We start from the raw sequence: 72,089 nt of genomic DNA on the forward strand, positions 1-72,089 counted from the left end.
AAGGGTAGGGCTCGGTATTGGAAGTGTTGGTTTGGTATTTTGATCCTGAGGTACTTCCTGTGAAGCTTTTTTACTGGCATGTGCAGGTAAGCTTCTTTCAAGTCTAGCTTCAATAGCCAATCCCCTTGTTCTATGCATTGTGAAATTGACTGAGTCTCCATTCTGAAGGAAGGGACATGAAGGTTGTCATTGAGCTTCTGCAATTTCAGGATCACTCTGAAATCTCCATTTGTTTTCCTCCAAAGAAAAAGATGTGTGTACAAGCCTTGGTACCTTTGGTCCCGGGGAACTGTTGATATAATTCTTTTCTTTAGCAGGTCTCGTATGATCCTGGTTAGGACTTTTTTTCTTCTCTGGGGACATAGGTTTGTCTGAGGAAATAAAACTCATTGGTGGGGAGTTTCTTAGTTCCTGTTTGTATCCTTATGACACAATGACCATCACCCATGTGTCTTTTATTTCTCAAGCCCACTCTGTCTGAAAAAGAGAAATTCTGCCTACTACAATGGACAGAGGGGATCCACAACCTTCATGCTCTTTTCTCTTGTTTTTGTACTCCCTTCCTAGTAAAGGGCTGGTCTTTTGGTTTCCACTTTCTAGAAAAGGGTCTGCCTGGTTTATATTGTTTTATATATATATATATATATATATATTATATATATATATATATATATATATATATATATATATATATATATATAGTGGGTCTAGAGGTTAAGCTCTGCCTCTTCCATCTCTCCTTTCTTTTGGGAGAAAGGCTGAAACTTTGGATATGATATGATCCAGTTCAGGTCAGAGGTTACCCTTGAAAGGTAGAGAGCATAGGTTGTGTTTCGATTGAGGGTCGGTGTTCCAATGTCTTAGCCATAGACCCCTCGTTGCAGTCACTGAGAGGCTCATGGATTTTCCTGCCAATTTGACTATATTCATAGAGGCTTCAGCTACAAAGTCATTGGCCACCTTTATGTCTTGTAACATGTAAGTGAGTTTGCCTCTGTCCTCGCCTCTTTTGATGGCTTCCTCGAGTTCCTGTAGCCAGATGTTGTTGGCTCTAGTGACAGAGATGATGGCTATCGCTGCTTTGCGAGTAGCTCCTCCAGCCACATAAGCTCTTTTTAATGAGGCATCTTGCCTTCTCTCCATCGGATCTCAAAGTGATACTCCTTTGTCCACTGGGAGTGTGGAACATTTTCTTGAACTTCCTAGAGATCACAAATTTCTTATCTGGACCCTCCTATTCTGAATCCACCATTTTCCTGATAACTTCATGGATTAGAAACAAATTAATCTTTTTAGCTACTGACTTGATCATCTTGTCTCTTTTGGTGGGTGAGTGGATTTTTTCTTCCAGATCCAAGGTTTTCCTTATGGCCTTCATTAAGGGTTCTACTAGATCTAGATTGAAGGCCGAATCCTCTGTGGTGGAGCTGTTAGAAGACAATTTCCCCTTTGAATCCAAGCTATCACCTGGGTACTCTGGACTGGATTGGGTTATAGTCCCTTGAGTCGGTTGTTCAGTTCACCTTAGGTGGGGATCAATATTTTTTTTTTAAATCTCTTTATTTATAATTTTTTCAATAAAAAAAAAAGGCAAATAAAACAAAAATAGATCAAAAGAAAACAAAAGAAAAAAACAAAAAGTACAGAAATGTATAACAGTTACCTGGATAGTGGTTAGCAAATAGACCTTTTTCTCATATAAGATAAGAAATCACAGACATTGTAAAGTACCTCATAATATTTGACCAACTAGTGCAATAATAAAGTCTCACAATATATAATTCAGTCTATTGGGGCTTCCATGCCAAACTTATAGGAGACCCAAGGGGCCCATATTTCTGAGTGAGTATCCAGAGTATCCTCCAAAAGAGCTGTATTATATACATATTTTGTATATAATCAAGCGTCTGGCGGAATTGTAATAAAGAGAGCTTAGGAGCAACCCAATTCAGTGCTATAACCCATCTAGCAGCCGCTAGTATTTGGGACATTAGCTTTCCATAGATGATCGGTAGTGACCGATGCGGTAGGCAAAATAACGCCTCATCCAGATTTGGTAAAATCGTACTCCCAAATATTCGTGTCGCAATCTGGTATACTTGTTACCAAAAGGATTGCACTATATTGCAGTCCCACCAAGTATGCATATAACTGCCCGGTTGTTGGCATCCTCGAAAACATAACTGTGAAGTAGTAGGCATAATTTTATGTTTACGAAGTGGGGTAATGTACCATCTGGAAATTACCTTGTACCCAAATTTTATGAATGGAGGACGATATTCTTGGCCACTTATCCGCCATATCCCGTGTGGGGAGATCCGTATTCCAGAGAGTCATATATGAGCATTTCAAGTTCAGGTGATACTTCCGTGAGTGTATTGTAAATTATGGAGATATTACTGGTAGTAGTAAGTGGGTTTAGGCATCGTCTTTCAAACACAGAGCCCTCCAGTGTAGGTGGGCTCGGAGTTTGAGAGGGAAAAAAAATGGGATACCTGTTGGTATCTAATTTCCAGGTTGGGAAAATCATGCGCTTTTTGCAAGTGCTGTAATGTTTTAAGTCCTCTTGGAGAGAGCAATTTATAAATAGTTCAAGGGCCTTTATCTTTCTACCATGAGAATAAAGGATGTGTTAATCCTGGAGGAAAATCTGGATTGCCTAGTAAAGGCTGCATGTAGCTCCGAACAGCTGGATGAACATGCCACTGAATCAATTGGGCTAGCCGGGCTGCCTTATAATAATTATATAAACATGGAACCTTTAAACCTCCTTGAGATGTTAATCTGTAAAGTGTTGACTTGTTGATTCTATGGTGTTTATTATGCCAAATAAAATGAAACATCTAATTTTGTAATAAATCAATATCTTTCTTATATATTGGAGACGGGCCAGTTTTAAACAAATATAGAATCTTATATATAGAATATGTTTATATAACTATATAATTTTTGACTGTCCTAAGAAAATTGTTATGGACTCAACATACGGACTAATAATCATGAATGGTTAAAATGTGTGAATACACCATATAGCATGTCAATTAATGATGTCACTGAGGAAGGTGAGGAGATTGTGACTACACGCCCCATGATGTTGTATTTAACTGTTTGGTGAAAGTAATCACATTAGGCTTGATAAAGGGTCCAGTAGGGCCCGAAACGTTGCCCCTTTTCTGTTCATATATGGGCTAATAAAACACTACGGATTTTTGCATCAATTAAGAGTGTGCTGCTGGATTTCTTCCACTTATTCTGACACCCCGTGTCAATTAAGGGCGTGTGTCAGCGTCCATTCAGTGCGCTCGCGTCAGTACATACCAAGCGGCCGCGACTGCACTACGGCATCCATCGCCATGTTGGAAGTGGGAAGCATTGCGTCTGACAGCACCGGAGGCACACTTTGGCCAGAAGCCAGTCGGCTTCTCCAAGACCTCTCACAAGGACTTAAGCCTCGGCTCAGCAGCTTCAGCAGAAAAGAGGCAGTCTGCTGGACATCAGGGGGAGCGACAGGAGGAAAAAAGATGGCATTCATTGGCGGAAGTAAGTTTTTTTTTTAGAGTTAAACCTGTCCAATCACGTGGCAGGGGGGATTAACCCATAGTGTGCCCACTGCCATGTGAAAGGAACAGGAAAATAAAGATGTGTTGCATGTTCCCAGCAGGTTTGAGAACGGAGTAGGGAAATGATAATTGGGTGGACAGGGGGTTCCAGGTTGCAGATGTGCTTTGGGTGCCCATTCTTATTGCAACTGATGTTGCATAATGCAGCCTTCTTAAAGTAACAGCCCCCTTAATAATTACAAGTTACTCATTTTGGTTTCAAAGTTCAGTCCATTTCTAAGAGTTCTTATCATCCACAGGTCACACTTGTTCCCTCAAGGTACTTCTCCTGAGACCAAGGCAGCTGTTCCCATGCAAATCTATATCACAGTGTAGCTCCAGACCTCACTTTTTGGTTCGGTTCAGCAAGGGCATATCATTAGCTGCTTTGCTGAATGGTATTCTCTCTTTGATAGCTACTTAGGGCTGTTATAGCCTTTGGTGGTAACAAATGGTCCTGGGAACTCCTCTTCCCCAGACATGTTCTTTAGCTTTCAACAAGCCCAGTAGCTTCTACTCCATGGCCAATTAGATTGTTTTCCTTCCTCGATATTGCACATTTAGGTGAAAATACCCTCAGTCCATGCAATATTTCCATTGGACACATTTCTAATATTCTCACTTGCCACACTCTATGACATTGGAAAAAATACCAATCAATAGTTTCTACTAGCACCTGTTCAGGGGTACCAATACCTGTTCTGAGGAGAATGGACTTTGAGCACTAAATTTTCTATTCCTGAAGTAAACCCCCCTACGAAAAGTCCCCCTAAACTGGCATGGGGAACAAGGTGAATCGGGTTCCCAGTTGGCTTGTACAGAACAATATGGACCCTGGATATGGATATTGACACATCACCATTATATATATAGGACCACCATTAACACTACAGAGGATTTCCTCAATAAATATTTAATTGCAGTATGTTGGAGTTAAACTGTATCTTCCTGATCTGTTATATGATCCACTCAAAACCCACCCAATCCTATGAAAGCCCCCCTTTGATACAGGGTCCATAACCTCACTACCTTGTGCCTTCTGCTTTGTGCAACCAAATGTTATCACCAGTGTTATTAAATCAGCCCTGACTGTCTTATATTAATTATGTACAGTGGGTGGCTAGAAGTAGGAAAGATAAAAAGTATTGGTGCCTAGCACTGTATTTGCAAATTGTGCTTCCCACTGGCATTGCACCAAACCACCCCTTCCTCAATTGACAAGTGCTGGAAAAACTTTGCATATTCACCCAGATATAGCCATAATTGTCTGGCAGCAGGAAGGGGGATTTTATAAGAATAGGCTTAGCGTCATGTGTTTTTTTAGCACCCCCACACCCAGCCCTTCAAACAAGTAGTGGTCCTATGCTTTTAAAAAATGGGTGTTGGTTTGGGCAGGCACCCCCCCGACCATCGCACTCACCTTATTGTTTGGGTTAGGCACACCCAAGTGAATTTATTTACTTACCTGAAACCCCAGTCCGGTGCTCCTATCAGCAGAAAACCAACCCGGGTTATTCCATCGAGCACCACGGAACGATCCACTTCCGTCTTCATCATGCGCTTTAGTCAGCTTTTTCATTCTACTGCACATGCGTCTGCCCCGGGAAATTTGGAGAAAGAAGAAGCCGGGAGAGGAGCGATCCATGGTGCTTGCTAGAATAACCCGAGCCGGTGCAGTTTTTTGCTGATAGAAGCACCGGCCCAGGGGTTGGTTTCAGGTAAATAAATGCATTCACTTGGGTGTGCCTAACATTTGGCACCCCAATTGCGAAACAACTTTCCTTCTCCTTTAATCAACACTATCCACAAAATGCAATCCTGATACGTACCCCTTTTTGACCAATAGAGGCCAGTAATTCCCTCCACATTAGTGATGTGCGGGCCTGCCCGAAACCCATGGGATCCCCTGGTTTACCTGTGGGTCGGTTGGGTTCGGGCCGCAACAAATCTTAGGGTCGCAGGCGGGTCCGGATCGAGCTTTTCTCTGCTCTCCCGCCTGCGACCTAGCACTTACGGCTTCCGGCGCCTAAATTTATAGACTCAAGCCCATCCCCGCCCACCTCTTTTGTGATGTCACTGTGGGCAGGGCGGGCGCGGGTCTATAAATAGGGGGGCAATAGCGGGCCGGGCCAGATGTGGATTGGGAGGGGTTAGAATTTCGACCCACACACCACTACACATATGAAGGCATATGTTAGCTGTGATGGCTAACTCCTGCAACGAGAACTATACCTTTTTGCTGCATGCCCGTGTCTAAAATGTATCCATTTACTGCTGAAATTAGTTAATATAAATTGAAATGGTACCCATTTGTTGCAAAAAGACACATTACTTAACATTGTTATGTACAAATATATTACACTGGTCATTCCCTCCATGAACAGTATTTGGCAAAAACAACCGTTTAATTTTATATTTCATTTTAATTGTTTGAAAAGGGCAATGTTTATAACGGTAATTATTTTGGTCCATGGAGTAAAATCTGATATTTAATTATATCATGATGAAATCATCTGCAAGTGGTACAACTTGATCTTACTAGTACATTTTATGCCTTTTTAAGTATGTGTTAGGATATTGGATATAGATTTAGGCTTTTCTGACTTTCATTATATTTAATTAAGATCTCTTGCCTTTAGAAGCCCAGCAGCTATGTCACTAACACTCATTCTACCATGGGTTTTTAAAGAAATTACTTTTTGCCAATGCTTGAGTTACAATGGGCAAAATTATACTAATTTTCCTATCAACCTTACCACCAGAATTTTTATTTCTGGGTTTTTGTGACCCAGCACAACAGCAATAGCTTATATTTTTTATGGTTATGGGGGGGGGAGCACCTGAGTTATAAGTTTACAATTTGTTTGCAGGGACATAAATAGCATGCTTACAGTACTAACAGACTTAACCAACTAACTGATTCTATTAGAAGTTGCAGAAAACAAGCAACAAGTCAAAGATAACACAATGCATAGTTTGTATTATTTTAAAGGAGAAGGAAAGGCAATAAACCCTTTGGGGTGCCAAAAGTTAGGCACCCCAATTGATTATATTTACTTACCTGATACCCCAGGCTGGTGCTCCTATCAGCAGAAAACTTCACTAGCCCGGGATTCTTCCAGAGAGCACCACAGAGGGATCCTCTTCCTGCTTCTTCGGTTTTCAAATTTCCTGGGGCAGACACATGTGCAGTAGAATGAAATAGCCGGCTTTTGCATTAAAGTTTGGTTTCTCACTCTACTGCGCATGCGCAGGTGCGAGAAGAAAGAAGAAGCAGGAAGAGGATCGCTACGTGGTGCTCGCTGGAAGAACCCTGGGCTGGTGCGGTTTTCTGCTGATAGGAACTGGGGTGTCAGCTAAGTAAATATAATCACTTGGGGTGTCTAACTTTTGGGGTTGATTGGCATGTAGATAAGCTAAGGCTAGTCAGGTTATGCAAACAAACCATAAAATAACCCTGCACATTGCTTCCCTGAATTTCAAAAGTACCATAGTTTCCTGCCAAGCAGATAAGAACCATCTAAAGTTTCCTATCCGCAGCAGTCAGAGAAAGTAAAATTAATCACTGTAAACAATCTGTTTTTTTATAAAAATTATACAAATTTTTTAATTAAAGTATATTGTACGTAGGTTTATTTTTCTTTAAAGAAAGTAAAAATGGGATTTTATTTTTTTTGCATTTACTTCCCCTTTAATAAAGCTGCTTCCTGGTTACAAGCTTGTGATCCGAGTCTTTTCTAATTCAAATCGAAGAAATAAATAATCAATTTAAAATCAATTTTATAATGCATTTAAAGCTGGCTATAAATTGTGCCACTTTCTTTGACACCTGAACATCTAATTTATGGACACCTCACTTTTCTTAATTAGACAGATTGCTTTGTGGCTGTGTTTGCGTAGAATGTAGCAGGGGGACATAATAGAAATTAAGTTAATAATTGCTTTATGGTTATGATTTGATGCTATTTCTGAGCCTGTTGAAAAGACTGAGACTACAACAATATATAAGATAAGTGAAGTTCACCGAAAATAACAGCAGATTCCTTTTTGTTGTTGCACTCTTCAGTTTTACACTTCTAATATCATGATTTTTAACAGCAGTTCATCCATGCCAAATTGTCTGATACAGAAAAATGTTTCCCTGTACAACAGCCAGTATATCTTTTTTAGTGAGAAATGTGCAGATAAGTATCTGAAGAAGCTTTCTGCATCTTATATTAAACTCTGTGGATACTGGTCAGCGCAGGCCCAGACTGGCAATCTGTGGGTTCTGGCAAATGCCAGAGGGGCTGCTGTATGGTTCCATAGAAAGTTACCATTGAGTGGGCTGGTTGGGGGCTGTTTGGGCTGGTAGGGGGCTGTTTGGGCCTCTGTGTACTTGGAATGGCAGGGCCTATTTTGACTCCCAGTCCAGGCCTGTCCAGGTCAGGCATATAATAAAAATGAATATACATTGCAAAGGCGCTCATGTGCCATAATGGAGGGGGAGGGAAACAAAGGGGGGAGTGACAGAAGAGGGAGGCAAGAGCGGCAGAGGGGAGTGAATCCGGACTAGGGGTAGGCAGAAGAATCTTGAACAGGTACCTGCCCAGCTCCCCCACATCGTTGCACCATAGGCAGATGCCTCTTCTGCTAATCCCTAGTTCCGGCCCTGCATAGAAGTGTCCCAGATCTAATAACAATATCTTATAAATTTATACTACATACAGTTGACAACTGACTGAAGACAATAGAGGCTAGTGTTTTCCTATTTGAGCTTTGAAGAGGTTCTCCTATTGAGCCAGTGACCAGACCAGTTGTTTAAAGGGGATCTGCTATGAAAATTACATTTTAATATAAGATATATGTCACTGAAATAAGAAGCTTTCTAAATATAATCAATGAAACATTCTATACCATATATGAAATAACAAAGTTACTCTTCAATGCCCCACATTGATTTGTTACTGTGCTGCTCTTAGGTATTGACCCTAGTCTGTCCTTGAGTATGCACTGATTGATCCTCTTTCAACCAGGGGCGCTCCGCCAATGAGGCGTGCTGAGCCGCTCGCCTCAGACGGCAGCGCCTGAAAGGATACCAGGGGCGGCAAAAAGCCGCTCCTGCACCTTTAAGAGCCGAATTTCCGTTTATTAAACCGGAAATTCGGCTGTACTATTGCGAGAGAGCGCAATTGTGCTCTCCGCAATAGTGTTTCTGCCTCCCCTCCCGACACGTAAGCTGGTGAGGGGGGGGCAGCATTGCAGGAGCCGCCTCAGGCGGCTCCTTAGTCAAAATCGGCGCTGCTTTCAACTGTTTAACAACTCCAGGGGAGTTTTTCGTCGGATCTGTCGACGAAACGCAGGTGCCAAGTCGGATGCAAGCACAGGCGCCGTCAAAATCTAATTGGACTCAACGAAAAGTCGCAGATAAAAACTATATTACATCCAACGCGACTGACGGATGTGAATGCAGAAAGCAGCGTCTTCATCCGACAGTCTAACCGTGTAGTTTTACCTGCGACTTTTCGTTGAGTCCAATTAGATTTTGATGCCTGTGATTGCATCTGTCTTGTCGCCTGTGTTTCGTTGCCGTGCGGCGATCCGATGAGAAACACCTGTGGAGTTCCGCCCTTACACTCTGTTTCCCTTGACTGCCCAGAATATGAGCCTTGGTTTTCGCTCTGTAAGACCTTGTGGCATAGCGGATGGTTCACCCCCTTAGTAGTTAGAGGCAGAAGTGTGAGCTACTACCGGAATCTTGACCCTTATTCTGGGTTTTAGGATGTTCAATTAGCTCTAAAACATCTACTAGGAGGAAGATATGACCAAGACCTCAGCATGAGGAGAGCAACTTTGCTGAGAGTGAGACACTCAACAGTAACTTGATTATTTCATAAATGGTAAAGCATTTTTAATTGATTATGTTTAGAAAGTGTCTTCTTTCGGGGAGATGAAGCTTTCCCCTTTAGTTAACTTTTAATAGTGAGATATTCTGAGACAATTTGTAATTAGTTTTCATTTTTTATTACTTGTGTTTTTTGAGTTATTTAGCTTTTTATTCAGCCGCTTTCCAGTTTGCAATTTCAGATATCTGGTTGCTAGGGTCCAAATTACTCTAGCAACCAGGCATTGCTTTAAACAAGAGACTGGAATATGAATAGGAGAGGCCCAAATAGAAAGATGAGCAATAAAAAGTAGTAATAACTAAACACGTTTAGCCTTACAAAGCTTTTGTTTTTAGATGGGGGGCAGTGACCCTCTTTTGAAATCTGAAAAGACTCAGAAGAAGGCACATCATTAAAAAACGATGGAAAATAAATAATGAAGAACAATTGAAAATTTGCTTAGAAAAATCCATTCTATATATAGTTAAAGATGTAAACAACCCCTTTTAGAAAGTGTTCACATTCTATGGCAGTACCACTTTTTCCAGCCAGGCTTACACATGGCACTTGCTGCTTCGGGTGACCGTGAACGTCACACACAGTAGCAAAAATAATGCGGATTGACCGCCATCTGTTAGGAAACAGCGTCACAGCCAATCAACGTCTGTGCTGATCATTGTCCCGCCTACGATCTATCCAACGACCAATGACAGGGAACAGCGTTCCCAACTAGTTCCATGCAGCGGCTGACCCCTGCCTCTTCGCTAGTGTGCAGCTGATGTGGAGTGTGCCCAGAGCCTTTCCTTTCGAAATGGAGACCAGACCTTGTAGTTGACGTTTAATCCGCTCCTTTTAACTCTTCGTGTTTCTCTAGGGTATCCCAATTATTTTAGTATCCCTTTACATTCTTTCATCATTTTACTCGGAGTTACAAGGACTCACCATGAAGATCATCGTGGGGATCGGAGGGTAAGTGCGCAGGCGCAGCGGTTTCGCGCGGGCAGTGTGCGCGCGCATCACTTTCCCTTATCTGTCAAATTGCACGTACTACTGTATGGTATAAGCAGGAGCTGCATATCTCTGCCTGCCGTATTAAAACGCTTTTGTACGGCTCTTGTTTTTCCACATCATATAGTTGTTAATTGACCAACACGACCATAAAGGTTTTTCTTCATAAAACATCTGGCCGATATGTGTGTGTGTAGATATTCCATATTCCTGTTCCACTGCCACGTGTTAAGCTTTAGTCACAGCTCGAAAAATACTCTTCTCATTTATAGAAGGCGTTTTGTAGGTGGCAGATAAATAAGTAAATAATGAAGTAACGTTGCACAGCTTAAATACAAATCGTCCTGGAATTCTATTCACCAGTCCAGGGGCTCCGTTTCAATTTGTCTTTACTATTTCTGGGTTCCTCATGCTTGCCAGTTGTCATGGCAACATTTAAATCGCACTGGTTTAATGGGTCACTGTGCTGTTTAGGGACAGAAGGTCATTATGACCCCTTTTAGTACTGCAATTCAGCACTGAATATCAATGGTGTGGTGAGATGTTTCCAAGCTCCACAGCAAAACCCAGATACGCTTTAGGGAAAAATAAAGTTCTCCTAAACATGTTAAGTCGCTGCCCCCCTATACTTTCTGACTCCACCTGGTCGCCCAGCAATGGAAATTCAAAACCAGGGTGCACAGTCAAATGCAGTAGACATCAAAAATTGGCTTTGGGAGCAGCACTCCCTGTATAAAGCGTTATTTTGTTTTCAACACATTGTGCATACGTCCGATGTTTCACCCCTATTGGGACCTTTCTCATTGATTGCTGCAGATTTCTTCGGCTTCCCATAATGATTGTAACCTGCTACCATGGCCAGTATTGGGGCTCTTACACACTAATGTGTTTATTTGCACTCAAACCTGTGTTTAAAAGCATAAAAACTGCCCATGTGTAAAAACCTTTACTCTCCTGTAAAAAATGCACAGGGTCATCTTCTTGTATAGTTAAACCTCTGCTAAATATATATGGACTCATTTTTTAATATGTAGATGGGGCGATACTTTAGTATTTTTGTTCAAATCAGACTCCTGATTCCACTGGGATGCCATGTACAAAAAGCAAAATAAACCATGTGTAGGCTGAGGTTGGAAATTATCGCTTATTCTAAAAGGGGGATAAAGTTTCTACATTTATTTGCTAGCTTGGACAGCAATGTAGCAGTATCAATTACACACACACACCCATGCATACCACTGACACACACACGCATACCGACACACACACATACACACACACACATACCACCACACACGCACGCATACCGACACACACACACATACCGACACACACACACATACCGACACACACACACACATACTGACACACACAATAGAAAGGAGGATCAAGCCCTGAATGGCTGACAGTCTCAAAGCAAACTCACAGGGGTTAACGGCTGACAAATGCATTTTTGAGTGGCAGTATTCTGACATGAGATTAGCATACTGGTGGGTGTTGGGCACTATTTAGCATCATTTTTACACACATATAACTCTTTCACTCAATAGGGGGACAAAACGTAAAGTATACTAATGAACTGTGCATCTGATAAGTGGTTTGATTCTGGTTATTGAACTAATATTTGTTAGATTCCTCCTAAAATCAATTTATCCTTCACAAACACTTTTTCCTTTTTTTAAAGTTTTATTTAATTGATTTGTTACATGTAAAATACAATGCTTTCAAATAAACATCGACAATAACCGCATTGTCCGTAAGGCACTATAATGATACAGGTAACGTTTCTACGTTAGCAGTCTGGGGTAACTGGTAGGCATATAAGGAGGTAATGACCTTTACTGTCTATTGTAAGCCATAAACCATTCAGCACAATTCTTCCGGATCACACATTTTTATTTGACTTTCCGTTCTTGTCTCATGACAGCGTAACCAATGGTGGAAAGACAACACTCACCAACAAACTGATTAACTCTTTGCCAAACTGCTGTGTGGTACACCAGGATGGTTTTTTCAAGGTGAGATATATATTTTTTTCTTCATAGTCAGGCAATGTAAAATGTTTTATATCTATTTGGTTGTTCTGTATCATTGTTACAGAAAGACAAAACACCAAATTTATCAACAAGTAAGACACTACTTGTACAGCAAGTAGAATGCTATTGGGTGTTTTTGGCCAGCCATCTGTCTGTTCTTAAGCGCTTTAAACCGGATCAAATTCTTGACATAGTAAAAAAAAATACAGTTAACCCTGAATATCACATCTAACAATCATAGATGTAAAAGTGTTTAGATTTTGGCATTAAGTGATTGTTACAGCCAGTGTTCAAGGCTTACTGCAGTATAAATTCTAAATATACATTTTTATATATATATATATATATATATATATATATATATATATATATATATATCTCTGCTTTATTATATATATATATATATATATAAATATATATATCTGCTTTATTTTATTTATATATATATATATATATATATATTTAGCATTCGTAAGTGGACCTGTGCACAGTTCTTACTATAAAGATAGCATATACCCCGAAACTTTATAATTACATTTTTACTGCAGTATAAACTGGTTTAGAGCCGTAAGTATAATGGAAATAAGCTTCATCTGTACCAGATCGAAGTTCTTACAAGTACCTTAAATCCCCACCTATGATTTATAGGAAACTCTATGCACAGATTGTGTATAAATACACAAAAACAAGCCAAAATTAAGGCATTTCTATTAACCCTTTTAATGTCGAGGATCACAAAATCTACAGCAGTGGCTTTCTACACTGTGCTACTGACAAAAACTTAAATTATTTGGGAAAAGTATGCTTACTTTTTAACTCTTGTACCTAAATTCATTTTTGTGATTGTTAAACCATAAAACCTTTATGCCATGGATTGTTAACCTTTAGATCAGGACCCCAAAGGAGATCCTGAGCTTAACTGATTTTTATCCAGTATTAGGGTCGGGTCATGAAGGTGACTTGTGGAAAAAAAAATTAAAAGACCAATATACCCCCTTATTCATCATGATAGGACTTGCCCTTTGATTCTTGTTTTACACTAAAACTGAGATCTAGAAGTCTTAAAAATTGAATTGTTGGGTTACAATTATTTTTAACAAAGTTAATTCTAAGCCTGACTTTTATATTGACTGGGATTTAGTTCTTCACATTAGTTGCTTGTTTTTTTTTTTCTTCTGGTCACCGTTTTAGCCCCAAGACAAGATAGAAGTTGAAGATGGATTTAAGCAATATGACGGTAAGGGTTATTGCTTCTAGTAACCTAAAGATAATTGGCAAAGGGATACAACATTTGTTTGCAATAAATAGTCTTCTTTTTTTTGTAAAGATTCTAACGCAATATCTCATGCTTGTTTAGTTATCACAGCATTAGATATGGAAGCTATGATGAGTACAATTGATGGCTGGCAGAAAGATCCTGCTAAGTTTGAACGCTCACATGGTATCAACAATGAATTAGACTCCGAGGCACCACAAGATGCAGAGAAGCGTGAAAGTCTTCATATTCTTATTGTAGAAGGATTTCTCCTTTACACCTACAAGTAAGTGAGATAAACTGCTGTAAAGTTGTGGCAAGTTGTCTTTAATTCCTCTTAATTTTTATGTTCTATGTGTATACAGTTTGAAGGGTGAGACTGAGCAAATATTGATTTGTATTCATTAATCCTAGAGAAAAACCTTACCTAGTCTACTAGAAAATCATGTAAACATTAAATAAACCCAATAGGCTGGTTCTGCTTCCAATAAGGATTAATTATATCTTAGTTTGGATCAAATACAAGGTACTGTTTTATTATTACAGAGAAAAAGGGAATCATTTTTAAAATTTGGATAAAATGGTGTCTATGGGAGACGCCCTTTCCATAATTCAGAGCTTTCTGGATACCCTTTTTGCAGCCCAAGTAATAAGTCTGGGTTGGATTACTGGTACTGTGGGTGAGGGAAGGGGTGGGTTGTGTATATTCTGTTACATAATTCTGCTATGTATAATTGGCAGTTAAGTGCATGAGAATAGTGTACAAGATTGTTTTGAATGACATGGAAAACTAACAATTCTTTTATATTTTGTTACAGACCACTTATTGATCTGTTCACCAAATGTTATTTTCTTTCTGTACCCTATGATGAATGCAAGAGGAGAAGGAGGTAAGATTTTTTTTCTTTTTTTACACACGTTTTTACACACGCACATACACACTTCTTCGGTAATTGCTTTTCATTACTATCTTTCCTTTTTAGCTGTTGCATTAACATATAATGAGCAAAAGTGCAAAGTGCTAAACTGGCCAAAAAAATGTGCACACTAGGATACTTGGCTACTTACAACTTGCAGGTAGTATAAATACACTGGTTTAGCCTGCTCTAATCAACAGCTTAATTCCATACTTTTGAGGCCTGGATACCAAGCCCCTGACTAATCTATAGTATATATATATATATATATATATATATATATATATATATATATATATATATACAGTGGTGTGAAAAACTATTTGCCCCCTTCCTGATTTCTTATTCTTTTGCATGTTTGTCACACTTAAATGTTTCTGCTCATCAAAAACCGTTAACTATTAGTCAAAAATAACATAATTGAACACAAAATGCAGTTTTTAAATGAAGGTTTACGTTATTAAGGGAGAAAAAAAACTCCTAATCTACATGGGCCTGTGTGAAAAAGTGATTGCCCCCCTTGTTAAAAAATAACTTAACTGTGGTTTATCACACCTGAGTTCAATTTCAAAGGTTATAAAGCCATTTCTAAAGCTTTGGGACTCCAGCGAACCACAGTGAGAGCCATTATCCACAAATGGCAAAAACACGGAACAGTGGTGAACCTTCCCAGGAGTGGCCGGCTGACCAAAATTACCCCAAGAGCGCAGAGACAACTCATCCGAGAGGCCACAAAAGACCCCAGGACAACATCTAAAGAACTGCAGGCCTCACTTGCCTCAATTAAGGTCAGTGTTCACGACTCCACCATAAGAAAGAGACTGGGCAAAAACGGCCTGCATGGCAGATTTCCAAGGCGCAAACCACTTTTAAGCAAAAAGAACATTAAGGCTCGTCTCAATTTTGCTAAAAAACATCTCAATGATTGCCAAGACTTTTGGGAAAATACCTTGTGGGCCGACGAGACAAAAGTTGAACTTTTTGGAAGGTGCGCGTCCCGTTACATCTGGCGTAAAAGTAACACAGCATTTCAGAAAAAGAACATCATACCAACAGTAAAATATGGTGGTGGTAGTGTGATGGTCTGGGGTTGTTTTGCTGCTTCAGGACCTGGAAGACTTGCTGTGATAGATGGAACCATGAATTCTACTGTCTACCAAAAAATCCTGAAGGAGAATGTCCGGCCATCTGTTCGTCAACTCATGCTGAAGCGATCTTGGGTGCTGCAGCAGGACAATGACCCAAAACACACCAGCAAATCCACCTCTGAATGGCTGAAGAAAAACAAAATGAAGACTTTGGAGTGGCCTAGTCAAAGTCCTGACCTGAATCCTATTGAGATGTTGTGGCATGACCTTAAAAAGGCGGTTCATGCTAGAAAACCCTCAAATAAAGCTGAATTACAACAATTCTGCAAAGATGAGTGGGCCAAAATTCCTCCAGAGCGCTGTAAAAGACTCGTTGCAAGTTATCGCAAACGCTTGATTGCAGTTATTGCTGCTAAGGGTGGCCCAACCAGTTATTAGGTTCAGGGGGCAATTACTTTTTCACACAGGTTTGGATTTCTTTTCTCCCTAAATAATAAAAACCCTAATTTAAAAACTGCATTTTGTGTTTACTTGTGTTATCTTTGACTAATAGTTAAATGTGTTTGATGATCAGAAACATTTTGTGTGACAAACATGCAAAAGAATAAGAAATCAGGAAGGGGCTAAATAGTTTTTCACACCACTGTATATGTCAGGATCAGTTACTAAAAGTCTGATCAGCCCTTTGCTGTCTTTGAAGTCAAATTTTATTCATTATCTTGGCTTAAATTAGATTTATTTCCTTTTGTTAAAGGGTGTGCTGTTCTGTAAATTAATGTTTGCTGATGTAGTGATTGATATGCCTGTATTCAGAACAAACCCTTAAACTGTTACATGGCTCATTTTCAACTTTTATTTGATGACTTTACTTTATTTCCAACCCTTATAGGATCACTTCATGCTTAATAAATATATATATATATATATATATATATATATATATATATATATATATTATTACTGCACATTTACCCATCATCTTCCAAGAAATGTCTAGAAAAGTAGGGGATCCTGGTCAATTTGAATTAAACATGTACTGTAAGTGATACATGGCGGCACAACCTATAGGGCTTTTTCTCATAGGTAACGATCATATGAACTTTGTTCTGCTTACTTGTAGCTCTGTTTCTTGGTAAAGACCGTACAAATCTTGAATGATCATGCTTAGTCACACCAAAGCTCAGATCAGTCCCTTATCTTACAGTGTGTGTCAGTTTAATCTCTATTGTTATCAAGTAAATGCGGCCTGCGTTTCATAGCAAGTTAACTGCAACAGATGTTAACGATACACTGTTCACAATTCATATGTACGGTACACTAAATATGTCTGTCTAAAGAATACTTTTGATCTCCATTCTTTTGTTGGTGCCTTCAGCAGTCAGCGTTTTAAAACTAATTATAATGATTTGGTGGCCATACACAGGGTTTTAACCATAAATCAATATAATTCTGTTTGCATTATGCAATGTAGAACCCAGTGAAAGCATATAGGGTGTAATGTACTCCTTATTGTAAAAATTGGTGTAAGGATCAGACAGGCTGGAAAAACTGCAGTACTGCAGCCTGTCTGATGAGGCCTTCTTTGGAAACCAACCACGCAGGGGCGTAACTACAGAGGAAACAGACCCTGCGGCTGCAGAGGGGCCCCATGAGGCCCTACTTCATATACAGTTTCAATAAATACTGGTAAAATAATCTGGTCAATCTCTAGTCATTTTGGGGGCCTGAAAAATAATTTTCTGTGGGGCCCAGTAACCTCTAGTAACACCACTGCAACCACTCAGAAAGGCAAAGTCAGGAAAAAAACCTCTGGCACTAAATTACAGGTGTAATCCTGGACTGTGAATGGGGGGGGCATTAAAAGTCTGTTGGTCAGGACCAGTCTGTTTGTATTATACCATCAACTGGTCACATGTGCTGTACTGAAAAATGCTTCTGTATTACATTTAGCTGGCATCATTGAAAATCATTTTTTTTTTCTCTTCACAAAAGCTCAAGAAACTACACCGTTCCAGATCCACCGGGACTGTTTGATGGCCATGTTTGGCCTATGTACATAAAGCACAAGAACATAATGGAAGAATTAACAGTTAATGTTGGTAAGTTTTTTTTTTCTCCCAATTGAAACCTCATTTGCTCCCCCAGGGCCTAAATCTGGTTGAAGCAGCTGTAGTTATGCCCTTGGCAGCTTCTGAGCTAAGACGGCAGCCCAGGTGTTCAGTTTTCATATTTAAAAATCCTCAGCAAGTCATGGCACTTGAGTAAAGCGATGTCCCTTCTTAAGTGTCTGCCTTCAGGGCCGCCATCAGGGGGGGCAGGGCGTACAAGTGGCCCCGGCCTGCAGGGGGGGCCCGCATTGCTGCACTTGAAAAAAAAAAAGAGCTGGGCCCCCTTGACAGTGCCGAAGCCTGCGGCCGTTTCCGAAGTGCCGAAAAGACCCGAAGCCACGAACACAGCCGAAATTGAAGTCCTGAAGCGGCAAAAAGACCCAAAGACACGAAAGGAGGAGAAGTCGAAGTCCTGAAGTCACGAGTTCAATTCTACTGTTTTTTTTAATCCACTGGCCACCAATGTATTATTTTAATATTCTATAGGCCCCTGCCACCAATGTTTCTTTGGGGTCCCAATTTTTTTTAAAACTTATAAGGGTGCCCTGACCACCAATTTTTTTAAAAAACTTAAGGGGGCCCTGGCACCACAGTTTTCCTTTAACTTATAAGGGGGCCCTGACCATCAATAGCTTTTTATAACGTGTGGGGGGGTACCTTTTTTAGCGCTGATGTCTGTGTGGTCTTTTAACTGTTGTGTGGGGCTGGGGTTGTACAGGGCCCTGTAATGTCGGCCCTGTCTGCATCTTTATGTCTACTCTTGTTTTAATGGCTGGCTTCTAATATGGCAGCTGTGTTGTTCATTTTAGAGCAACTGGATGGGACAAATACCAGAGAAGAGTTGTTCAACAGAGTGTATGGAGACATACTGGATCTTATAAACAGCAAGGTAAAGGAACTTTTACTTATATTGACTCCCTGCTCTCATAAAACCATATCTGGGTGGAGTCAAATCATTTATTTTATCTTTTTTTTCTAAATAACTTTGCATTACATACATTCATTGCAATTCTATGCTTTTTAAGCTATTTGCATATGAATTACTATTGAAAGCAGTGTTTGAGCCATCAGGGCAGAGAATATAAAGGGACAGACTGTTGATACAATGTAAGAAAAGGCAGCTGATTAACAGACCTGTCTTTGCTGGGGAACTAATACTTTTGCAACATTGTTTAAAAACTAACAAAACCAAAGTTAAGCAAATGCTGCTTTCAATAGAAATTGTATTTATGAATAACTTTAAAAAGCAACGCATATTTTTAATACATGTATATTGGAATGTTGCTTGGAATTATGTTTTCTTTTATTGTGCAAACTTTTATTTTGGGGTTGACTTGCCCTTTAAAATTAACTTTTAGTATGGCTAAGCACTAGTGATGTGCGGGTCGAGAATTTCTCGACCCGGCCCTAACCCGCACGCTCCCTACCCGTATCTGACCCGGGCCCGCTGCTCCCCTTTATTTATAGACCGGAACTCTATAAATTCCAGCGCCGGAAGCCAGCAGTACTAGTTCGCGGACAGGGAGAGCAGGAGAAGAGCTCGACCTGCACCCGCCCGCGACCTGTGCATTTTGACCAGGGGTCGGCCCGAACCCGCCCGACCCACGGGCCTCGAGTCGGCCTGCACATCACTACTAAGCACTTAATATTCTGAGACAAACTGCAGCTGGTTTTCACTTTTTATTTTCTTTTTTTTTAAAATTATTTAGCTTTTTGTTCAGCATCTCCCCAGTTTCGAAATTCATCAGATTTGTTGCTAGGGTTCAAATCATCCTTGCAACCAGACAGTGGTTTATATAACTGGAAAGATAAATAGTAACAATAACATTGTAGCCTCACAGAGAAATAGGTTTGGCTGATGGAATCCGTGACACCCCCCCCCCCCTTTTTTCTTTGGAAGTTTGAAAGAGTCAGGGAAAAAAAAGCAAATAATTAAAAACTAAGAAATAAAAAAACGAAGACCAATCAAAAAAAAGAATTCTATACCATACTAAAAGTTAAGCCACCTGTTTGTTTTAGTCTCACAGAAATATATACATAGGAGGAAATTGTAAGAGGTTATAAAGAATTGAAGCAATTCATATATATTTCATGCATACCACAGTGCAGTGGTTTGATGGTTGCCATCCCTCTCTTTGACATCCTTTTCCCAGCTGTCTTTCTGCAGGGAACATATGCATGTGAAGTTGATTCAGTCCTGACCTAGGAAAAAGACGTCAAGCTGCCAGAGATGGTGGCTATAAAAATGCATTTTATTGACAATAACTGGGATTTTTACTTCCTTGTTTTGTGACAAAAAGTCATGCGATTTCCCTCCCCGCCCCTCATTTGCATAGACCGGGCAGAAGGATTCAGCCGAATCCGAATCCTGCTGAAAAAGGCCGAATCCCGAACAAAATTAGAACACCCCATTAAATATTAGTTCTTTATTAAATGTTCACATATTGATGTCTAATCTTGTTTTTATTCATCTCTGGAAAAGAAAGTGATTTAATTGTAGGTAAACAACAAAAATGAACCTTGCGTTACTCATTAAACTAAAGATATTAAAAAAAAAAAATCTAATCTAACTGAGGAAAAAGTTAGGACACTCATTTTGGCTGAAATAGCTGCAGTGCGATGCTTCTTGTAGCCATCTTCCAGTCTCTGACATCAGTCTGAGGGGTTATAATCTATGGGTACATTGGCTCTAAATTCTCTTTTCATATTTTTTTTTTACAGGAATGACTGAGAGGAACGCGTGGCCTTTGACTGTTGATGCCTTTTGGATTTTAACTTATCCGCTGATTTTCTATTTTTCCATATAAAGATTGTCTTTTTGGTCTGACTTCTTAAGAAGCTACTCTTCCATGAATAAGCCGCATTTAAATAAACCATGTCAGTGGAAGCTAAAACTTTAGTTGTGTTCTGGATCTGTATCGATTCTTGACCAGATTTATAATAACTAAGTAATACAACACCTATATCACAATTTTTGCATGTTAAACAAAGTTTACAAACGCATACAAACATACATACATACACTAAACCTACTTGTTAACATCCGCAGACGCAATCATAGACTGTAGTAACAGTCTTTATGTTGGTCATGTGTAAATGTCTTTCTGACTGTGTGTGTGACACGCCTATACCATGTGTTCCATGCACATCTATATAAAGTGTCCTTCGTTTGTGTGACACGCCTATACCATGTGTTCCAGGCACATCTATATAAAGTGTCCTTCGTTTGTGCTGTAACTTTTAAAACCGATGACTCCACAACATGACATGTGCTGGTGTTAGTGAGTGGCAGCAACAGCTGGTTGTTAAAAAGCAGAGGTTATCAAGCTTGTGAAACTTTCCAAATATTATTCACACAGCAGCACAGGAGAATCTAAACCAGACTAGTAATGCACCTTGTTCCTGTGTGGATTTATCATAATGTCACACTTAATTGATCATTGATGAAGAAAGCACATATAATGCCCTCTGTCTGTACCCAGACAACCATTTGTAACACTGGTTTTTGAGTCAAAAGTCTTTGCTGGGTCTTAAATGCAGCTGCCTTTATCCATTAAATTAATGTTGGATATCATACAGTAAGATCTGTCTCCCACGTTTAAATCTGTGTCACTGTGGACAAATTTCACGAAAATGGCTTGCCGTTCTCAGCAAGTAAAACATATACTCACAGCAATCCTGCTTCATCCTGGGAAATTCACTTCCTTTGCATTTTCCTGTGATCAAGCCAAATTGCCACAAGTATATGTTTTATGGAGATTGCAATGTTATTCAATGGCAAGCCCTATTCGGAAGATTTATTGGTTGGGGAAGTTCAGATTTAATTTTTAACATGTTAAAAAATGCAATTATCCTAAATCTATCAAAAAATAACGAAGAGAAAGAACTGACCCATATAACTGCACCATCCCATTCACAGCATCCAAATTTCTAATGTATAATGAGAAAAAATAATAATAAAACTTAACTTTTATTAAGAAAAATATGTTAAAATATTAATGTCCACACTTAAAAAATGGGCTAAGCACGGAGTACTGATTGACCAGGGCAAAAATGAGGTGGTGCTTTTGGTCAATATAAATTAATTGCGTACATACTACCCACCGCATACAGCGTATAGCAAATATGAAGTGTCCCAATACTAGACACAAACCACAACCATTGGAGGACCCCACTTCGCGTGCCAACCCCTTCCACCAGTTTTCCCTTTGAGACCTTTCTCTTAGGATAGCGATCCGGGCATGCTTGGTCAGTTTAGAGGATTAAATACCCCGTGCCATCCCCTTCACCCACTTAGAGATCCCTCCCATCAAGTGGTGTCCTCGGCACCATCAACCAATGCCCGTTGCAGAGTTGCACCTTATGAGTTAAAGTGACACAGCTGAGCGTTGTATGCGGTGGGTAGTATGTATCTACCACGCAATTAATTTATATTGACCAAAAGCACCACCTCATTTTTTATATATTATCTGACTCGGCACACCATTTTTCCTACAATTGATGGTTGGTGCTCCCTAATATCTAGTTGTATATATATTATCCTTAATCTATCCTGCTAATCCTTAGATTTACTGTTAAGGTTTGCAATTAGGTTCATGTTTGTGGATAAAGATTTGCTTCAGAAGTAGGTAGAGTTTTAGCAAGCCCTCCCCAAAGCATGTGCAATAACTTAAATCTAAGGTTGTGCTTAAGGACACTATCTTGTAGCAATTCATTGTTAAAGCCACAATCATCTCAAATTGTCAAAGTGAAAATCTCACAATTAGTTACTTTGTATATAATTATATAGGACTCACTCTAGATCTTCTATGTTCCCCATTTAGCTGCTTTGAGGGTATCAATGGCAACGTTTTTGGGGGTTATTTATTTGTCCGAATGCCAAAAACTTCAAAAAAATTCCATTATAGTGGGGGGGAAAAAACTAGAATTTTTCATGATTTATTATACCCCGAGGATGGAAAAAGTCTGAATCCGAAAAATCCAGCATCTCAAACCTGCCATGGTTGGGTAAGTGGGAGAAGTCCTGAATATATCCTGATCTGCGCTGGGTTTCGTGCAACAATCCAAAGATTTCATGGTTTTCGGGTAAAAATCTGATTCTATTTGTTCGAGTTTTATCCTGGACTGGAGTTTTTTGGGAAAATGTATTGTTAAATATGGGGAAATAACCCATGCGGATTGGGTTGGAGTATATTTCAGAAAATAATTAAATAAATTAGGCTTTTCTTAAATAACCCCCTTTCTGTTTACTCTTGTTTTGAAGCATGCTCTTAGTTTAAAGAACATCCTGATGGGTTCAGATTCAATTGAATTTATACTATTATTGGGCACTGCATGGGGGTGACTTCTTGTATTACAAAGAATGTACTGTAAACCTATAGAGGCAAAATATAGTGAGACAGGGCTTGCACATGGGGGTCTTGCCTAGTCCAAGCAACCGCTTTCTGTGGCAGAAATGACCATTGCAACTGAAGATAATGGCCACATAATTCGGTTGTGCTTTCAGATACTGATCCATGTTCCTTTAACCCCCTTTGTAGTGGACAGGTTCTTTATTGTGGACAGTAGTTGTATAATAATGATTACATTAGAAAGTTATTGGGAGCCAAAATACACATTCAGAAATCTAGTAATAATGTGCAACCACTTTAATCAGGTTCCATAGTAGATTGTTTGTTTTTTTTTTAGGTTCCCTTTCTGAATTATATACAAAGAAAATTTTCGGCTCAGTCCCCAAAATATAAAATAAAGTTAACGGTAAATCGATATGATAAAAAGTCTTTGTTCAGAAAAACAGCTAAAACAATGAAACCTAGCCTAGGTTTCATTGTTTTAGCTGTTTTTCTGAATAAAGACTTTTTATCATATCGACTGGCCCATGGAGTGCGTGCTTCTTCGCTATCTACTCCCTTTCTGAATGTCTACATTGTCTCCCAGCCATTTTTTAAAGCAAGATTAAAATACATACAAGTACAAAAATATACTAGTAATCGAAAGACTTTTACTTGCTGACAACTTTTCCCAAATATGTGTGTGGCAGTGAGAACTACAAAGCAGTGTGTACATTAGAAAAAATAACATTAACAACAAAAATTTGGTTTCTCACCACAGTCTCCAGATCTTTATTGATCTACTGTATAAAACAATAAGATACTGAGTTTTGTTCCAAAAATACAAAATTATCACCAATAAAATAGAATTTTATGAAACAAATGCATGGAATTTTTTAGTTGTTTACCCTAATCCTAAAATTCTGTGATTTCAAACTAAAACACTGGCCATATAGTGAATTGGGCATACCAGCGAAGTAGCAGCAAGCAGTCTTGTATTTTCATTGGACAAAATCATATGAACTTGTTGCTTTAAAAGAAAATGGTGAGTTTATAAAGATACCGATCCTAAATAAATTCATGCTGAATCGAGGACTGGCCTAGTGGCCATTTTTACCCCTTTTGAGGGAAACTGGGATATCATTTGATTTTTTTATCATTTGTTTTGTCTGCCCCTGAATTGAGTAAAACCAAAATTGTGTGAAAAAAAGGATAAAACTCGATGGATGTTTGTCTCTTCCATTACTATGTTAAAACAGAGCCAAAGGCATGTTTTATTAAAAGGTTGAGAGATATGGCATGATAACATTAGGAAATCAAGCATTGTGCTACAGATTAGGAATGGATGCACTTTACTGCAGTTACTTCATTCCAAGGTGCAACAGTTTTCTGTATGGAGCAGGTCCTCCCCAGTATCCCCTGGGGAAAAAAAAGCAAATAAATAAATAAATACACAGCAGAGACAGGACAGTTCATTGATGACCACTAGGGGTGCTGTTGCTATGGAAAAGTAACCCCATCCCCCTCCTATGATATGGCTCCCAATGAGTTCAAACCAGGCACTTCATTTATAAAATTTTGGCCTGGAGGCTAGACTGATTCTCAACCTGCAAATGAAAGTATATATAAAGTATGGAAGATTACTATTTATAATTCTTTATTTGTTCTTATAAGCTTGCAATATAAAAGTACAACTAACAAGGACACAAAACTTGCTCTAAATCCTTCCCCCCCCCGCTCTCTAGGACCCTCTATTAATAGGCAGTGGCACATTACCATCCAGTCACATTGACTGTGCAAATGACAGTGAGTTCTGAATGATAATGACACAAGTGTACAGTACATTGCCAGAGCTTCATAAATCTCCAATGTTCAAACGCCTAGATACACCTGCTATGTTTTCTCCTCCTCTCCATTAAGAATGTTTGGCTACACAGCTACAGTAGAACCTCAATTATGTTTTCCAGGGTCACATTTAAGAGGTATAAACTCCAGTTACACATGAAATTTACCTGTATGGGACCTAAAAAAGTGTTAACGCCAGGGAAACGTAAAATGAAGTTTCTACTGAAACCTGTTTATGCTGCTCACCATATTGCCACAAACCTGGCCTTTCTTTTATTATACCCAATTTAATGCACCCCAAAAATGATATTACTCTAATGCAATTAAGAACCTTTTAAGAGTTGAATTTCCATTTTCTAGGCCATGGACCCCCTGCGGTGCAGGAACGGTAAATACTGGGGGTTCAGAATTGCCCTGGCAGCTCAAATAGCATCCTTGGATAGTACACTTTTAACCAGAGTGTAGTGTTCTCCCACAGTCTGTAGTAAGTAATTATCACAATTGAGGTGTGCCTTATAAACACCCCCACCCCCAAAGAAATTCACCCCTTCTTTGTCCTTTTATGGAAACATAGCTGCAGTCTGGCATCCTTCTACAGTAATAGAAGCACCCAAACCATGATTAATGCAGCTAGAGACTTAAGATGGCAACATGCAAAAAAGACAAGTTTTCTCACACAATGAGTACCAAAAGACAAGTTTTCTCACACAATAATGAGTACCAGGCCTACCTGAGAAGTAACTGCCAGTAAAGGAAAGGCATCATATCTGCCTTCATGTGATACATTGTTCTCCTCTCCTTTCCCTGGTCAATGGGGAAGGTCTCTAATGGTTGCAGGCTGTAGTCAAACTCTGCCAAAATGACTTTGCGGTATCCAGTTACCAATGGACATGAAGTGTAGCCATCATACTGCAGATAAAAAGCTCATAATAATTGATAAGAATTTAACTAGGGGGATGTAATAACCGATGCACAGTTTGCCACCAGATCTACTAACCCAAAACAACTGATTAACATCTCATACCTTTGATGAGAAGTCCCACCTTTCAAATGGGCCCTTAAAGAAGTCCTGGCTGCCCCCCCTGATAGCTATACGGACATAACACTAAAATTCCATGTGTATGACGACATTCATTAATTTGCAGCACTCATGAAAAATTCAGGTGGGAATATTGTACATAATACACATGTATTTCTAAATAGACAAAGCACAGTTACCTTTGCTGATGAACTCTGATTATTCATCACAAGTGAAATGGTTTTATTGAGCACTGCTGATTGGGCCGCTGGCAACAGTAAAAAAAAAACAGAATTAATATGCATCAACTGTAAAGCACATCAGCCCTACTTGGTTTAGAGGACATTGGCACACATGGTGATTTTGAGCATTTTGGCATTGTGACATTCTGTAGCTCATTGGGAGAGGAACAAACCGTTCATAGTCACCTCTTCTTTCATCTGAATGAAAATTAATATGTCTAAAAATGCCATATTTCATATACTTAACTTAATACACCAGCCTAAAGTTTCAGCTTGTCAATAGCAGCAATGATCCAGGACGTCAAACTTGTCACAGGGGGTCACCATCTTGGAAAGTGTCTGCGACACTCACATGCTCAGTGGGCTCTGAGCAGCTGTTGAGAAGCTAAGCTTAGGGGTTGTTGCTAATTATCAAGCACAAAGAAGATGGGGTGCTACTGGGGCATTTTTGGAGACACAGATCTTTACTGCTAAAGGCGTGCAGTTGCCTTGGGCTGGTACAGAAGCACAAAACATAATGTACAACATTTCTAGCCTACTTCTTTGGTTAAGCTTTAGTTCTCCTTTAAAGTGGCAGGTGCTCTTATCCTGACTGCCACTATACTATACTATACTATAGGTAGAGTTGTGTGGTGGCAGTAGGCACAAGCATTATTTGGAAATCCCACTTTTATATATACCGGTAACGTTTTGATTATAACTGATGACTTCACTAAGTACCTAGAATATATATTACATTTTATTTGTAGCTCTTGACTATATACCACTTCCTGAGAATAAATGAGATTCTCTGAGTTTTTCTCTTAAGAATGGAAGAGACATTTAGCTAAGGCTGAGAAAATACAACCACTGAACTCTATTACTTAAACCTCTAATGCAACAGCAAAAACACCATGGGCCTCCTGTCATGGAACTGAAACCCCCAGGATGGGAGAGTGGAGCTGGAACACCGAAGCTTACCTTGTCTTGCTATATAGCAAAAATAGAATGTAACATATATCTATATGTATAATACAGAAAAGCTTTAAAATTCCTGCTTAGTGAAGTCATCAGTTATAATATAGTAATGCTACTTTGTATCACATGGCTAAATTGTATATAAAAAATATAACTGACAAATGAAAATATAATACAGGTGCCCATATTCCAACAGAGCTGTTCCTTTAAGCCTGGTGAGAAATGATTGAGATACAGTTCATGATTGAGGAGCAATTCCATGTAGAAATTAAAACAGGGTAAATAGATAGGCAGTGCAAAATAAAAAATGTTTCTAATACAATCTCTAAAGCCTGGAGTGACTGGATGTCTAACATAATAGCCATAACACTACTTCCTGCTTTGCAGCTCTAGCTCTGAGTTAATCAGTGACTTTAAGGGGAGTCACATGGGACATAATTGTTCAGTGAGTTTGCAATTGATCCTTTGCATTCAGCTCAGATTCAAAAGCAACAGGTATGACCCATGTGCCCCCCTTAAGTCACTACTGCCCGGCAACCAATCAGTGGAAGTCAAGAGAGCTGAAAAGCAGGAAGTAGTGTTCTGTTATATTAGACATCCAGTCACTCCAGCCTTTATACATTACATTTTTGGCTAACTAACTATATTTGAAACATTTTTAATTTTGCACAGTCTATCTATTTACACAGCTTTTATTGTTACACTGAACAATTCCTTTAAGAAGCCACTGCTAAATGTCCTTGTGTGACCTGTACTGCACCCCACCCAATCAGGCCCGGACTGGCAATCTGAAAGTTCTGGCAAATGCCAGAGGGGCTGCTATAAGGTCAGTATTTAGTGGGCTGGTGAGGGCTGTTTGGGCCTCTATGTACCTGAAATGCCAGGGCCTATTTTAATTCTCAGTCCGGACCTGCACCCAATACCGAGATCTCAGTCTATCAAAACATCAAGTATGCACTATTGTTGCTTAGCGGTCTTCTCTTTGATTTTGGGTCACAGGTTTGGTCTACAATGGACTTATGCAACCAAAAGTTCCCTAAAACATAAAGCTGTACAAAATGTACAGATGGAAACCAGTGTGACAGCAGCAAAGCTGAACATCTTATCAATCATAGGATGTCAATATGCAGTCACAAGATAAGCCTGGCCACCCAAACATTCAGTACATGGCAATGAGTCTGTACCAGGAATGACACGTCCATCTGTGAGACTTAATAAAGGATAAACTCATCTTGGCTTCATATACTGGTTATAATAGAAGTCTACATTAATTGTCCACGGCATATTAAATGACTATTTAGCTAATCCAGGGATGTTGAATCTAAAGCCTTTGAAGTCTGCAGCTGTTGAAATACAGACATGTACAGTTACCTTTAACAGCCACAGGCCAGTGACGGGAACTGTACTTCAGCAATAGCTATAGAGCCGCGTATAAAATTGCTCAATTCTGAAATTGTCCATTTCTGTATATTGAAATAAACAGGTCACAATGACAACTGTACTACCATAGGGGACATATTTTATCATATAGGATTGGATTCTTTTCTGGTCTTTTACGGACATGCCCCTTGTAAGAAACTCTATCTGCCTGCATGTTTTTTTCACCCCAAACGTTTGTTTCCCAATATACGTTCATTAGTTTTAATATTATTTGTAAATGTAATTGTTGTAAAAGGCAGTGTACGTCTATATCTGTTCACTGGGTCTCACAGTCAGTTCTTCTCCAGATCAGTTTCAATCAGCTGTCTTACATCATTTCAGGAGTCAAAGCCAGGAGTGCAGAGAATGTATACAGATTATATACTGATTTTCATAGCAATTGCACTTAAATATCATTTTGAAACCTGTTTAATGTGTATTAGAAGTTCCATTTTCTATTACTGTACAGTTTTTGGATAAAGAACCCTTTTAAAGGGAAAGGTCTGAAGTTAAAGGCACAGTGCAGTTGATCTAACTGAGGTGGGTAACAGTTGCTAATTCTGCCGTCACATGCAAGGGGCAAAACTGATATCCAGAGGAGGCAGGTGTCTACTCCATTCCTACTTCATCTAAAATGATTATAAGGGAACTGGACAGAATCCCCATGAATTGAAAGATGCCATTGCCAGCTCATTTTAAAGTTGGAGTTCCAATAGAATAAAGTAATACCCTGTATCTCAGTTATTTCACTTTCACTCAAGGATATTATACGTGATTTATTTTGTACCTATTGCAGCTGCAGTTTTTGATGTCGGAAGGTTTGTACAGTCCCCTATGCCAAAAATATTTGGATACTTTTTGTGCTGCAGAGTGTCCTTGCTTACATCCACCCAGCCGGCTGCATCTGACACGGGGCTGTTCACCAGCACATCAGGTGGTCCCATGGGTGGGGTTACATGGAGCATTTCATACTGTATGTATAAAAAGAATCCAATCAGACAGTGAAGAAGGGAGTCAAGTGAAGACACAAGAATATACAGGACCGTGTCAGTACAGAAGCCCTGTGCTATGTTTGCTACTATTTAATGGAAAGCCAATGAAAGACAGATGTTACCCATATGCTTTTTAACATCTGATATCATGATAAACACAATATAAGGGCCAGTCATTAGTTTGCAAGACATGCCAGAAATAAAATGTATCAAAGAATATCAGTTATTCACACATTCATATTTTTAGCATTTGAAGTGTTCCCGTTCTTTTTTGAATTCCATTTGAAAATATATATTTAAAATGCTGCAATTTGTTTTCCATTCAACAGAGCGTGGCTGTCCAAGGTTGGGCCCATTAAAGGACAGTATGGTGGTACAGTAGGTAACATTGCTGTCTGTCAGTGCTGGGCTGCTAGGTAATATCCGCAAGCAGTTTGTATGCTTTCCCTGGCATGGGCACAGCCTGTTATTGATTAGACAGGATGACAAATGGGCTGAATGTTTTTGGTCAGTACATCTTCTAGTGTATAGCAAAATCTACCCAAGATGCCTCAGTCTAATTGACAACAACCTTCTTCATCCCTTACCATGGTACCCCTATTCTGTTCATATCTTTTAAGAAGCAGCAGCCCAGGATCATGGGGGCATGATGACTGAGATTTCCATTAGCATATACTTAGCAGAACCAGCCACTTATGTGTATTAATACAGAGAAATAGAGAACCTATTCCCCTATAATTTAGAAAAAAAAGAGATAATGGATCTATTGCAGTGGCTGTCAAGGATCTGCTGCCACACGCCAACATTTCTCAGGAAAAGCTTGTTGCACTAAACTGGATAAAAAAATGCCATTATTTCTTGAGGTTACACTAACATATTGTGCTTCTTCCATTTTTTTATACTTTTACCGATAGCTGACATGTTTACCTGTTTGATATTGGTTTTATCAGCAAATGTACATTTCGAATTGTGATATCTGATTCCTGAGAGGTACCATAATACTATAATGTTGTATATGTCATTGCATGACCATTTCTCTCTTTCAATTATTGCAAATAAAACTGAAGTTTTAAAAAAAAAAAAAAAAGCCATTATTTATAAACGGAGAAGCATCGTGTGCTGTCTTTTTAGAATGATCTCTCTTCACTTTCCTGATTCGCTGATGGTTTGGCTGAATAAATGTGCCTGATCCCCAAATGACTGAACATGGATCTTGGTCGGAATTGCCAGGACAACATACATGCACTAATAATCATACAAAGTTTGTTTTTTACAAATGAATTGGTAGCTTTGGAAAGCTTATACCATACAATAGGTTATGCACACTCAGAAGAATTTTTCAAACCTGAAATACTTTGGTTTCACCCGGGTTGTCTAAGTTCTCAAACACAGCTTCCTGTATGTCTGGCCGCACTTCTATAAGGCTGTGCTTGTAGTTTACTTGGATATTTCTCTCTTTGATGATCTCCAGGAGAGCATCTGCGTACTTCTTAACCGTAAAGATAGCCCCCAACGAAGTGTTGAAGATGAAATTGGCACTGGCTCGTTTTCCCGTCTAAGAAGAAGATCATATTTTTACTTGAAAATATGTGCAAACTGACCGGAAGATGAACAATTCCTTTAGCATGTACAGGTATGGGATCTGTTATATGGAAACCCGTTATCCAGAAAGCGCCAAGTTTACAGAAAGGTCATGTCCCGTAGACTCAATTTTATCCAAATAATCCAGATTTTAGAAAAATATTTCCATTTTTTTTTGTAATAATGAAACAGTACCTTGTACTTGATCCAAACTAAGATATAATTAATCCTTGTTGGAAGCAAAACCAGCCTATTGGGTTTATTTACTGTTTACATGATTTTCTAGTAGACTTAAGGTATGAAGATTCAAATTACAGAAAGATCCATTATCCAGAAAACCCCAGGTCCTGGGCATTCTGCATAACAGATACCATACCTGTACTTTGAATTTGAGCCAAACTAAGATATAACTAATCCTTAGTGGATACAAAACCAGCCTATTGGGGCTATTTAATGTTTACATACATTTCTAATAGACAGTGTTTGTATGGGATGTAGTTAGGGTTGCCACCTTTCCTGGAAATAAATACCGGCCTGCCTATATTATTTTTTCTTTTTTACATTGGCTTGATGCCAATCATTTTATCATTTGTAACAGCCACGTAGATGCAGTCACATGCAAGACACACTGGCACCACATGAGCAGAACTTACATTTCGAAGATACTCCTCTGATAGGTACATGATTTTCTGAGGAGCACCGGCACATTTCACTGGAGTGTTTGGAAATGTAAATATGGCATTCCCCTTCTTAAAATCTTGCAGTGCTTTCCATGTCTTTTCAACAGTTTTTACAGAGTAGTTGGAGCCAATTTTGGGATAGTTAAAGCCTTCTGGCAAACCTTTAATCTGGGGAACAAGAAAAAACACATGTAAGAGCAGGACACAAGGAGCCCCCTAAGCCTGATAACTGCCTTGCAAATGACTTATATTGTGTAATATATAGTGAATAAAGTACCCCGTTTTGTAAAATATAAGGATATTATAAGTTACCGAGGAGTTTCATGACCATATAAAAACATGAGGCAGAAGGCCGAGTGTTTTTATACAGGTCATGGAACTCCGAGGTGACTTCTAATATCCTCATATTTTGCAACTGGGGGTACTTTATTTATTATAATACACACATTTCAGTGAGTCGTGTGACACAAATGACATCAGAACTCACCGTTTATACCTGATGACATCAGAACTCTCCGTTTATAAGGATATAATTTACAAGATATTTATGGCTTTTGTGTATTATATAATTTATCCTAACAGTTACTCGAGTTGCCCCAAAACAGTTACTCGAGTAACAGTTTTGGGGCAGCCACAAGAGTTACTTCCATTACAGATATTTTGTGCAACAGATAAGTAAAGATTTCTTTGATTGTAAGCTCTCACAAGCCAGCCCCCCCCTCTTGCTTCCTAACAATATACAGTATGATTGTAATTGTGCTTCTGTGCTGGTTAAATATTTGTCTGTATATGTTAAACTGTTAAGTCTGTAAAGGGCTACAGGCAGTTTTCAAATTAAAGTATGTAAATAAGATAAAAACAGCATACCACAATGATCTACCTTTCATAAGACACTATACAAATACTAGTGATGGAACTGTTTGCTTTCCCTTATATAGAAAGTGAAGTAAGGTGACACAGACCCATGACTCTGCATATCTACATGTTTTCTCTGGGAGTGGCTTATCTTACAAAACAGCAACAGACCCATCTAGTGCCTTAACATAGAAAGCACTGCACTCACAACCATGTTTAGTGACCACTATAAATTCCTTATTTCCTTTCCAATTTGTCTGTTAGAAATATTATGAGTCAAATGATCAGTGTAATTACTTGCTCTTATCATTGCCAATTGCATTTCTATTATAACCACCTAAAAACAATCTAGAAGGGGAATGCAGGCTGTGGCAGCTAGGTCCACTGAATAAAGGTGGCCATACATGCTGAGATCTGTTCATTCAGCAACCTCGCCAAACAAGCAGATTTCTCCCCGATATGCCCACCATAAAAAGGAGATATTAGCGTTTTACACAACACTGAAAATACAGACAGTAGAATCAAGGGCCGCATCAATGAACCCAAAAACAAGATTTCTAAATTTGGCCGGTCATCTGGCCAATTTTCAGGGCAGATATTGATCAAGGAAGCCAGTTGGAGGGCCCCATACACTGATCTGTTGGCAGTTTTAAAGAAGCAATATTTTGCTTCGGTTTCCAAAAACTATTTATAACTCTATTTTACACCACGGGGGGAATGTAATAAAAGTCGCTAACGCAAAAACTATTCGCGATGCGAAAAGTTATGCCTTTGCGAGAATATAATATAGCTTTTTGCGAATCCGGGAAACTGTTTAGCGACCACTTCCAACAGTGGAAGACCGTTTGAAAATGTTATAGTTTGTGCCAATGAGCAATAAATGTAATAAAACTTCTTTATGAAAAAGTCGTTAAGTTTGCTCCAAAAGATTAAGACACCTTCAAGCACTTCTTAAGAGCGCGCAATTAAAATTCGCAATGCAATAACAGTTTAAGGAACAATATTGCATTGCGAGATGTGGATTTTTATTCTTATTGGTGCGAATTGTTTTGCTCTTTGCGACTTTAATTACATTACCCGCACATGTATTATAGGATTGTCGATGTTCTGCTTAAGAGATGGGATAACCTGTAGCTCAATCTCACATGAGCCTGCAGCTTTCTTTTACACAGAGGAGAAACTGCACACAGACACCATGCTTCTCTTGCTTCAAGAAAACATAACTTTATTAACACTTCTGCATTAGCAGACAAAGATCATGTCACATGACACTGTATCAGTATCAGATCAGTATGGGATCTGTATGAGTATATAATTAATATCTTACCATACATAGGTCCTGAATCCCCTTTGCTAAATTAAAGGGCTCTATACACCAGGTAGTGCTACCTGCCCCCTATACCTCTCCTACATTATCTTTAATGCAAATAAATTAAATTTGCATACCTACACAACCATTAAGAGCACAAAGCAGAAAAAAATTGCAAAAGATTTTGGACTACACCCTGCTTATATCTAGCAGGCTAATTCAGTTCCTTTTTATTTTTTTCAAAGCTTTAGTTCATTGACATATTTATTTCTATACTTAATTTAAAGGTAAATGAGCTCCAAATATATGTATAAATATTGGATCCTTTATCTGGACACCCGTCATCCAGAAAGCTCCGACTTACAGAAAGGCCTCCTCTCATAGACCCCATTATAATCAAATGATCCAAATTTTTAAAAATGATTTTCAAAATCAACCTATTGGATTTATTTCATGTTTACGTGTTTTTTAAGTACAGTATATTTAAGGTATGGAGATCCGTAATACAGAAGATCCTGGGTCCTGAGTAATACTGGTATTACACATTTATATTTGTGTAGTTCTGAAATCTCCTTGCTTTGTCCTTGTTTTCTCTCTCTTTATATTTTACATAGTTTTTTTGTTAGCTGGCTCAGTGTTTCTGTAAATAATAATAATAGAGCCCTCTGAGTACACACTATCCTTACAACAGGACTTTCTGGATTTTACATGCATCGACTATGGCTCAAAAAAGTCCAGGTATGATTAGAATATTACTTGTTGTTTGCTTAACAAAAATGAATACTCTTACCTTTTCATACTGTAATTTCAGTCCAAGTGCAATAATCAAATATTTGTAGCTTATCTGCAAAAAAATAAAACAAAAGTAAATTAGGATGTATTTACCGTATTAAATGGGTTGTTCGCCTTTGAGTTAACTTTAAATAGGATGTGATTTTAAAAGTGATATTCTGAGATAATTTGCAATTGGTTTTTATTTTTTGCAGTTTTTTTTAGTTATTTAGCTTTTTATTCAGCAGCTCTCCAGTTTGCAATTTTAGAAATCTGGTTGCTAGGGGCCAAACTACCCTTTGACTTGAATAAGAGACTGGAATATAAATAGGAGAGTACCTGAATTGAAAGATGAGTAAGAAAAAGTAGCAATAACAATAAATGTGTAGCCTTACAAATCATTTGTTTTTTAGATGGGGTCAGTTCACAAGAACAATGCAAATAATTCTAAAATGATAAAAAATAAATAATGAAGACCAATTGAAAAACTACTTAGAATGGGCCATTCTATAACATACTAAAAGTTTACTTAAAGGTGAACCACCCCTTTAAGAGAAGTCAAATTGTCTGCTCACAGCATCCAAATGATTATAAACTAGAATACAGCATTAGAAGGGTAGTTCACCTTTAAGTTCACTTTTAGTATGTTATAGAATGTTCTATTCTTAGCACCTTTTCATCTGGTCTCCATTTTGTATTTTTAACATATAATTATAGTTTTTCAACAATTTGCATTTCTCTTCTGCCTATTTCTAGTTGTCGAATAGGGGTCACTGACCCCAGCAGCCAAGAAACGATTGCACTGTGACGTTACAATTTTATTGTTACTTTTACTTTTTATTATTTAAGTCACTTTTTTGATTTACTGCCCCATCAGTACTGGCATGACTTAATCCTGCTAGGAAGTTCAGTCTTTCCTTAAAACACTGCTCTGTTTATGAGAAATATATACCACTCTGAGATATACTGTGCAAATATGAAAACATAGCTTGTGTTATAGCAATGTTAATAGTACTATACAGACATTGGCACTATGGGATAGTGCTTGAAACACAGGGACCAAATTATGAACAGCTGAAAAGTCTTCAGTCACCCTAAATTCTACTTCGGCTGTAGAGGAGAAAGCTCCTCATCTGAATGGCTTTTTCAGTTCAAATGTGATTAGTGGAGGGATTCCACATGGAGACATAGTGTGACATGTATAGCGTTGTGCAATGTGTTGGTGCTCTATAAATACATGTTAATAATAATCTTTATCCTAACTGTAGAATAACTGCAAATAAAAAAATTACCTCTTTATCATCATCTATCCGGATGCAGTTCTTTTCGGGGTCGAAGCCTTTTACTTCTGATTTAATCCATTTGACACCAGATGGAATAACACTAGATGTAGGACGTGCTGAGCTTGCTAGTTTCTTAGCACCACCACCAACAAGGGTCCACATTGGCTGGTAATAATGTGTCTAATGTGAAGAAAGGGATTGATATCTGATTAAACTCTCTGTTCTTCCTCTAGAGCAGTGATCCCCAACCAGTGGCTCTACTTATTTTTGAATTCCAAGTTTGAAGGCAAGCATAAAACCAGGTGTACTGCCAAACAGAGTCTCCTGTAGACTGCTAGTCCACATAGGGGCTACCAAATAGCCAATAACAGCCCTTATTTGACACCACCAGGGACCTTTTTCATGCTTGCATTGCTCTCCAACTCTTTTTATATTTGAATGTGGCTCACGGAACAAAAAGGTTGCGGACCCCAGCTCTAGATCAAATGTCACTCAGTACGTTTTATTGAAGGTATCAGTTAGCCAGGCCTACTAATACAATGTAAAACACTAAAAGAATTTAACCACAGGAATTTACATGCCATGAATTATTCTTGCAAACTATTCATCCTTAAATATTAGAATTAGACATTAGAATGTGTAATAGAGCTCACAGTGGGCACCCACAGGCTACATACCTGAACACAAGGATCTGTCATTTCCATATGAAGACAATGCTGCCCCTGTTTGCCAGTTATATACACTTGGGCGGGCTGTTCCTGTCCCCTAACTAGTGCCACATTCAGACAAGCATGATAGGAGCCCTGTCCTTCCTGTCTACTGTATGGCAAATGGTAACTTCAGGGCTGTCTTGCACCCACCAGTGCTGTGCCCTATAGTTACAGAACTATAAAATGTTGATAAAACGTTGCTACAACTGCAAAGGACTTATAAGAAGTGCATAACATAAAATAGAAACAATGGATTATTGGGGATGAAAATATCATATAAAGAACAGTTGTGTTCACATACTACTATATATATTTCTGGTTTCAATTAGAATAATATACCATGTGTTACCTCGCTTGGCTCTATGACTGCAACTTTTCCGGCTCCTACTTTCCTCTTCATACGAGCACTCATGGTGATTCCCCCGGCACCACCTCCAACTACAACCACATCATAGTATTCCTTTGCTGCTGATCTTGGGCTCATGTGCAGGGTCCTACAGCTTCCACTCTGAATTGCTGCCCTCAGTAACTGTGTGCACTGATGGACATGGAGGCCTGGAGACATGACTCCCAGGGTTGCCATCTTCTGCGAATGTGGTTATCTAAAATAAAATAAAGAAATAATTAGAAGGGAAATAATTGCCCCACAGTGATAAGTTTCCAAGCCAACCTCCAGGAGAGTATTTTTATTTAACATAAAAATGAATACATAATTTCAGCTTTCTCTGCATTGCCCAGTACTTCTGTCACACAGAACACCACCCAGTGATTAAATAATTAACTTCAATTCACTTCAGTGATGTCATCTGGATCCATGAGTAGAACTTTGTACAGCTGCACTCAGGCCCAGAATCTCACAGGATAACAGGCCAACTAATTCACTGATAATGCTATGTGTCATAAACAATTAACTGGATCACAGGGGAATTCTTACCAGTCTTGCTCTCTCTTCTATCTCTCTCAGAAACAACTTTTCTCTTTTTTTCACATGGGACCCAACAAGATTTATTTATATTTATATTAAATTTGCAGTTGCCAAATGCACATCTCTGGCCCTCTACATTAGCTTGTTAAACTGCTGAATGATCAGTTTAATAAATGGCCAACATCCACTGTCCCTAACTAAATTGTAGAGGAGAAGAAATTATAGTATGAAAACCACCATCTGTGAATAGGACAGAATGGGCTTACACGGATGTCACACAACTGTAGATTAAACAGGTTCTAAATGTGAACAGAACCAAATTAACAATAAGCCTAATGAAACTGCAGCACCAGGCCCCATCATTAGAGCAGATGTTTCTACCATCATATCCAGCATTAAGAGCAGATCAATTGAACCATGTACCAAACTATGAACCACGTATCAACTTCACTAAAGGGCCAGTTAAACTAGGAAATGCAAATGCGGCCTTGTTGATAGAAAGTAGTATATTTTTATCAGCAAATACCTGTAGTTTTGGGGGCAGTTAATAAGAAAATATTATGTAAAGCCCCATAAAACACAACACACTGGCTGGGGCTTTGTTATATGCTGAAATGAGAGGAGCTGCAGGTTTTGTTCACTTTTGTTACATCCAGTTGTCTAAGCTGAGTCTGAAAGGAAAAGTCCAAGATCCAGTGATAACTTTGAGGTCCTTCTACACTAATTTTCTGTGTATGCTCTACAACAGTGCAGGTACATTTTAACAGAAGTGGATTTATAAGAAAGGATACCCTTCCAAGAAACAAAGGTCACTAGCTCCATGGTGTACTACAGCACTACATGATAACCTTGAATCTTCAAAATGAGCACTGACACCTTGTGTCCTAATCCAAAATTACAATACATCAGTGAGATGTTTCAAAATGTACATGATCCAATATCATTTCCCCAATATGTCTTTCACTTTTTGGCAATTTAAAATCCCTTGAAGGGAATGTCTTTTATATGATACCATGATGAGACTACAACATCAACTGATCTCATATTCCAACATGTTCAACAGTCCCATTTCTATTGGTGTTAAATAAACTCCAGCTAATATGTTGTTCAGATACCTGCAGCTGAAATATGCCTATCGGTCACAATTCCCTCTTAGACCACTAGTTACTGAAACTACTCTGAAGCTATACCTTTGCTGACCAAACCTAGCAAAAGTCTTAACCTGTATGTATACTATACTAATGCAGTCGACCACCACTAAATTGAACAATGTTCAAAACAAATGGTGTGGGGATACTGTTTAACAGAACTAGAGGAGGAAATGTGAAAAGATGCCCTAGCTTTAGAACCTTAACTAACTATGTCCACTAGAGATAGATACAGACCACATTTCTTAATAGAGTATATCTAACCCTGCAAAGACAGGCTAAAATATCTCCTGGGTTCTCTGACCAGTGGCCCAAGTGCCTCAGTGTTGTGGACACCTTCTTTCATGTCTTCTGGGAATGCTCAATGATACAATCATTCTGGTGAGGTACTGAACTATGCTGAAATGGCCTTAGCACTTCCCAATGTAATATCACCTAACCTATGCCTTCTGGGTATTATGGGAGCTTTACCGCTAAGACCCTCTGAAACTTTGAGGAAAAGCTCATAAATGACTCCTAAACAGAAAATTGTCTAGCCTGTGGATGCTCTGCTAAATTTGAGGCTATTTGGGGAATGTGGCTGGAGGTAAATGATTTGAGTACTAGATACTAGGATGGAATACCTAGCTGATGGCGCAATAGCCTCTCCCGTTCTTTCCTTCTATTAATGTGGGCTGCTCCTCCACTGTATTTTTATAATAGAATGCAAAATAAAATCTTGAAAAAAAATAACTGTAAACAGATAAAAGAAGGCTGCACACAGAATGGAATCTTGGGACAAACAAAGCCACCTATTTCTTTTGACCATAAAGATATGAGAAACGTAATAATCAGAGAGATACCCGGTATCTGATAAAATGTTGAGCATTTCAGTAAGAACAAATCTAATAAAGAGCTCACAGCTGCCAGAGCTTTCTTCATTAACTACACAAACAGGAGTACGGCACTCCGGTAAAAAACAGGTTTTTATTGTTGAGTACTGCAAAGATACATAGGCCTTACGTGTTTCGGGAACTCCTTCCCTTAATCATAGGCTTTCAAAATGGATCGAACACATGCATTATATACAATAGATCTCTAGCGACCTCTGTTGGTTATCAGAGTTCTTACGGCTATACATATATTTTCTTGTACTTTATAAATCAATAAAACCAACCACACTCTGCTAAAATGTATAAAACAAAAGATGGGGAAGGGAATTTTCTTCATTAAATATCTCTTAATTTCTGGGAACATAAAGCAATACACTGGTTATCTGGTAGTGATTTACTGAAGGTGTGGTTCTTGGCACAGCAGAGCTCATTCTTGCTAAACAAATTGCTCATAAGCAGAGCAATACCACGTGTGTCATACATACTGTATGTTATGTTGTACCAGGGTATTACAGCAGCCCTATGGCATCAGTAAACTATAATGTATCCACACATTATTTATCTGAGGGAATTTGATACTGTGAATCTATTTTATGTAATTCTTTACAATGTGTGTGTGTGTAACCTAGGACAGATTCTGCACATATCTATTCTCATCAACTCAACAGATGTACGGTACCGTAATCCGTACTTTGCATGAGGATGACAAAAATATATGCATTTCAAATTTATTGTAGGTTGTATTTCAGATGAGTTTAGTAAAATTCAGTATTTTGTCAAAAAGACGAATATGCCATTAATGAATCTTCAACCTTATAATTAGCTAAATTATTTTTAAGGTCTGGCTAAGTTAAGGTCAAGGAACCCCCATTTCAGTAAACTAAGCATCAATTATCCCTGCAACCATGTTACTGAATCCTGTTTGTCATACTGGTTTCTCTAAAATAATATATTACCTTTAAAAACACCTGGTCTAACTCATAACTCTGGCACATAAATAACATATGCACATCCACTTTTTTAGCTTCTGCGTTGGCCTGCACACTGGTTGCCTAGAGTCCCCTGCTCTTCTTCATGAGTAACTGCTCAAACTGTTTGATGTGGAACAAGGAAGCAATGAAGCACTTGCAATAAAAGGAGAAGGAAAGTGTTTTTATAGTTGGGGGTGCCAAAAGTTGCGCCAAAAGGGTTTCCTTCTCATTTAACGAAAAAAAGCCGGCTATATAATTTAGCCCCAGGAAAATCGAGTGAAAAAGTGAGGAAGAGGATCACTCCATGGTGCTCGCAGGAAGAACCCCAGGCCTGTGCAGTTTTCTGCTGATAAGAACATCGGCCTGGGGTGTCAGGTAAGTAAATACAACCATGTGGGGGTGCATAACTTTTGCACCCCCAAGTGTAAATTACTTTCTTTCTCCTTTAAGACATAACCTCACTGATATGGTAGAGCAATTTGATAGATTTTCACCTAATTTGTACATGTTTAGGCCCATTTTCAGCAAATTGAATGAAAGTATTGGTGAGGTTGGCAAACTAGACCTTTGCCCCATTTTGCCATTGGCCAAAGTGGACTGATCAGATCATATGGTCTTCAGGTCAACAATCAAATCACAATAGGTCCCTATGCAGACCAATTAGGAGAAGACTGTAAGGACAAACCACATGAAGTGGTCCTTAAAAGAACAGTAACACCAAAGTAATGAAAATATAATGTACCATTATGCTGCATTGTTAAAACTGACCTGTTTACTTCAAAAACTCTACTATAGTTTATATAAACAAGCTTCTGTGCAGCCATGGGGGCAGCCATTCAAAGCTGAAAAAAGAGAAAAGGCACAGGATACACATACACAGATAACAGATAAGGTCTGTAGTATACAATGGGATTCTTTAGAAGTTAACTGTTATCTATTGTGTGTACTGTGCTTGAATGGCTGTCCCAATGGCTACACAGCAGCTTGTTCATATAAACGATAGTAGTGTTTCTGAAGCACACACACCAGTTTTACCAGTGCAGGGCAACAGTACATTACATCGTCATTCATTTAAAACACTTTAATTTTTTGGTGTTGCTGTTCCTTTAAGGACAACACAATTTAACCCAGGGGTGCCCTAATGGTAGATTGGGATCTACCAGTAAACCTTTAGCTGGTGATCAGTAGACCTCAAGACACTGCCAACAAACAGATTGTCTAAATCACCCTCCTATTTCATGCTTTTCATTCAGATATTTATTATGTTATGGTTACATAGTTGTTTGTTAAATATATATTCTCTCATAAATCAATATAATATTTAAGTAATATTTTCCATGAAACAGAATGTTAATGCTTTTATGGATGTAGCTCATAATAGGACAACATCATTAAAAGTAGACCTCACATTAGTAAAGAATGGGCACTCCTGATTTAACCTGACCAATGAAAGGTCCAAAGACTAGCAAATGAATTGCAGACTCGTTTAAGGGAAATGTTGGACAGGGCAATTTGTCAAATACAGCTAAAGAACATTTTTTCCTACTGAACACAACCCTGTTGTGTGTCAGCAAATTGCTGACTTATGCTGGAATCAACTCACGGCATAAGAGTTTAAGTTGCACTTGGTAAAAAGTTAGGTTGAAGGAGGCTAGTGTAAAGGTGGCCATACATGGGACTACATTTGTGTAAGATGTGCCGGGAGATCCTCGGGTCTTCTTACCTCCCGGCTTCTCGGCTCTGACGTCACAGGGGAATTGACTCTGGCGTCGGCTCAATGGGGTGGTCGACACCGAACGTCATGGCATCATCCTGCGCGAAATTGCTATTTTGGCACAAAATTCCCTTTAAAAGGGGAATTCTCCATTTTGTCAGTGCCCAGCTAGCTTCTGATCACAGACCCTGCTAAAGCATGATATTCTATCGGATAAATCTGGTTTTTGACTCCCGCCTGTTTTTTTACCTTGATTTCTGCCACCTGCCTTGACCCTTTTGCCTGATTGACTACGTTTTTGAACTGATTCTTGCCGGTACCTCATTTCGGACTTGTTTTCTACCTAACGCACCAATTCCTCCTTGGTTCCGCAGCAGAAAGCCCGGGGCCCCTAAAGCGTTCCGGTGAACACCAAATCCGGGACTTCCCTTGTCTGAGTGTACCGCTGCCTCTTAGGGCTCCTGATTGACGAGTACGTTACAATTTGCATTTTTGGTGACCTTTCTAAACAGGTGGATCTGGCTGTATTTGGCCACCTTAGACCCAAGTGCTTATATTACGATATAATTGTTTTACTCATTTGGCACAACCATCCCAAAAACGTTTTATCCCTGCCCATGCCCACAGTAAATTCCAGAATAAATAACAAAAAAATTTGATGTTCCTATTGTCAGTTTTTAAATAAGAGAACATTTCAACTGCATGAAGAAATGTATGTGACCTCTACATGCCTGCGCTGACCTCTGGCACTAGTGCTGTAAATGGCAGTTATGTCAGTGAGCCCACATCTCACCATGCCCCCAATTCCATTACACAATATTGTACTAGATTATAATTAACCTTTACTGGATTTCTATGATGTATAACATGTCAGCATCTGAGCTACACGTCTGGCTGTAGTTATCTTTAAATAATTCTCTTAAAATATTTATTTCACCTTAATGAATGTTTAGAACAATTTTTAACCTTGCTATTTCACTACCTCTATGCACTTTTTTTCTTTTTTTTGTCCTCAGGCATTTGTCTGTTTTCTCTAGTACAGGGAAAGACAGTCCTTATGTTCCTGGATTACCTTATGACACTGGTGCATGCAAAGATTCTCTGCACGTTCACACCAATAAACTAGTCATGTGGGTGGCATAAACATTTATAGCTGAGCGTAAAATTACATTCACTGATCCTTTCTAATTTCATGCTGTGCACAATTTGTTTCTGACCTGTCCTTCAATAAAATTCTTTCTATACAACATGTAGATGAGGGAACACTCAGGAGCAATTTTATCAAGGATCGAATTTGAAATTCGAATTTTCAAATTTTTTAATGGTCAAAACTGTCAAATTAGACTGGAAGTTATTCAAATTAGATTTGAGTCCTTTAAAAAATTAGAATTAGATTTTCGAGATTTATCATAATCTGGCCCTTTAAGAACTTGAATTTGACTATTCGCCACCTAAAACCTGCCCAATTGCTATTTATGTCAATGGGATAGGTCCAGGGATCAATTTTGAGCTGTTTGCAGCCTTCCTGACATTCGAGTTTTTTTCAGAGAAAAAACTCGAATTGAGTTTTTTCAATTCGAAACAAATTTGATTCGAGTTTACAGGTAAATTCCATTCATCTGAGTTTAAGAAATTCGGTTTTTTTAATTAATTTCCATTGGTCGAATTTATGGGAGTTTTTAAAAACTCAAATGAATTCAAAAGACAAAAAGACAAAACCTGTAGTGTTTCATCTGTGGGCAGTACTTACACAAATGTCCATGAAGATCTTCAGCCTCCTGTAGGCCATATAAATCTACTGCTAGTCCATATCTATCCTGCAGGTCTCCACTTGAACAGCCCTGATCTATAGTATTTGTTCTCAAATGTGGGCCCACAGATGCTGCTGCACTACAACTCCTATATATATCCTTTAATACATAATGAATTAAAGCATCTGAGAGTTGTAGTACAACAACGCCTACGCACCCAAGTAAAAAAACACAATCTATGAAGAATACCCCTTTATGTAGAGCCTTGCAGTATCTCTTGTGGCGAGTCTACTCATCCATGTGACATTCAGCTTTATAGCTGTGAATGAATGTGAAGTCACCCAGCTGGCAGATACAATCGAAACTTGGCAGTTACACTACTATCAACTGTCACTGTGTTACACAGTAAGTGACACAGGATACAAAGAGGACAGGATGAAAACAAAGTTGAGATTGTTGCAAAATCACAAGTTATGTATAAAAGCTTGGGCAGTTCTCTGCATTGTTACATTATGGGTATGTGGATGAAGCATTAATGCAGATCTCCTTGTAACTGAAAGCTTTTTCTTATATTACTCCTTGTAAATACACTGCTGTTTGGGTAAGGCAAAACCCAAGTAAATACTATTAATCCATGCAAAGAGCAGAACCATTAAAAGCTCAATAGGCTACAACGAATGCATCCTAGTAGCCAGAACAAGTTTGCAGGCACGGAGGAATTTGGGCAGGCTCACAATGACTAGACACTTTTCCTCAAACACCCAAAGTACTGAATGTTCTTGCTTAGGCACGTAGCCAAAATTAGAGCAAAGAGACTTGGAGGGAGGGACCTGCTTCTCTGCAGTTTATTTTCAAGGAACTTGTTTAAACAACAATTCTACCTTGGTCTGCCATATTGAGTTTTATGAAGGTCGCATTAAGGAGGAAAAAAATTGACATTTCACCATCTGGAAGGATTTTTTTCTTCTGGTTTTCTTTAGTTTTTACTCCAAGTAACTATTGGGGATGCATAACCTCTCGCACAAAGGACCTATGTGTTTCAGTTCATTTTCATAAGTGTACTCAGATTAAAGGGCTACTTTATCAGTTTAACAATACCTGCTAGACTTGGTAAGCTGCTACTCAGGTCCTTACTGAGATTTAAAATAGGCCCAGATATCCAGAAAGCTCTGAATTACGGGAAAGCCATTATCCATAGAGTCTATTTTAGCAAATAATTCTAACATTTCTAAAATTTCCTTTTCATCTGTAATAAGAAAGCAGCAGCTTGTGTTTGATCCTAACTGCTGCGCAATATGTTGACACTCTAGAAATAAGTGTTAATAATGATAATAACTAAGATGCCATAAATCCACACTGATGGAAAAACAATCGTTTAAGGTTTAAATGTTTTTTTTAATAGACTTTAGCTATGGTGATCCAAATTATGGAAAAAAAACCCTTATCTGGAAAAGTCCACGTCCCAAGCACTTTAGATTTTGTATGTACCCAGTGCTACAACCTGTAAATACGCACTTTATATAACTTAACTGTAATATAGGGAAAATCAAAATCAAAAATACAAAATCAAGAGGGACACCCCACCACAACATACTTAACTCACTAAACAGGACAGTAAAGAACAAACAGTAAAGAGCATATTAGCTGCAAAGCATTATTCAGTGAACTGAATCCTTACATTTCATGCAGGCAGACACTGTTCCAGGGGGCAAGGGGTCAGATACAGAACACTATAAAATTGGGAACATCTGTAATTATTTTCTCTAGAACACTGGGGTAACTCACATTTTCAACTTGAACTTTTTACTATTACAAATTTCTCAAACAATCCATTTAACGAGTAATCTAGTAAAATACCTAAAGGTGGCCATAGACGTAGAGATCTGCTAGTTTGGCGAAAAACGAGCGGATCTCTGCCCGATATGCACACATTGAAGTGGGCGATATCGGGCTGATCCGATTGTGGACCCTAGAGCCCAGCGATTGGATCATAATGCAGGAGAACTGGTGGTCGGATAGCAGACCGCATACACGCAGAGATGCGGCCGCGATCCGACGGGATTTTTTATCGAGATCTGCCCAGATATTGATAACGTAAGCCCGTCGGATGGCCCCACACACGGGCCAATAAGCTGCCAGCTCGGTCTGTCGGAAACTTTTATCAGCCTATGTATGGGGGCCTTAACATGCTATTTCACTAGAGATTGTAAATGACAATGAAAAAAACCCCAAAATTAAGCGCAATGCTGTCCCAGGGTCAGAGGACTAATATTGCATATCATTGAAAATAAGAGAAATTCTGCATTAAGGTATAATTAAAAATTAGAGATTTATTTTTAATAATCAACAAACACAGCACTGTTTAAACTACAGTCCTACAGGTACTGTTGGCTGTATATTTGTTCCTGAGACTTAAGGAACTGCCATGTACCCTGGGGCATGCAGGTAACGTCACAGAAAAGGATACATACACCCTATCATTCAAGCACAGCTTTCTCCTACTTTAACAGTTACATACTTGCTCAGACTTGGTGATGTCTTTCTTGTATTTTCCTTTTAAAATGAATTCTTGCTTCATATTTACAACTTGAAGGCAAAATTTTATTGAGGAGTTAATAACAAATATAGCAAATATGGTTAGGGTGGAGACAATACAGGTGTGTTAATTGGCCAAGATCAGCAAAGATAACTTTTTACTCATTTTTCTTTAGAAACAGCACAATAATGTTTCATTAGGGGCCAGACTGCTTCCAGCTAATGAGGACAAAGTTTGCTAGTGTGAACACTGTATAAAAGAACCCTAATAGTGTAACAGAAGGTTCTCATAAAAGTGAGAAACAAAAGGAAAGTGACGTGGGTTTACATCTAGAAAGAAGCAGGTATGCCTCCACAAAATCTGGAAATCTGGTATGCTTTTTCAAAAAATCCTGGATCTATGACAAGCTGTAAACATGAGTGAGCAGGCCTGGCCCCACAGACACCAGTGTGTGCCCCAAGTTCCCAAATCATTGTTGAAAAAGGTCATTTGTCTCTTCAACGAAGGCTCTATGTTAGCTGATCAACTCAATATGCTAGTATAAATAACAAGAGTATCACCTAATTTCCAATGTGTTCCCCTCTAACAGCAATGTAGTAACTCAGAATAAGCAACCGTGCTGCACAGGAAGATGGCTTACAATATGAGCATGTTGCAGCCAGCATGATTCAATCAGAGTGTTCATAAGTATTACAACATCGGCTATAATACTTGGCATTCACATATATGCAATTCTTAATTAGGAGAAAGAGAATAATTTCACTGCCCATAATAAGAATAGTATCACAAATCCTACACCAAACTAGTGCTATCACTGCAAAATTAGTTTACATGTGCAGGTACTTTATTTTTCTAATGAGTAGTGAGTTTTTTAAGTGTAACGTAATCTGTCCATAAAGAATTACTTGCCCTTTTTTTAACTAATACAAACGGCAATATAGGCCTTATCTATACAGCACGTATAATGGAAGATTGCTTTGATTTAGCAAGCAAATATAGTCAGATGGTATATACATTTTTAATGATCATATTGCTAAAAAATGTTCTTTTCCCGATATGTATATCACTTTCTAAATAGCTAATGCACATTTGTTCTTTACAACTAGTTTCCTTGAAATGTTTTTTTTTTTCTGCATAATATTTCTTAAATGTAACTGACCTGATAATATTCATGTGGATAATGTGGACTGTGCTACTGGCATACAACGGACTGCATATGAATAAAGTTGAATGAAATGATTGTACCACCTGAAGCAACCCAGAAAATTACTAGAAAGACTCTGAAGCCAAATTTGGGCAGGCTTTTTGACCAGTAGCATTGACATTAAAATTAATTAAAAATTAGCATTGACATTAAAGCCTGACTTTCTGGGCATGTACAGTATTTCAGCTCAGGGGTCCTTTTGGCAGACCACTAAAATGCGATGATCTATCCAGAAAGTCTCATCTGCTCATAGGCACCCTGTGGCTGCCCTATGACTGCGGGTGCACAATGCCTGCTTATGGGTGCCCTGTGCCTGTGAGCAGGGCAGCCATCAGGTGGGGACAGGGGGGAGAGTTGTAGGGGGCCCCGAGGGTAAGGGGGGCCCGGCCACGCCACACTTACTTGATTAGCCGGGCCCCCCATCTTTCTGAGAGCTGCTGACTTCGGGAAGGCATGGACGTTTAAGGGGCCCTGGCTACCAATTTTCTCAAATGTGGGAGGGGGGGCCTGGCCACCAATTTTTTTTTTTCTCATGTGGGGTCCTAGCCACCAATATTTTTTAATGGGGGAGCCCTGGCCACAAATGTTTTTTTATGGGGGGCCCTGACCACGAATATCTTTTTATTTTTATTAACATGTGGGGACCCTAGCCACTAATATTTTTTTTGTTTTTTTACTGTGGTGGGGGCGCGGAATTGTGGTTGGGGCTTGCGGTGGGTGCAGCCCAGGGGGCCCAGGAAATTTTGTCGTATGGGGCCCTGCGATTTCTGATGGCGGTCCTGCCTGTGAGTGCACTACGCCTGTAGGTACATTATTCCTGTGAGTGCACTACACTTGTGGGTACAAAACCTGTGGGTGCACAATGCCTGTGGGTGCCTATGTCTGCAGCTGCATTGTGGTGTATTTAATGTAGATAGAGCTTTCTTCTTATGAGTGTGAGAATGTGATTTGAATGGCAGGTCCAAAGCCACCAGTGAGCCTCAAGCACAAAAACTTTCACTTAAAGATATATACGCCTAAACAATAGTGCATGAAGAATTGGCACCAGAAAGAAAAACGCCACCATGATACCAGGAAATGACTTTGTTTACAGCGTATCTATAAAACGCACTGGCACGACTAGGATTAGTAGAGTGAGCCATTTCAGATCACGTATACCACCGGCCGCTCATATAACAACATGTCACACCGAACAAAACAGGAAGAATAAAAGCAACACCCTATAATAATAATAATAATCTGTTTCGCACATAATCCCTCTGCACTGACTGCACAGACAACTTTGTGTAAGAATGCGCCACTCTGACCCCATGAATTTCTATTGTGCATTTATGAGGCACATAATCTGAGCAGCATATCCCGCCGTGCATATCAGTAACGTGCAGGCTAGCAAATCGTTCCCGGATGTAAGAAGTCTTACCTTGGGCGGGTCCGAAGCGCTTCCACACAGAAACACGAAAGCAGCAGCATTTGTATGTCCCTTGGCAAGAGTACAGGCCGGTTCCCAGTCATAACCCTCTCACATTTCACCACTCTATTGGTCGCCCGGTCAAGGGGCGGAGCAAAGTCTTGCAATTGAGAAATAAACAGGGTGGGGTGAGAATTATAACAAAATCGCGTTGAAGTCAGTGAAAGAGTTTATTAGGAAAGTGTACAACGAGAAGTGTTTTTTTTTTAACTGAGTGGGGCCTGTCCTCCTCACTAAAGGGCTGCAGAGAGACCTATGCAAAGGGGTGAGGGAGCTGCTATGTGAATGCTAGTTACAGTGAGATTGAAGGGAAACCCTATTTAAAGGAGAAATCCAGGGTAACTGTGTTGAATTGGACAATCATGCCCAGTGCCGGGCTAAGTCTGTCAGTTGCCCTAGGCAACCCAGATGGCCGTTGGCAACTTTGGTCCCCACCGCAGCTGTGCGCAACGGCGGGCAACCGAGGACGCGCTTGCGTAATCATGCGTAACCGAGGACGCGCGTGCGTAATTGTGCGTAACCGTGCGCAATCAAGGACGCGCATGCGTAACCATGCGCAACCAAGGACGCGCGTGCGTAACCGTGCGCAATGTCGCGCGTGCCTGGTCGTGCGCAAAGCACTTCGGCCTCACAGAGCGCACCCACTTTTCGATGTGGTAACCCTGATCATGCCAGTCTGTGGTATGCAGAATATTTTGCATTAACATGAGATTTATGACCATTTGGTCCAGGTCCGGACTGAGAATTAAAATAGGCCCTGGCATTTCAGGTACACAGAGGCCCAAACAGCTCCCACCAGCCCACTAAATAGTGACTTTCTATGGGACCTTATAGCAGCCCCTCTGGCATTTGCCAGAACCCACAGATTGCCAGCCTGATTTGGTCCCTTGTGGAAGAGATAGGGTTGTTACCTTTCAGCAAAAAAAAAAAAAAAATACTGGCTTTCTTATATATTTATGTTTCTTCCCTATTAAAGGAGACATATTGTTTTGTAAAAAAATAAGAACGTACCATTATACTCATTTAGATATAGAAGAATTGTGCTTAAAAAAAGCAGTGTTTCAGGCTGATTTATTGAATATTTCTAGAAAAATCCTAATAATCCCTCCCTTCTCTTCCACTTACTGCTCCCTGAATTCCCAGGTTGTGCAGGGGAGCTGGCTGCTCTCAGCTCACTGTTCTGTAGGACAGGAACCAATCAGCAGCTAGCAGGACCTAATAGGGAACTGAAGCCTGTGCTTGTGTGACTGCAGGGCTGTGATTGGTTGTCCCCTTCTTACTGTGCTTAAGGAAGGGACCGTTAGGACAAACCCATCCCTCATTTGAAACACGGACAGGGATCAGTGAACATCTATAGGGAGCTCCAATAAAGGGGCTATTTTTAAAGATAATATTAATTTTTAGCACAATGTAAAAGCAACACCATATATTAATTATAATTGCCTACAAAATTTGTTTTTTTCATTTACTGTATCCTATATGTCTCCTTTAATATCATTGGGATCATGCACCATTTTTAATGGTGAAGCCAGTAAAATATCAGCCAGGTGGCAACCCTAGGGAGAGATGATTCTCTGTATACAGCAAAGCTCCCATGTTGTATTGCCCTAGTCAGAAGTAAAGCTTGAAACTCTATTTGGGGAATGTACTTTTATTACATTCCCCCGTTGTGGTTAAAGGAGAAAGGAACTATTAGTGCAATGACAGACATTCCTAGCAAACACTTTTTTGTCGTTTTATAAGTCTTGTAAAATGAGGAGCGCATTGGTGCTTCGATGTGGTCCTCTGACTTGTCTGCATAGACCACTACGCTGATTGTTAGCACAGCAGAGCCAAATGGGCTCATATCTGCTTGTTTGACAGATCTGTCTGTGTTTGGCCAGCTTTAGTGTCCTTAGAAAGCTCTCCTGAAACACTGCAGCTTTACCCCTAATAAAAAAAAAGACCACTTGAAAAGTGAACCACCCCTTTAACATGACCTGGCCTGTGTTCTTAAGGGGAATAAAGCAATCCAACCTAAAGGAGAAGGAAATCTTCTTGCACTTGGGCGTGCCAAATGTTAGGCACCCGAAGTGATTGTATTTACTTACCTGAAACCCTGGGCCGGAAAACTGCACTGGCCCGGGGTTATTCCAGCGAGCACCACGGAGCGATCCTCTTCCGTCTTCCTCTTTCTTCGCGCGGCTGCGAATGCACAGTAGAGTGAAAAGCCAAACTTTAACTAAAAAGTCGGCTATTTCAGTCTACTGCGCATGCGTCTGCCCGCGAAATTTGAGGAAAGAATAATGCTTATAAAAGGGTCTGCTTCATGTAGCATACTTATTTATATTAGTCCCTGAGTGCAAACATCCATGTCTGTGTTTATTTGGTTTCTCCATAAAAATCAAGGCGTTGATTTCTCCCCTGCACCCGTGGCCATATAGTTGCACTATAGTTGTCATGTGAGTACAAGTTGAATCCTAACCACAGGAATTAGGGCATAGACATAGAGGGACATGGCCACTAAAACACCAAACAGATGAACTTACCTGACTGTGGCCTAAATTAATACAAGGAGACGGTAATTGTGGATAATTAGGCCACAGCTATAACTCACCAATTTTATGAATCCCATTTTGCTCTGACAGTGCGCAACACACCTCCACACATATAACAGCTGTGACAATATAAAGAAGACAGTAAAAGAGAACTTCATCAACAATTATTGTATAAATATATTATCTAAACAGTTTGCTAATATTAATTGGGGAGGGATTGCAAATCCCTGCATCACCTATGTGTCCTCCTGCTGGTAGAAACCACGACCCACTAAAGATCTACTCCCCTCTGATTGGTCCAGTGGTCATGACTCATCAACGTTACATTAGGTGACGTTACTGGACAAACTTTATTTGTTTCTGACCAGGCACTAAGTTAAGCACCACATGTCCCCTATTATGCCTGTGTCTGATTCTTGGATGCAAAGGGTGCATTGCCTTCGATTCGCAAGAGAAGGCTGGACGGAAGTAACCGCGTTAAGCAATTATGCAGACATATAAGGAGCACCTTCAGATACAGATACCTTTAAACAATGGTTTTAGTTCATACCTTAAGTTCATAAGGGACCCTTTAATATATGCTTGTTACCCATGGTGGAAAGTAAAGGTTATATGCTCATTTGTATGTTGTACTTATTTGGCTCTGACACAATTAATTAATCCATGGTCTTGATTTGAGGTTACTGAAGGATGTCACCACTATGAGGCATAATGTTTAGATTGGGTAAAGAACCATGTGGAATATGTTAATTTTAATAAGAGGATCAAGGTACAACAGTGCTGAGAAATGATGTATAGTTTTTATCTTTTTTTATCTATCTCCAAACCATCAAACATGCATGAGCAGGAGATGTTTAGGGCAGCAAACCTGTTGGGGTGGTGCAGCTGGTGATTAAAGTTTGGGATGGGGGCCAGGGCCGGATTTACATAGCGGGAGCCCCTAGGCCCACTGCCGTTTGTCGCCCCTGCCCCCTCCCCTTTATTCTTGCAAATTTACATGGAGATTGTATCTCCTGCGCATCCTCAGTGTTTTTGAACCAATGTGGGTGTGGTTGGGCATCATGCCGCCCCCCTAAAATCCTGCCGCCCTAGGCCCGGGCCTAGGTGGCCTTCCCACAAATCCAGGCCTGGATCATGGGGGTCTCAAAGGTTTTTTCTTTGCAGGGTGCCCAACAGAGGGATCATTGTTTTGGAGCTCTGGGTATAATGCTCGGTTCTAAACACTGTCTCCATCAGGTTTGTATGTTCTCTTTTTCTGTTATTGTTGGGTTTCCTTCTGCAGCCCAAAACAGTAGGTTAATATGTTTGTCTATGGTAAAGTAATGCCCTCTCTCATAACAATTAGATATGACAGTACCAAATCAAATGCAGGTTATATACAGACTTATTTGAAACCAGTGGCGGAACTACCGGGGGAGCAGGGGTGCGAGCGGGCCCCGTGCGCCACTGACAAATGCGGCAGTACGGAGGGGTGCGTGGCCCAGCTGCACGTCACGCACCAGAGCCCACCCCCCTCTAGTGACGCTACTGTTTGAAACTGGCAGGAACTGATGGCATACTCCTGTATAAGGTTTCATGTCGAATCTGCTGTTCAGTTTTCTCTGTTACTTTATCCTAGTGTGTTATGGAGTTCCCTTGCTGTTAACTACAACCATCACTTCTACAGCTACTTGTCTGTGTGTTTCTCTATTCTGTGGCCTGTTTTTAGCTAGAATCTCCTACCTTTCTGACTGGTTTTCTTTCCAAAAAACAAACATGTGAATTATTTATGAAAGCTCATCTTATTTATTAAGAAAAAACAAAAAGTGATAAAGTTCAGAAATTATTTGAACTTCTTTTTTCTAGACATATATATGTTTGTAACTATTTCTCTAAGTATATACTGTAAAGGCTGCAGAAGTGTTATTACCCTAACCAGTTAAATGTAATAATACAGTTTGCATAGCTATTATTATTCTATCATATTTTAATCAAGTTTAGAGGCAATATACAGCATTTAGCTGATGAAGATTGAATAAATGCTATAGAGCAGAACAGGGTAAACACAGCATCAAATCCATTTATAGTCCAGATCACATGTTTGCAGTGTGAAAGAGCATTTTGTACTGTCAATAAAAACTCAGATACTGTTTCCATTATATAAGTAACATGCAAATATAAAGAAAAAAGCATGAATCTTTGACCACAAAGGGGAACATGAACCTGAAAGGTCTGAAGACCTCTGTTTTAAGTTCTAATAAGCAAAGCATTTTTCACCCCCTCATTTAATACTCTGTAAGCATTAATAGTTTGCTTATCCCACATTTCTGGCTTAAAATGCTTTACTTAAAAATAAGAATACATTCTGCTGCATGGGAGCTAGGAAAAACATACCATATAGCATTCAAATGTTCCAGCAAAATTTTTTTTTATTGCATTCAACATTTCGGTCCATTCATTTAGCCCCTGTCAGTAACTGGTGCTTGGCACTAAATTTCACCACTCCATAGCACATAGGGATAACCTCTCCCACCCAGCTTGTGGCCACTTGAGCAGTGGAACTTTTGCTGTTTCCTGCATATTTTAGTTTAGTTTTTTGGGGGGGAGTGGTTGTTGTGCTATGTTATGGCCTCATCTATGTGGATGAGACCACGTTGCAGATAAAGACTTGTATATCCCAACATAGATCGACCTTTAGAAGGTCTAACACCAAATTACTGGTTTCCAAACATTATGTGGAAAAGGGACATACTGATTCAGAGTTAAAATTCATGGTATCGGAAAAAGTCCGTCCACTCAGACGTTGGGGGGGATCGTGAGTTGTTATTAAGAAAAAGAGAGGTATGGTGGATCCATCATTTAAACACATTAGCCCCCAAAGGGTTAAATAAGGATTATGATCTGTATGTATTTCTAAAGATAATGTTTTCCACAGTTTTTTTACTTTTGGAGTATTTCCTATGTTAGGGCAAAGGGAGCAGCAGCATAGATGTTGCTACTAAAGTGTTAATTGAATGTGCTAGAGAGTACTGTGATGCCATATACCATTAGTGATTGAGTTTGATACCTTAAAAGGGTGTAACTAATTTGTATCTCATTGTAACTATTGAACCCATGTGCTTGAAAAAGGAGTCTGTGTACTTCGAAAATGTACTGCTGGGATCAAGAATCTGCTTTTAATACACCTAATTGCATCAACAAGAGTGAGTGCTGTGTCTATTTTTTCTTTTTTATATTTATTCTGTTGCTAGACATCTGTATATAATTAAAAATATTAATAAAAAATATTGAAAATAAAGAAATGTAATCTGGCAGAGATGCCAAATAAATAGCTTTGTATGTAAACCTTTTCATAGGTAAAAGAGGTAAATAAAAATAATTTATTCCAGATAAAGTAACAGAAACAGGATATATAGCCTGCTAGAGATGTCTTTAAACTGAAATTGGAATGGGGATCTACATGTTTTACGGTTTACGTTTTTTTGCAATAATATTTGCAGGCAGTTGCAAAGTAATACCACTGCTTGCAGCAATTTATTAATTCAGAATGTAAATTACTCAAGGTGTGTAAATGGCGTTACATCTGACATGCTAAATGTACATGCTAGCTCAAATGATGTTGGGACGCTAATTAGGTACAAGTCAGTTGCATGTGTTGGCACACCATACAAAGGGCCTGTAAGCAAAATCTTTTAACATGGTTATTAATTACAGAGTTCACTTGTGCCAGTGCATCCTGTGCTTTAAAATTTCTGAAATTAAAAGTACAGTTACATTCTGCTTTGAGTCCTTACAAGCACAGTCAAAACAATTCACCTGTTGACTGAGAACCCCTCTGGATAAAAAAAATCCTAACTTTCCCCAACTGAAGACTCTGTTAGGCTTTGTGAGCAGATTGATATGCAGAGGGCTTTTCACTGCACCGCTGAATTGTTTTGATTGTACCTATTCGAACAGGAATGTGTCTTTACTTTCCAAGAGTCCTTATTTAATATCAAAAGTAAAGGCACATTCATATAGTTAACCGGTAAGTTTGGGAAGGAAGAGTTAAGCTGAGCAATAGAGGGGACGTTAGTTTGATTTGACCATCTTGTTCCAACTTGTTCGTTTTGTTCCTCCAACATTTATCCCTTTACTTGTTGTCAATAACCCTCTCACAGTTGGCCTATATAACCCCTATACATGTAGAACTATTTACATCTAATGGTTGTCTGGTGGGTCAGTCCAAAACTGGTCACTGACCTGTTTGACCTGCTGCAAGTGGCTAATCCCAGTATGACTAAGCAGTTTGCAGTGCACAACTAACACACAGTATGAGTTGTTTGCTGTAGGAAAAAATATTGGATGGAGGAAGCACACTCATAAACCATTTATATCATAAGACCTATATACCTATAGGACAAACTGGAGTTTGTTAGAATGGCACAACATTTATTCTACTTGGAATTAAATTATTTCTTTACATTACATAGCAGGGGTAAGAGAGTGACAGTGAGGGATAGAATGGACCACATAGAAATATGAAGTTCTAAAAAGTGCACATGTTCTTAGGGAAACCAGAACTTAAATTAAACTAAATATCCTTAATGGGGGCATTTCATTGCACATGGATGTTGCACAATTTCTCCTCTACAACTCAGTATATAGCCACTCACCTTCCTTTTAGGGGTGTAACAGTCAAAACAGCAACCTCGGCAATGACTGGGGACCCATATGTATTGAAGCCCTCATAGGGGCCCTGAATGGTCCAAGAATCAGGGAACAACGGGGCCCCAAAAGATTTTGGGCTTGTTGCCGACTGTCTCTAATTACCAGAGACCCTTTTTTGGCCTTTCTGCCCCAGGAGATGTCATCATTCAGTTATCAATATCACCAGAAAACAGTGTTTATTTCTAACCTGCAGTTGTGTTGATTTTGGTTCTGTTTGGCTTATTTTTAATTGATTTATCAATGCATTGTGACTACATTGGGGCAAGTTTCGCCAGCGCTCCGCAAATTCACTAAAATCCGAAGTTGCGCTCAGGGGTAGCGTAAGGTTGCAAAGTTGCGCTAGCGTTGATTCGCTAAGCGAAGCGAAGTTACACTAGCGATGGTTAATTTGCATACGGCACCAAATTCAAATTTCAATGGAGGAATACATACAATCACTACAAATGCCTGGGAAACCTTCAAAACATCAAATACATGTGATGTTATTGTGAGTTTTTATTACTCGTATTACTAATTAGACCATCCCCTAATTATATTCCAGTCTCTTCTTCAGATGAATGCATGGTTGCTATGCTAATTTGGACCCTAGCAAACAGATTGCTGAGATTGCAAAGTGTAGATCTGCTGATTAAAAAGCTGAATAACTTTAAAATCACAAGTATTGTCATATATTACATTCTCTCCTCTTCGCACCATTGCAAATGTATTTAAAGGAACAGGAACACCAAAAAATGTAAGTGTTTTAAAGTAATGAAAAAGTCATGTACTGTTGCCCTGCACGGGTAAAACTGATGTGTTTGCTTCAGAAACACTACTATAGTTCATATAAACAAGCTGCTGTGGAACAGGAATTGAAAAAAGTCTATATGACACAGGTTAAATAGTGGCTAACTGATAACGCCCAAAATGTTCTACAGAGCTTATCTGCTGTGTAACCTGAGCCTTTTCTCATTTGAATGGCTGCCCCCATTGCTACACAACAGCTTATTTATATACACTATAGTAGTGTTTCTGAAGCAAACAGGGCAACACTGCATTATATTTTCATTACTTTAAAACACTTATTTTTTGAGGTTACTGTTCCTTTAAGTTTTAACCATTCCATCTCCCTTGCTGTACCATTCCATTGGAGTTAGTATTTGGAATGAGAAATAAAATAGATTTGTAGCATGTGGGAGGTCTTTTGCAATTCCATATGATTTTGTCTTTTAATACTTTTTTGTTTTCTTTATTCACATTTGCAGTACCGCCGCAAACATCGCGGCCTGACTCGGGCAGTGACCAGGACCAGGATGACGCCGCTCAGCAACCCCAGGAAGAGGGTGAGGCTGAAGATCCGGATAGAGCCCCGGAAGCTCAAGGTACAGACATGTTCAATGTTGTGACCAATGTAGTTGCTTCCTCAACTTGTTTACAGCATTACTAATGTCCTATCTCACATTACAGAACACCGAGCTGAAAGCCACGCCCAGTCACCAGCTGTGATTCCTGTGGTGCCCCCCAGACGTAAGAGTAATTTTATAACCCCTTCTTTATTTGTCTGTGTGTCACCAAAGATGCCATGTATTGGTTAAGCTGAGCTCAGGAGAGGTGGTTAAGAGAATAAAATAGGATCAGACAGCTAGAGCAGAGTTTCTATGGGAACCAGTAATGATATCTCCTCAGTGGCTGTTAGACTGGAGGGTGTGTTTAGTAATCTGAGCTGAGAAGAACTGAGCATGCTCATTAGCCAACAGCCAAAGTGAATTCCTGAGGGAGGGCCAGAGTGACTTAGAAGAGGAGAAGGAATTCTAAGTGATTAAGGGGATACTGCAGACTTTACTGTTAACCTTTTAAAAACCAGTGGCAGGTATCTGAATCTCCTCCTCACTGGGAGGGAGGGTTTACATGTCCTTTAAAACTTTTTTTTGTCTAAAAAAAAACTTGTTTTCCAAGCTACAGACTGGTGTTAAATTTTCACTCTAATGTTGTGTTTATGCCACCCCCCCAAAAGAAAACACCACCCCCAATCTAAATGTGGCCAAACAGGGGCCAATAAAAGCTGCCGACAGACCGTCAGCTTATTGGCCCGTGCATGGGGGCCCCCGACGGGCTTCCCCGATCGAGATCTGGCCGTAAGTCGGCCAGATCTCAATTGGATGGGACTAAAATTCCGTCGGATCGCGGCCGCATCTGTTCGTTGATGCGGTCCTGCGATCCGACCGCCCATTCCCGTTCGTTAGGATCCGATCGTTGGGCCCTAGGGCCCACAATCGGATCAGCGCGATATTGCCCACCACAAGGTGGGCATATTGGAGAGAGATCCGCTCGTTTGGCAACATCGCCAAACGAGCAGATCTCTCCGTGTATGGCCACCTTAACTTGGAACCTTTTCTAACCTTTTGTTTGTTGTGGGTTATGCACATGTCCAATATATATACTTATATTTGATTTTTCTTGTAGGTCGTGCTGCTGCCACTGCAGCAATTGGGGGACCACCACAGGAGGAAGAACGGCGACTGGGTGATCAACCTGCGGCACAACCGGGGCTCGTTGACGCGATGATGGCTGCCATGCAGCCTACGCTCCACCAGCAGCGCCATCAGGAACTCTGGATGAGGCGGTGGATGGCCCAAATCCATACAGATATTCGGGAGACCCAGGTGACCATACATCGTGGATTCCAGGACCTGGTGGCAGCCATGGCAGCCCAGCCTCATCGACCAGGGGGCTCTGCTGAGGGTGAAGTCCCTGGTCCACCTGCTGCTCCCCCTCCACCCCCTGAAGCTCCTCAACATCGGAGGGAAAGGGGGCATGGAAGGGGACATGGTCCTGTCCGAGGGGACAAACGTCCCTAGTTCCAGTCTGTGTCATTTTCCATCTGACACTGGCCTCTTTGCCTATTTTTCTCCTGGTAACAAACTTTGCCCTATTGACGCTTCAGGTATCACTTTGTCCGTTACCCAGCAATGGGACTGACTCCCAAACACATCCCATTGTTTACACTGTGCTCCATTCTCATCACTGAGGGGTGCCATTTAAACATCTATTGGCACCCTTTCCAATAACACCTGGAAAAGCACTTCAAAACATCTAAGTGCATTCACTCTAACATATGTATATATGTATGGTGTTATCAGCACCAAGGTGTGCCATATCTAACACCCATTGGCGCCCTTTCCAATAACATCTGGAAAAGCACTTACAAACATCAAAAAGTGCATTTGCTCTAACATATGTCTATGGTGATGCTGCAGTGTTGCCTAACACATTCACTTGGCCAAAAAATGTTACATGTAAGGGTCAATGAATTCTATTGCAAGCATATGACTACACTTTTTTATTGTGTATTTATCACTAGTGCAGTGTTGCTTCAAAGGTTCCATATGCTAATCAAGCTCTGTATTTATGTGGTTTACATGTTATGTGCATTCATGTAACAATGGTCTATATTCTGCAACTGTCAAAGTGAAAACAGTGTACCTTGTGCTTTGCACTATGAAGTATTGTTGGCTACCTCTGGCCTACTTTGGCTACCCAGCACTCATAATATGTGCTAACGCCTATTACCTCCTCCTCCACCTGTGCTCATTAAATAGCAAGTCCAAGGTGTATGATATGCCTTAAAGGCACAAAGCCTTGGTTGTTACTTTGCACTATCAAGCATTGTTGGGTGTCCAACACTCTACCTGGCCAGCACTAATCTCATATTGTTGATACTTTTAAAACTGGCCAAATTGTCATATAGTGACAAGTGTCATTTGTAGATCATATTGATTGTTATATTATTGTTTTGGACACAAGCTTATCGAGGGCCAAATTTTTGGATACTGTTTAATGTAAAGTTGGCCATGATGAATCCAGGGGTGCATTATCAATGTCATGCAACAAATGCTTTGTAAAGCTTTTGCCCTTTAGTGGTCTATAGGGGCTGCTATATTTTGAAATATATGTTGTGACCAAATTCCTCCTGTGGCTTCCAGCTAAGGTACATATTTAATGGTTTTAAATAAATATTGTGTGTTCCAAAAACAAACAAACTTTATACAAATATAGATTGTCTTTTTATTGTTGTTCAACTGTTTTGGATTTTGACAAAGATTGTGTCAGTAAAGCCACTAAAACAGTACTGGGTGTGTTTGTTTTTTCTTTTTTGCCAAGGCGCTTGTCCAAAATAGTAACATGGGTAATGTCATTTCAAACAAGAAAACAGAAGAAGCCATACGTGTGGATCAAACAAGAAAAATGCATTAACACAAATCAAAATAAATATAAGTAGCCACACAAAAGCCTGTCATTGCTAAACAAACACTGCCACTTACTGATATGTTTTCTAAAGGTGACTCCAGCAGGTTCAAATGAGCATTGGTCGCACAATAAAAGAGGTAATCCCCCCTCCAAATGCAAAGAATTGTGTGTGTGCATATCACACCTGTAAACTGAATCAGGTGGCAAGAATTAAAAGCCCTAACAAAGTTAGCTGATTGAACTAAACTACAGGTCCCAAGATGCATATTGCATCTATTGTAGCCAGACTGCAAAAAGGGAAACATTTCTTGAAAATACATACATATCACCTTTAACATAATATTTGAAGTGTCTTTGTATGAAATTGAAAATAGAACTTACCCACAAGCCTGCCGTCTGGCATTTCTCCTTGGGTAAAGAGGTCATGGAGAGCTGACTGACGCAGGATAGTGGCATCATGGACACTTCCAGGAAAGCCAGATCTCACACTCATGATGCGCATGTTGGAATCACACACCACCTGCACATTGATGGAATGGGAGCGCTTACGATTTCGGTAGCGCTCCTGGTGATGGCGAGGTGGTGTGAGCGCAACATGAGTGCAATCAATGGCTCCTAGGCAATTTGGAAATTGGCCAATTAGGAAAAAATCCTGTTTCAATCTTATCCACTCTGCCTGAGTTGAGCGGAAGGAAATGAGCCTTCGCGAGTGCTGCAGTAGTGCCCTCAGCACTTGTGCTAGTATCCTGCTAAAGGTGGGCTGGCTCATACCAATGAGGCATGAAGAAACCTGCTGGAAACTGCCAGTGCCTGGGAAATGCAAAACTGCAAGCAGCTTGCACATCCCAGGCACTGCCTGAGACCGTGCCGTCACAGGTTCAATGGCCTCACTGATGAGACCATAAACCTGCACTATGGCGGCACGACTCAGACGGAACATCCTCACAACCTCATCATCAGACAGCTCGTCCAAACAAAGTACAGGTCTCCTGAAGTGACGAGGCTGCCTGATCCTAGCAGGGACAAGGTGTTCCTGCTCCTCAGCCTGCTCTTGGGCCTCAAAAATGGCGGCTGGCAAAATGTCCATTTTGAATTTTTTTTAAGTCAAATGGCATCTGGTGGGGTTTTTTATAAGTAAGCCAGTGTTTCCCAGCGTTCCATGCAGCTTTTAAACATTTAACCATTTAGTGAAGCGTAAGGATAGATAGGGCCAATTAATATTTGAAGTGATGTGGGAAAAAAAAGAACTAAAAAATAATGTTAGACTTTTGTAAGCCATTGTACTTGGAAATCTTAGGTTATATTCTGATTGATGCAAAAACAAACATGTTTCTGGTGTCAGTATTTATTTTAAAGGGATACTGTCATGGGAAAAAATTTTTTTTTCAAAATGAATCAGTTAATAGTGCTGCTCCAGCAGAATTCTGCACTGAAATCCATTTCTCAAAAGAGCAAACATATTTTTTATATTCAATTTTGAAATCTGACATGGGGCTAGACATTTTGTCAATTTCCCAGCTGCCCCTGGTCATGTGACTTGTTCTTTGATAAACTTCAATCACTCTTTACTGCTGTGCTGCAAGTAAGAGTGATATCACCGCCTCCCTTTTCCCCCCCAGCAGCCAAACAAAAGAACAATGGGAAGGTAACCAGATAGCAGCTCCCTAACACAAGATAACAGCTGCCTGGCAGATCTAAGAACAGCATTCAATAGTAAAAACCCATGTCCCACTGAGACACATTCAGTTACATTGAGAAGGAAAAACCGCAGCCTGCCAGAAAGCATTTCTCTCCTAAAATGCAGGCACAAGTCACATGACTGGGGGCAGCTGGGAAATTGACAAAATGTCTAGCCCCATGTCAGATTTCAAAATTTAATATAAAAAAAATCTGTTTTCTCTTTTGAGAAATGGATTTCAGTGCAGAATTCTGCTGGAGTAGTTAACTGATGCGTTTTGAAAAAAACATGTTTTCCGATGACAGGATCCCTTTAATGAAATTCAGCAAACCTCTAGTGCAGCCAGAACTAAAGAAACAGTTTATAAAGTGGTCCCTAGGTGTCACTATACACCCACAGTGGAGAGCACCAGCAAAGAAAATAGAAGAAAATCGAATAGTCGAATGATTTTTTACCTCGACCATTCGATTATTTTTCCTCGACTATTCTATCATCATCGAATGTCGAAGTCCAAAATCAACTTCGGTAGGTCAAAGATGGGGTACAAATAAAACTTCGGGTGAAGATTTCATAAATAAGGTATCCTTCGAGTAGGCGAATAGGCGAACTAATACATCCTTCGATAATCGTACTTGTCCACTTTGATTATCGGATTTGACTATTCACCTGATCGGAGGATCGCTCGATCGTTCGAATCGAAGGTCGAAGTAAGAAAAACAGTCGAGGCTTAGTGCATCTGCCCCATACTGCTACAAATGCACAAATTTGTTGATAAATGTCTGTCAGATGTCAGCTGAACTGTATGGTGTATGTGTGTCTGTATTGTACTGTGCTGTTTATGACTAGAGAACTTCCCTGGAGCTGTGATGGACCCTTATGTCCAAAAGTCACATGATTTCCAAATTATCTAAAGTTTAACTTACTGTGCAGTCTGTCAATTGTTTTTGGGGGCTGAAAACTTTTTTTTTGCTGGGGTGCCTGGGCCCCCTTTGATATGCCCTGAGCTTTTTGTCTTATTTATATTTCTTTGCTGCGCTATGTGCATCCTCCACAACACCACTTATTAATACAGTGCTGCCAATTGCAGGTAGTACTGTATTCATTGGGAAAGTAAAGGTCTTTGAGCTCCAGAGCTTGTGTCTGCAGGTGCTTATGGCAGAAACACTTGCCCACCATTTATAAATGAACCATAATTGGCTGTTGGGTTTAGGTAGGTCTAGTTTTTATCCAATACTATACTAAGCAAACCCTGTCTGGTATTTTGTGGATTCTGGCAAATACCAGAAGCCCAGCTATTAGATGCCATAGACAGTCACTATTTCTTGGCCTTTTTCGGCTTCACGTATATACTGTATACACTAGAAGGCACTGTGGTGTTGGCATTACCATTACTATTGCTATGACAAGTTCTAGCTCCTATAGCTAAAAATAAAACTGGGTAAATAGACTGTGCAAAATAAAAAAAAATTTCTGTATAGTTAGTTAGCCACAAGTGTAATGTATAAAGGCATATTATCCAGAACACTACTTCCTGCTTTGAAGCTCTCTTGGTTTCCACTGATTGGTTACCAGGCAGTAACCAATCAGTGACTTGAGGGAGGGACATAGGGGTCAAAATTGTTGCTTTTGAATCTGAGCATCTGAGGATCAATTGTAATTTCACTGAACAGTTATATCCCATGTGGCCCCCCTTCAAGTCGCTTACTAAATCAGAGATGGAGAGCTGAAAAGCAGGAAGTAGGATTCTGTTCTGTTCAAACATCCAGTCACTCCAGCCTTTATACATTACATTTTTGCCTAACTATATTATAAAAATGTTTTATTTTGACAGGCTATCTTTTTACCCCGTTTTTATTTTCATACTGAACTGTACCTTTAAGATCATTCTACACAGAGGTTTTTTTTTTTTACTTTTATTACCATTCTTAATGATAATCTTTATTTAGATTTATTGAAACTAACAGACATGGGGAACATAAATATATGTATTTAATTGGTCACCAGGAAACATCAGAAGAGGACAGCACAGGCCTGGACCCACAAAGTAGTAGAGCCGGAGTCAGATTGTAAAAGGTTAAAAACGTAAATTTTAATTTCCATCAAGAACCAAGGCCTGACGCTTTTCATGTCTACCAGGGTCCCTACAGTAACATGTGTCACTTGCTTAGGACACTGGAAACTATTTGTCACATCATGGGACATTTTTTATGCCCCATATGGAACAACTAAACATTATTTGCAGCCAAATAATTGTGACATAAGCCTAAGGCTGAATAGGACTAGCATATTTTTTATGATAGGTCCACAGTGCCATACTTTTTGACATGTTATACAACAATCTCAGAACTGCAAATGCAGTGGCACTCATACAACAAGTTTGCAAATGTTTTTGCACAAAATGATTGATACCAATCAGTCTAAAGCAGCTTCTTGCACTTCCATATAGTTGTTTACTGGCACTAGGTTCATCTTGCCTCCTGTTTCAAACTGCATAGTACATCTATTGACGTAGGGGAACCCCTTCCAGGTGGCAGTAGCTTCAGGGTTCCCAGAGTGGTTTGTGTCAATTGAAGCAACAAACTTACACCTTAAGAATTTGGCAGTGTAATTTTGACAGCAAGTGATGGAAAATAAAATCACCTGCCATAAATCCCCTGACCAACTTTTCCCGTGCACACAAACATTAGGAAGATTTATATTAAAAAAAGAGAGAGAAACAAAAATCACCATAAAAATAAGATAAAAATGTCTTTATGCATCAGTAAACTGTAGCCATTAGAACTTTACATTCTTACAGTCCTAAGAAAGCAGTATAGCAATAAAACAAGCAAACAACAATTGAACTGTGTCAAATAATTATTTCCCAAATACTGTTCTTTCCAGGGATGAGTAAGCTAATGGTAATTGTACTTTCGTGGAAGAAGGCCAATACACAACACCTATTAAACAACAGTAGGGCCATTTATTGAATTCAGTACCAGGTGAATGATGCTTCTAGCCATCTCTGCCAATACACAGTTATTTTGCTATGGCATTCAGCATGGAGAGTTGCTAAGAGTATGCTAATATGAGGTCTACTTTTAGTGATGTTGTCCCATAGGGATCTACATCTATAAAAGCATTGTTGGCTGTCTGGTTAATGGAAAATATTATTTAAATATTGATTTATGAGAATCTATATTGCTATATTTAACAAACAAATATTTCTTATGTAACCTTAACATAATAAATAAAAAGCATGAAATAGGATGGTGATTTAGACAAGTTGTTTGTTGACCGTGTCTTGAGATCTACTGATCACCAGCTAAAGGTCTACTGGTAGATTCCGATCTACCTTTTGGACACCCCTGGATTATCAGAAACATTGGGATTTCTTTTTAAGAACAGAGGGAATAAAATAGAAGACCAGCAGGCTATCAGAGGCTATCCAAACCTTTGTTTCAGACAATGGCCAGTCCATATCACTGCAACATTTATATAAATTGTAGTCAACACTTAATGAGGGAGTTTCCCACTCATGGATTATTGGAGTACATTGCCTGTGTTTAAACCACTCAGTACATTAAAATAATTAAAATGTCAATGTTTCACACTGATTTTCTGAGGTGAAATCCACTATATTATGCACAGCCCAACGCCAAAAGAGTGCAATTCCTGTTTTGTGTCAATCATGCAGAGTTGTGTTTCACAAATTAAGCAGTGTGTAACATGATTGCAGCACAGGAAGAGTTCTAGACAGGATTTGGATATAATGTCCTTTTTGCTGGTTTTGCGGTTAATTGTTTTTCTCTCTCAAATTCTCGTTCTCTTTGCTGCTCCTGTCTAAGATTTTCTTCCTGTTTCTTTTGCTGTAACTTCAGAGCTCGTTTCTGCAAATACAATGTACAGAGCAATTTAAATATAACATCACATATGGTAAATAAGCAGGTTATTCTTGAAGAGATACATACACCACATCTGTCATAACTTTGCCTTTGAATGTTTTTATAATTTTCTCAAAAAAATATTTGCCCATTACCTATCTGATCCTCCAAGTTTCTCTTTATTTGTGCAGCAGTTGTCAGTTACCATTAGATTCACAATTACTTAAAAAACAAACTTATCAGCGAAAAATGATCAACATGACCTATTTTACTTTCAATGCACATTTACATTTTGAAGAGTAGTTTTTTGTGTCAGTGTCACTAAGTCTATGGCACCTCATATGTGTCCTAGTACTGCCTCCTCCTCATTTGCGGGTGGGAGTGTTGCAATGTTATTCTTTTAGCCACTGGTAGCTGCCAAGACTATTTGAATGATTCTAATTCAAGATTTAGTTAGTAGTTAGGCTAATCACTGGGTATAGCTTGTGGCATATTCCTTTCACATCAGACTTCGTAGTACTTACTATATCACTCCAAGTAGAATCTAGTACATTATAGATGTATAAAAGATTTCTAAAGCAGTAGTTCATTAAGTGAACTTTTAGTATGTAATAGAATGGCTAATTCGAAGAGACTTTTTCAACTGGCCTTCATTTTTTTTTAGTTTGGAATTATCTTTTCTTGACTCTTTCCAGCTTTCAAATGGGGTTCACTGACCTATCTGAAAAACAAATGCTTTGTATAAGGCTTCAAATGTATTGTTATTGCTGCATTTTAGAACTCATCTTTCTATTCCGGCTCCTTCCTATTCATATTTTAGACTCTAATTTACATTCCATTATGGATATTGCAAACTGGAGAGCTGATGAATAAAAAGCGGAGTAACCAAAAAACACAAACAATAAAAAAATGAAGACCAGAATATCACTCTCTACGTTATACTAAAAGTTAACGTAAAGGTGAACAATTCCTTTAATGAAGAACTTACTTTTAATTTTGAAGTCTTCTCGTGCAGCATTATCATTTCCTTTTGAATGTTTACTAGCTTGTTGTGGTAATGCTTTGCTTCTGTGAACTACAAATGAAAGTATACAAGAGAGTTTGGGGATAAAGTCAGTAGGTCCACACAGGGCAAATACATTTTATAGCCGCTGTATATGTTAACTATTCCACAAAGCATTCTTCATTCAGTGCAATATTTAATATACAACCTCCTGCTATAGAATGACCTTAACAACAATTTCTGGATAGATATAGAGCTAGACTTGTTTAACAAAGGGGAGAGTGCCACTTTGATTCATGTAAATATCTTACACTAAAGTTTTTACAAAAGGTACTGTACATTGCAGTACCTCCCCAAGATGTCTGCATGTTGGGAGACAGTGCCCTTGTTATTATGCTTCAGTATTTGATTGAAGTCAGTTTTAGGCATTCTGTTGCCATAACCTGCCTCTATCACTGAAATACCTCTCCTTGTGCGACATACTAGAACTATTTTTACAAAAAGGGTTAATCATGGGGGGAGAGGGGTGGCAACTTATCCCCCAATGATTATAATAGTTTACGTCAGACCCTGGAAGAGTGGTCTGATGTAAGTGGTTATAATCACAAGAGGTGCAACAAATTGGACTCACTTAGAGCTTATACCTTTTATGTACAAAATGGAAAAAATGTATTCCATATGGAAAAATGCCACAATTTTTGCACACAATGCGATTTTATTTCCCAGAGTTTCAGCTTAATTTGTATACCCAGTAAGTTGTGTGTGATGCAATGCAGACTCCAGTTAGTGCCTGCATTAGTAAATCAAGAAGTGTTCACAATTTGCTGCCATCAATTTGGGTGCAGGTGGTATTCTTTCTTGTGCAGCAATGGCGACAGAAAATCGGTAAAGAAGCAACACACAAAGGGAGCCCTGAGACTAACACTTCTTTAAAGGTAGGTGCTATATTGCACCTTGCTCCCTTTGCAGGAAACACAGATACAAAAGTAAGTCTGTGTTTACTCAGATGCCATGAAAGTATTTTGAAAAGGCAGTCGTAGATTCACTTGTACCTGTACTTACCAAAGCATTAATATCCAGTATGGAATTGCATTCTTTGAACTTTGATATTTCTTGGTCAAGCGTGTCTAGTAATACAACCTGATTTTGTCTGTAAAAGAATTTAAACCCATTAAAATAACAGCAAAACACTATTATTCTTCTACATGAGTTTTTTAAAATGTGTGGCGGCTAAAAAGTGATAAAGCTACCACACAATTTTAAAGTAATAAAGTGTATAAATAAAAAAAACAAACACACACAAAAAAACCAAACCATTATCCAACATTAACAACTAAAGCCCTATCACACAATCAGTTTACATTGGCATTATTAATTTGGGGTGCCAATATGTTAGGCTCCCCCTGTGCACTGTATTGCTATGTTTGTTTCTGAGCCAGTGCTCCTTTTAGCAAAACAACTAACCAGCTTGGAAAGAAAAACCTTTCACAGGCAGCACAGACTTAGGTTTGTTTGAATTGCGAAGCAGAGCAAAGCAGAAGGGAATCTAGAAAAAAAGACCCTGGGCTGATCCTAAAACGTATTCAGCCTTGAACGTACTCCATGTATTGAAAAGATTAGAAGGGATTCTGTGCCTTTTTCCCAGTAATGCTTTTTTAGGATAAACATTGTAATTCATGCGTACAAAAGATGTACAAGCACCACTGAACAACATATATATGTAAATACTAAACTTAAACTGATACGGTCAAAATGCATCAGTTAATAGTGCTGCTCCAGCAGAATTCTGCACTGAAATCAGTTTCTCAAAACAGCAAACAGATTTTATAATAATATTTAATTTTGAAATCTGACATGGGGCTAGACATATTGTCAGTTTCCCAGCTGTCCCCAGTCATGTGACTTGTGCTCTGATAAACTTCAGTCATTCTGTACTGCAAGTTGAAGTAATATCACTCCCCTCCCTTTCCCCCCAGCAGCCTAACAACAGAACAATGGGAAGGTAATCAGATAGCAGCTCCCTAACACAAGATAACAGCTGCCTGGTAGATCTAAGAACAGTACTCAATAGTAAAATACATGTCCCAGTGCGACACATTCAGTTACATTGAGTAAGTGAAACAATAGCCTGCCAGAAAGCAGTTCCATCCTAAAGTTCTTTCTGAAAGCACATGACCAGGCAAAATGACCCGAGATGGCTGCCTACACACCAATATTACAACTAAAAAAAAAATACACTTACTGGTTCAGAAATTAAATTTTATATTGTAGAGTGAATTATTTGCAGTGTGAACAGTGTAATTTAGTAATAAAAACTACACCATAAAAAAATCATAACAGAATCCCTTTTAAAGAAAGGTAAGCAAATCTATTTGATTAGTATTTTTTATGAAAATTATATTTGACAATGTCCTATTCTAGTGCATAAAACATACGTGAGCTCCTGTAGTGCAAGTTTTGAACTCTGAAGACTGGGCAGGTAGTGAGAAATTAGACCTTCACTCAGTTGCTCCACAGCTTTTTTATCCAACGAAAGAAAATCATCTGGCAGCCCTTCATCAACACTGTCTTTCCGTGTTGCTGAAAAAAAAAAAATAGCAAAGGTAGAAATGATATATAAATGCACAATAATTAGAATCAGATGAATATCAGAAGGCAAGCAGAAGGTTAAGAAGAATAAGCTCCTGTGAGCAGGGCCCACCCCTGCTGTTTCCCATCAATAACTGTAAACCATTTGGTCTTGTTTTGTATCCCTTTAATCTGTAAAGCTCTGTGTGAAATGATGGAGCTATATAAATAACAATAAGCTACATTGCCAGATATCAACGGGAGCAAATAAAGAGCAAACCAGCAAAAGTACCCCGCCCCCTCCAGTATTTCTTAAATCTTTGCATTTTTGTAGATCTGCATTTACACATTACTTTTTCAATTATGAGCAGTCCTCCATCTCTTCAGATAATACATATGCTTCTTATACCAGCATTATGATCATGGTTACTAATTGAGGAATTATAAGTAAATAGACAAAGATTTCGACATATTTCAGGTTCACATATATTGCTCAGTATAAAGTGCCATTTGTATAATTACGCTACCTTTAAATTAACTATTATTATTATGTAAAGAGTGATATTCTGAAAAAACTTGCAATTGGTTTTCATTTTTTATTATTTATGGCTTTTTATTCAGCAGCTTTCCAGTTTGCAGTTTCAGCGTCTGGTTGCTAAGGTCCAATTTACCATAGCAACGTTACTTTGATTTGAATAATGGATTGGAATATGAATAGGAAAGGGTCTGAATAGAAAGAGGAGTAATAAAAAGTCTCATTAACAATAAATGTGTAGCCTTACAGAGCAGTTGTTTTTAGATGGAAAAGGAATAAAAATCTATAAAAAATAAATAATAAATGTCAATTGAAAAGCTGCTTAGAACTGGTCATTGTATAACATACTAAAGGTGAATTACCCCTTTAAAAGGGCCAGTATCCCTACATTTTCTGAAATTCTACCAGATCAGGCAGGGACCAGATCTAAATATGAAAAGTAAGGTCTAAATTACCTCCTGTGTAGGTCAGAATTTGTAGCTAATCTTTATGTCTGATGGATACTCCCCTCTATTGAAGCAAGCTGTGGAATATTTTGGTGCACCTGATAATAACAGAAGCTGAATATAATTATTTACCGTCTTCCTACAAATATTCTGCAAATGTATTAAAGTCTCAGCCTGCAATTTTAGCCTTGCCTAAGCAGCCACTGTCTCACTGCAGTCGACTTCTATTCTATAGAACTTCATTGCCAAAAGTCAGTGAGGGCTGTATCTACCATGTAAGCACCCATGGGCTAGGGAGACAGCTTTAGGGGGGCTTCGGACAGGGGGTACCTGCTTTTAAGGCAATTGGCGAATATGCAGGACAGATAGGCATCTGTGGTGCACTAACTACAGAAGGGGAATGTCGTCCGATGATGAGGGTAGCACTGGACGTTAATAAAGCCCTAAAGCGAGTGGGCGTGGCCTGATGATCTAGGGGCATGCTATGACATAACTACCAGCCTTCCTACCATGGACACCTGCTTGTTTTTTGTTTTTAAATTATAGGACTGCAGTTTACACATAGAGATGGATAAGAAATTTGCTACTTCCTTACTGGTGCACCATGGTTCCCACATTGGTCAGGTGTACAGCAGTAGGGTATTTCATGCAAAACAGATTTGAAGGGTTGAAGACATAGTAACTTTTTATTTAAACAGTACAAAATGTTTCAGAGCTTATATCTTTATTTTAAGTTCAGAGTTGGCCAAAAGCAAGGCATAAATGCCCTTATAAAGTATCACACCTCATACAATTTATTAGCATTATTACAATAAATTATTAAGAACAAAAATATTCTGCAGAGCTGTACATTTAACGCTAAGCAAAGGTGAAAAACACGCTGCATGAGAGCCCATCGCATGGAGAGAAGGGAGCAAACAATCAACTGCTGCCGGTAGCAGCCGATCCACTCTGGTCACGTGGTCAAACAAGAAGGGTCATGGGAAGCGTACTTGTAGCTTACCAGAAGATTTGCAGGACTTATGAATGCGAGTGTATGAATAAAACGCAAAGTTTATTGAAGATTTCTGGATGCTAGGATGCAAAC

At 39.3% G+C, this 72,089-nt stretch overlaps 3 protein-coding genes across 4 annotated transcripts in view; 1 reads left to right on the forward strand and 2 right to left on the reverse strand.

The window, feature by feature from the left end:
• The first annotated feature begins 10,229 nt into the window (after positions 1–10,229).
• Positions 10,230–20,769, forward strand: nmrk2.S (nicotinamide riboside kinase 2 S homeolog). Its single transcript, NM_001091856.1, is given in 8 exon segments — positions 10,230–10,432; positions 12,399–12,489; positions 13,699–13,744; positions 13,865–14,048; positions 14,581–14,652; positions 17,760–17,866; positions 18,685–18,764; positions 20,597–20,769. Coding segments are annotated over 8 exon segments (612 nt in total). The 5' UTR covers positions 10,230–10,406; the 3' UTR covers positions 20,603–20,769.
• Positions 20,770–23,781: 3,012 nt separating this feature from the next.
• sqor.S (sulfide quinone oxidoreductase S homeolog) lies at positions 23,782–49,606 on the reverse strand. 2 transcript variants are annotated; one of them, XM_018254094.2, is made up of 10 exons: positions 49,409–49,606; positions 37,217–37,469; positions 36,167–36,337; positions 34,894–34,947; positions 31,913–32,107; positions 31,024–31,233; positions 29,474–29,657; positions 26,269–26,336; positions 25,781–25,959; positions 23,782–24,624 (listed from the first exon to the last, which is right to left on the reverse strand). In XM_018254094.2, exons 2-10 carry the CDS (start codon positions 37,448–37,450, stop codon positions 24,567–24,569), a joined length of 1,353 nt encoding a protein of 450 aa, XP_018109583.1. In that variant the 5' UTR covers positions 37,451–37,469; positions 49,409–49,606; the 3' UTR covers positions 23,782–24,566.
• Positions 49,607–65,322: 15,716 nt separating this feature from the next.
• bloc1s6.S (biogenesis of lysosomal organelles complex-1, subunit 6, pallidin S homeolog) overlaps positions 65,323–72,089 on the reverse strand; it is a gene marked incomplete at its 5' end in the record, with an annotated part of 8,678 nt that continues 1,911 nt past the window's right edge. The window contains 4 exon segments of the mRNA NM_001095763.1: positions 65,323–66,456; positions 67,439–67,525; positions 68,516–68,603; positions 69,889–70,033. Of these exon segments, the coding sequence (NP_001089232.1) occupies positions 66,319–66,456; positions 67,439–67,525; positions 68,516–68,603; positions 69,889–70,033 (458 nt within the window). The 3' untranslated portion in view covers positions 65,323–66,318.

This window comes from Xenopus laevis, chromosome 3S (genome assembly GCF_017654675.1).
Source record: "Xenopus laevis strain J_2021 chromosome 3S, Xenopus_laevis_v10.1, whole genome shotgun sequence".
NCBI lineage: Eukaryota > Metazoa > Chordata > Amphibia > Anura > Pipidae > Xenopus > Xenopus laevis.

What these genes read in the sequence shown, in the direction of transcription:
- sqor.S (XM_018254094.2), bottom strand. Translation starts at nt 37,450, where the DNA reads ATGGCAACCCTGGGAGTCATGTCTCCAGGCCTCCATGTCCATCAGTGC. An exon ending in CAGAGGAGTATCTTCGAAAT is followed by an intron (nt 31,234 to 31,912) that starts GTAAGTTCTGCT and finishes TCTTCTTCTTAG; the next exon opens with ACGGGAAAACGAGCCAGTGC. An exon ending in TACTGGCAGTTACTTCTCAG is followed by an intron (nt 24,625 to 25,780) that starts GTAGGCCTGGTA and finishes TTTTTTCCCCAG; the next exon opens with GGGATACTGGGGAGGACCTG.